The sequence below is a fragment of the Mangifera indica genome, chromosome 20, assembly GCF_011075055.1.
Source record: "Mangifera indica cultivar Alphonso chromosome 20, CATAS_Mindica_2.1, whole genome shotgun sequence".
NCBI lineage: Eukaryota > Viridiplantae > Streptophyta > Magnoliopsida > Sapindales > Anacardiaceae > Mangifera > Mangifera indica.
Window position 1 is genome coordinate 2780699 of NC_058156.1, and position 72089 is coordinate 2852787.

At 31.4% G+C, this 72089-nt stretch overlaps 5 protein-coding genes and 2 pseudogenes across 8 annotated transcripts; 6 read left to right on the plus strand and 1 right to left on the minus strand.

Annotated features, from left to right (window-relative positions):
- The first annotated feature begins 1009 nt into the window (after positions 1–1009).
- LOC123203882 (E3 ubiquitin-protein ligase SIS3-like) lies at positions 1010–5044 on the plus strand. 2 transcript variants are annotated; one of them, XM_044620351.1, is made up of 10 exons: positions 1010–1259; positions 1348–1386; positions 1592–1658; positions 1766–1839; positions 2026–2164; positions 2251–2343; positions 2544–2609; positions 3031–3150; positions 3650–3763; positions 4372–5044. In XM_044620351.1, the coding sequence occupies exons 1-10, from the start codon at positions 1231–1233 to the stop codon at positions 4780–4782; spliced, it is 1152 nt and encodes a 383-aa protein (XP_044476286.1). In that variant the 5' UTR covers positions 1010–1230; the 3' UTR covers positions 4783–5044. The 2 variants fall into 2 exon arrangements, with proteins under 2 accessions (XP_044476286.1, XP_044476287.1); XM_044620352.1 differs by lacking the exons at positions 1348–1386; positions 1592–1658; positions 1766–1839 and having other exon boundaries at positions 1011–1259.
- Positions 5045–6257: 1213 nt separating this feature from the next.
- On the plus strand, positions 6258–11331 carry LOC123204594 (annotated as a pseudogene).
- A 1182-nt stretch (positions 11332–12513) lies between these two features.
- Positions 12514–14561, plus strand: LOC123204595 (CASP-like protein 4A3). Its single transcript, XM_044621338.1, is given in 4 exon segments — positions 12514–12861; positions 12864–13187; positions 13557–13683; positions 14174–14561. Coding segments are annotated over 4 exon segments (864 nt in total). The 5' UTR covers positions 12514–12643; the 3' UTR covers positions 14369–14561.
- A 7531-nt stretch (positions 14562–22092) lies between these two features.
- On the plus strand, positions 22093–26983 carry LOC123204122 (serine/threonine/tyrosine-protein kinase HT1-like). Its single transcript, XM_044620684.1, has 3 exons — positions 22093–23020; positions 24316–24771; positions 26630–26983. The coding sequence occupies exons 1-3, from the start codon at positions 22661–22663 to the stop codon at positions 26891–26893; spliced, it is 1080 nt and encodes a 359-aa protein (XP_044476619.1). The 5' UTR covers positions 22093–22660; the 3' UTR covers positions 26894–26983.
- Positions 26984–32860: 5877 nt separating this feature from the next.
- On the plus strand, positions 32861–37385 carry LOC123204539 (protein KINESIN LIGHT CHAIN-RELATED 3-like). Of its 2 annotated transcripts, none has more exons than XM_044621259.1 (4): positions 32861–33094; positions 33644–35651; positions 36118–36319; positions 37110–37385. In XM_044621259.1, the coding sequence occupies exons 2-4, from the start codon at positions 33691–33693 to the stop codon at positions 37146–37148; spliced, it is 2202 nt and encodes a 733-aa protein (XP_044477194.1). In that variant the 5' UTR covers positions 32861–33094; positions 33644–33690; the 3' UTR covers positions 37149–37385. The 2 variants fall into 2 exon arrangements, with proteins under 2 accessions (XP_044477194.1, XP_044477195.1); XM_044621260.1 differs by lacking the exon at positions 32861–33094 and adding an exon at positions 33162–33277.
- A 134-nt stretch (positions 37386–37519) lies between these two features.
- Positions 37520–40431, minus strand: LOC123204782 (annotated as a pseudogene).
- A 15109-nt stretch (positions 40432–55540) lies between these two features.
- Positions 55541–60353, plus strand: LOC123203863 (putative exosome complex component rrp40). 2 transcript variants are annotated; one of them, XM_044620325.1, is made up of 11 exons: positions 55541–55851; positions 57188–57309; positions 57385–57459; positions 57754–57840; positions 58092–58148; positions 58859–58951; positions 59169–59241; positions 59325–59400; positions 59542–59632; positions 59786–59915; positions 60019–60353. In XM_044620325.1, the coding sequence occupies exons 2-10, from the start codon at positions 57259–57261 to the stop codon at positions 59903–59905; spliced, it is 723 nt and encodes a 240-aa protein (XP_044476260.1). In that variant the 5' UTR covers positions 55541–55851; positions 57188–57258; the 3' UTR covers positions 59906–59915; positions 60019–60353. The 2 variants fall into 2 exon arrangements, with proteins under 2 accessions (XP_044476260.1, XP_044476258.1); XM_044620323.1 differs by having other exon boundaries at positions 57191–57309.
- The last annotated feature ends 11736 nt before the right edge of the window (positions 60354–72089 follow it).

Consider the following 72089-nt stretch of genomic DNA (forward strand, 5'->3'; position numbering starts at 1 on the left):
TATATATATATATATATATATATATATATATAATTATGGTTAAAAAAATTATATATATATATATATAATTCAAAGTTGTTGACTATTTTTTTTTCTCTATATTTTGTATAGGTTTGTCGATATTGCCAGCAACACCCTGAAAATAAATATGTTTTGTCTGTCAAATTTCTGAGAATTTGTAAATATGTGTTATATGTAATTTTGTAGGCTGTGGGAGGTATAATTTTAATCATTTTTCTTAGTAATTGTAATCCTTTAGTCAGATGTAGCTTTTTTCATATGTTTCTTACTGAAAATATAGGTATCGGTATAAAGAAGGGCATGCTATAATTCACTGGAAGGAAACAGAGCACTGTTGTTCGCTTGAATTGGATACACAACATGTTTGGGATTATGCTAGTGACAATTATGTTCACAGAGTAATTCAATCCAAAATTAATGGAAAGTTAGTTGGGTCAAATTCTCGTTATTCGTATACTAAAGATAATTTTGGAAGTTGTGATTGTAATTCTAGAGCTAGTAAAACTCTTTTAAAATTTAAGATATATTTCATGTGTAGATACTTATAATTAATTTATTTTTTATTGAATACAAAATATTAAAAAAGAATTATTTTTTATTCGATTCAAACGTATATTTTTAATTTAATTTAAACCGGTTTGTTATATAAAATGATTTCATTGTTTTGAAACCTTTTTTAAGGGTTTGGTGCAGAAGTTAGGACCATCTTTGCACACTTCCATTTCTCTCAAGTGGTTGATACAGATTGTCGGTTTTCCAGTTGTTTTGGCTGTCCACCATCGAAATTTTTTAACCACCGTGATTGCTTTAACGAGCCAATCAAACGTGGCAACCACTAGCCGCCGTATCCACTAGCAAGTGCACTACAGCAAATTATTATCATGCGTAAATAACCGCTTGATTGTGATGTACAATGTACGCCATAGCGAACCTCAGCAACGCCGTCAATTAACGGCACAAACTATCCTCTTTCCTTTATCTCTCTTTCACTACTTTACTTACTTCGCTCCCCTCCATCAGAATCAAATGGTTTATGGTTTCATTTTCACCAGCAGAATTGTTACTGTTGCTAGAAACGCCGACGTTCTGGATTTTTTAAAAAACCGTTTTTCGCTAATGAGGATTCAAATCAGTCAATCTCGATCTTCCATGGTCTCGTTCTAGGGTTTTGGTTTACTTAACTGAGCACAGACCTTTTCCTTATCGTCTATGGCAATCAGAGGCGTCGACTTCAAGTGGTTAGTTTTAATCTTTAAATTCAGTTTTTTATTTTAGTTCTTTTGAGATGTAAATGTGATAAATTAATGTGGAATTTTGTTACTGCAGGTACGATGGATTTTTCTTATCGATGCTTGTGACTAGTGTGTATCCTTTTTTATTCTTTTGCGTTTTTTTTTTTAAGTTTAAGTTCTGATTGGTTTCCAAGAAATTTAAGGAAAGAAAAGCAGTTGAATCTTTTCGTGTTTATCTATGAATGGTAAGTTGAAAGATTTTTTAGGTTTATATTGGGTGGATTATTGAAGTTTTAATAGCTTATGAGGGTTCTTCCTTAATTATTTTTGGCTATTAGAATCATCGTTGCAATCAATTGGAAGCGTTACTATCTTTGTCCATACCCCTTGCACATATGGATCGTGGTGGGTTTCTGAAATTTGGGGAACTTAAACGGATTGAATTTTGGTTTCCTTTTTAGTGTTAGATTTATAAGCTGGAGTTTTCTCACGGCTTATTGTTTACTCTTCAGGTTGATTACACTACTGTGTTTGTTTTTCGATTGTTAATGTTCATAGATAATGGACTAGCTGCTGGAATGGGATTGTGAGTATGAGAGGTTTCTGATAATATTTTATGTGGTTACTTTTTGGATATCAATATTGAATTATCAATATAGGGAATTTTTTGACATTGATGATATTCTCTTCTATTGTAAAAAGAATAATATCTATTTACTAATATAGCTGAATTTTATACAATATATCATTCTTTGACTTTACATGCTTCTAGGGATTTTGGGTGGCAGCAGAGATATGCTCGTTTCTGTGGAAGAGTAGTGGTTCTTTCAATTCTATCTCTTCTGCTTTATCCATTTCTCTGGGCTTGGACAATAATTGGTACCTTGTGGTTCATACATGCAAGAAGTTGTGTAAGTGTTCTTATTTCTGATTTGGGGAGGCGTTTTGACATGCAAAAATTCTTAATGCTTGCAACAATGTCACTAAATGCTTGCAGTTGCCAGAAGAGGGTCAGAAATGGGGTTTCTTCATTTGGTTGCTTTCTAGCTACTCTGGACTTCTTTACCTTGCTTGCATGTCCATGGGAAAGGTTAGTTTAGTACTCTATGTTGTACACAATTTCCATTTACTCATGCATAACCTAGTTCTATGCATTGAATGAGTGTTCTCTTTTTGCTCTCTAAGTCACATTTTGTCTTACGGTAATTGACATCTTAAGCTCATAAAAGATATTGGTCTCACATGCTTCCACTTGTGTTTCAATTTTTGTTCTTTGAACTTCACCGGCAGTGGTTGACACGAAGACAAGCTCACCTATTGCGTGCTCAGCAGGGAATTCCAGTTTCAGAATATGGGGTATGCTTGAAATATTCTTGCATGCGGTAGATTCTTTCATATTTAATCTTTTTTCTCTTTGAAGTTCGGCTGTCAATGCATTGATTAGTTCTTTATTCCAAAGTCTTGATCACCAGTGTTGTTGAACTAGTTATCAAAATAGGATGCGATGCAATGGTTTTATGCGATGATTAATTTAATGTGCTTAAAGATTCATATCTTTGTTTTGTGCTATTTTTCCACCTCATGTCAGTGATAATTTTTTGTGGTGTGGTAATTACTGTAGTCCTTTTCATATTTGTTGGAGCAATATATTTCTTTGATCATTTTCCTGGCCTGCTCAAATCTGGATGTTGTTGTGGTGATTAGTGCAAAAGAAGTTCCTTATTTTACATTGCTTCTGTCTGATAGCGCCTGGAGTAAATCTCTTATTGTGATCCAGGTTTTGGTTGACATGATCCGTGTACCAGATTGGGCATTTGAGGCTGCAGGTCAAGAGATGAGAGGCATTGGCCAAGATGCTGCAGCATACCATCCTGGACTTTATTTGACTGCAGCTCAGGTAAGTTCTGCATCACTAAGAGCTAGAATTGACAGTTTTCCTTATTTTAATGTGATTGCTGCACTTGTTGAATATCTGATCTAATCAAGAAGGTATTCTTACTTGTAATGTTTCTTTCTAAAAATTCTTACATTATTGGCTATTCACACTTATACATATGGTAGCAGTTAAATGTGAACTCAAGACATTGACTTTCTGGACACAGTCAGAACAAAACCAAATTTTGGAAGTTAAGATTCTGTTGTTGTCTTTTTGTTGGCATGTGGTCGTTTGGTTTATAGACCAATTTTTCATTATTGTCCCTTTCAATAGATGGGGCAACGTATGAGGGTGTATAAGTTGTTGCACGCTATTATTACATTTTGGGATTCTAGTGAAGTAGATATTGTGGTTGTCTCACTGTACTTGTTTCTTTTTGCTTACAATTCACTCTATTTATAACTCTTCTTAGATGTATTAATCTTACAATTGGTAAGTTGTGGATCCTGATGTTGAACAGAGAGAAGCAGTGGAGGCACTCATTCAGGAACTTCCAAAGTTTAGGTTAAAGGCTGTTCCAACTGATTGCAGTGAATGTCCCATCTGCTTGGAAGAGTTTCACGTAGGGAATGAGGTCAGGTTTCGTGTCCAATTTTATTCTTCGTCTGAGTGTATGAGTTCTTACATGCCTTCATATTCATCAGGTTCAGAGTTCTTTCTGTTCACAATGCAATACTTCTTTAGTGGTTTCCAACTGTTTGGAGTTGTCTTGTCTTTGATGCCTTTTACCTCTATATGGTACCAATAATTGGGATTGTCATGCTAAAAATCTTAATTCTCAGGTTTTTTTTTTTTTCTGGTCCGAAGATAGCCTCATGTAAAATCTCATCCACTTTTTGGGATTTTCAATCTGGTGCTGTAATTTCTAGAGCCCTGACATTAAATTGTATTGTTAAGAGTTGTTGCTAAATCACCTGCATGCAGAGCTGCACACACTTCTATATTTTAGTAGTAGTGGAAACTAGATGTAAAATTATAGAATTATGGAGATGCAAGCCACCAGTATTTGTGCAGAACTGTTTATACCCATTGTTGTCTTTTAAAAGGTATATCATCACCTTGGTAGATATCTGGTCCTTTTTTAATAATGTTCTCTTTTTCTTTTACTATAATTGTATGTTTCCTATGCTTAAAAAAACTAAAGGGCATATAATCATGAGTTTCTTGCTGGAACTGTTGCAGGTTCGTGGCTTGCCTTGTGCTCACAATTTTCATATAGAATGCATTGATGAGTGGCTTAGATTGAACGTGAAATGTCCTAGGTGTCGTTGCTCAGTCTTCCCAAACCTTGACCTTAGTGCCTTGTCCAATCTCCGGACTACTGATTCTGAACGGTCATCAGCCAGTGTTGTGACAGCTAGTCGATATATGAGAAGCCAGCCTTCTGGCCAGAGCTATCTGGTGAGGCTGCAGGGTCTGCTCAGGCCGGTCCGTACGGAAAATGCAGGATCACCTAGTGATCCAACAGTTATTGCTTTGGAATGTGCTGAGAATGGAGGACTGTCTCCGGCAACTGGAAATCAGATGGACATTGAGCCATGTGCTTCTGTTGAACGTGTGTTTGTTGGTCACTCCACTCAACCTCCCCAGTGAACCAATTCTGAGATTCTCACTGACAAATTTTGCTACATACTCTTCTAACTGCATGCTGCAAGAAACGAAAGAATATTTGCTCATGGCCGTTGTATAATGCTAGCAGTGGTTAATGGTTGTAGAAAAGATTTATGAGTTGATCCATTGGCGTATGGAGTACTGGATATGAGAACTGTTTATGACACTTTCAGTTCTTCATAAGCCAATGGAAACTAGATTTTCAGTTGTATATTGATATCCCAACCTCTTTTCTACTTTCCCATGCTCTGCTGTTTGCAGTTAGTTTAATTTTGGTAGAAGACTCCAAGCCGGAATAGTGTCAAAATTCATTGGTTTTTGTTTTCCAAGGCGGTAATTTAGTGGGATTGGCCAAAATGAGAACGTGGACTTTCTGGGTTAGGTTGATGATGAGGATCACTTGTGAGATTCGTAAATGAGACAGACGAAAATGAAAGGTTGTCGTTGAAAACTTAGTGATGATTTCTCGCCACAACTGCACAATCATGAAAGGGGCCGAATTTATTTTCGTATTCGGTGACATTATTGAATTAGAAAAATATTTATAAATAATTTGTGTCTTCAAATCAAATCGTGATTATATATTAATTATATGAATTATATTCAAATTGATTTAACATAACTTAAATTAATTTAAAATTGTTTATTATTTTTTTTTCTTAGTGTTTTAATTTTTTTACCATATACTTTAACTTATTATCGATAAAATATAACATAATATTTTATCTTATTTATAAATAATTTAAAAATTAGATGTCAAATCATATATCAAGACTTTTTAACACATTAATAATCATATTAGCCATATTGTATTCTTATTATAAAAAATAAAATTAAAAATAATTAAAATGATTAAAATTATATAAAAATATAATTATATATAATATAAAATTTTTTAATTGTTATTGATACATATACTTTAATATTTTTTTAATTTATCCTTGACTAATTTTATTATATTAATATTTTTTAAAAATATTTAAATGAATTCAAATTATTTTAAATTACTTTTATATTAACCTTATCATGATTTTACGTATAAAACAAACAGAACTCTAGTTTAATTTTTGTTTGTATCATATGGTGATGAAAATTGTGGGCTCTAATCTACATATTAGATTTGCTTAAAAACATGCGTGAAAATTTTATTATTCCCAAAAGAGGAAGGTAGGTGACATGTGCATGTAAAATCTTAACCACATTTTTATGAATTTTATGGAAAAAGTTTCTAAACGATTAAATAAAAAATAATATATATATACACACATCCAGCGACTCTATCCATATTATTCCAATAATAAAATTATGTATATCTATTTTTAGTATAAAATTTATATACACAGATAAGATGTTATTATGTGATTAAATGTTTCTTTATCATATGATGATATATGTTTTAAAATCATATAATTACATGATGACAAATTATTATATACCAAAAATAAGTACACATATTATTTCACATTATTCCAAACAACTAGGAACTGAAGAAAGAGAGATAATGGTAACAAGGGGATGAATATGAATATGATTCATACAATTTCGGCATCCCAAGTGAGATCTTTCCGTTGCTTAGGTTTCTCTGTCAAGAAATCCAGCAGTTCGAGTTTTGTTTTGGGATGTTGGAGTTCAAATTACGCTTCGTCTTCCAAAAACAACAAGTCTAAGAATCCTATATCTTTCTGTTGTCCCTGCAGCAATACTAACAATAGCAATAATACCATTAACACTTCTTCTTGTTTGGATTGGGATTGGAATCGATGGACTCGCCACTTCTCTGAGATTGAACAAGCTGAGAGCTATGCCTCTGTTCTAAAGGCACTTTTTTTTGGTGTCTCTATGTGTTTCTCTTAGCCTGTTTATATCTTTTGTTGGTTGCTCTTTGTTATTTTTCACATTCTTTTGTTGGGTTTTGTCCTTTGAACCTCCATTTGCATGTTTCATAGTTGTTCATTACCGATTGTTTGGTGGATTTTATTAGTTGATATCGTCACTTCATGTAAACTGAGCAGACTAGATATAGCCCCATGGGAAACGTGGTTATGATTAATTGTTCAAATATTACTAAGAACTCTTAGTCTAAACCAACTTACAAGGGGCATTTTTGTTTTCTTTTTTCTAACTGGAATGAATTGCTCTGGTTTGTAGTTTCAACTTGAAGATGCAATTGAAAATGAAGACTTTGAAGAAGCTGCCGAGTTGAAAAAGGCCATTGCAGAAGCTACTTCAAAGGATACTTTAGCAGAAATAATGTCTCAGTTGAAGGCTTGACCTGTAAATTATAGCCCCTTGAAGTAATCACCTATCGCATGATGTTTTGTTTCTTAATTTTGATCTGTTGTTTCTTTCAGACCGCAATAGATGAGGAGCGCTATCATGATGCATCTAGATTGTGTAGATACACAGGAAGTGGACTGGTAATCTTCTGAACCTTCACTTGTTATTATGTTAATAAAGATTTATTAACTTGAAGACAATTCAAGCATAGATACTTTAATACAAAATTATAATATTCTAGATGAATTACTCCAGAATTTTATTTTTTATTCAGGCAAGATTCTTACCAATTGTAGTGGGCTTTTCCAGTACTCTTATGTTTCGAGGGTGTCTCTAATTTAATTATATTCAGTTCAACTCTATATTTTATCTTTTATTTTTTATGTTGGAACTCAGTTATTGGTTAAACAAATTGTAGATTGGCTGTGTTCATATCTCTCAGAGATTTTGTTGGTGGCCGTTTGCTTTAGACGGATGTGATGAATAGATTCTCCGTCCAGTTTCTACACTCATTGTTTGTGATAGTGAGATGCCATTAGTTTTTTGTATGGCTTGGGTTGACCGTATATTGATATGGGGTTTCTTAAATCTGACCCCTGAATGTGGCTATTTAAAATGTTTAATTGACCTCTATCATCGTTTTGGCAGGTTGGCTGGTGAGTGGGGTACTCCAAGGATTTGGATGATCCATTTGGCAGATTAGTACACACAACACCTGGTGTTGGCAGATTTGTTGCCAGGAATTACAGCCCAAGTTATGAATCCTTTGTGGTGTTATTTAAAGTTTCATACATCCAGAGTGTGTCATAATTATAGTTTGGTACAGACAATTGGTCACTGCATCCCCTGGAACTCACCTATTTGAAATCTTTGTGGTCAAAGATGATGAGGAATCCTATGTGATGCAGGTAAAGTTCAAATGGTTAAAAATATTAATTTTCTGATGCCAAAAATGACATAGACATTTGAATCTGATATTATTTGTTGGAAGGTAGTATATTTGCAACAGGCAAAGGGAAGTTCAACAAACTCTGCAAGTTCACCTTCCAAGTCCACTAAAAATCCATCAACCTCTGCAGTTGATAGTACATCTGTTGTGGATGTTCAAGGAACCGAAATTAGGGCAGAGAGAAGTGTACAAGGGCATCAGTATTGAAGGAGCAACTGAGGAAGGGATCAGAAGTATTATAAATTTTCTTAAAGAAAAAATTCCAGGGTTCAAAGTGAAAGTTAAGAATATCGATGTCACCGAAGAAGTGATGGATGGTACTGATTCTGTGAAGCAGTTGATGCAAGATGATGAGGAGACAGGATCTGGTGAGGATTCTGATGGTGAAATTGATCACTTGGAAGAGATTCAACATGATGGAGCTGCTCTTGAAGCAGCTGATGGCGCTTCAGAAGATGGAAAGGATTTGGATACAAAACTTTTTATTGGTGGAGTTGTACATAATAATGAGGATACTCCTACCAAGGATAATTATGTGTGTCTGCCAGCCAATGTTAAAGATATGGAGAGAGATTATTTTGTGTTGCGTGTTCCTGGGAGAAGTCTTGATTATGACAATGGGAAAAGTAAATTATCTAAAGTGAAAGTAGCTGCTATAGCAGCTCAAGGTGTTTCGGAACTTATGCCTTCTGAAATAGCCAAGGCATTTTGGAGTTCCGAAAAGGCCTCTTCAAAGGTGAAATTTTGGATTTCATCCATTAGATTCAAGAAGTTGGGTTTTTTACAAGCTCGTATCCATTCAACATTGTTTTACTCATAGTTGGTCTCATAGGTGAGGCTCTTTATTGAATACAGATACAAGCAAGGGTTTGTTGAAGCATAGACTGATACGAACCTTAGGAGAACCACATCTCAAAAGCTAACTATTGAGATGAGAGAGTCCAATGCCATATAAACCCCACACTAGTTGTCCATATTTTCCAATGTGGGATCCAAGTCTCATACTTTGCACTTGAGATCCTAACATACCACCACGCTCCGCAGCCCCGGCACCCACGCAGGCTGGCTGTGCGCTAGCTCCTTGCTAGCCCCAGGTGAACACTGTAATGCCGTCGTCACCACTCGCGTCGCACGATTATAACTGGGAGACATGATGATGACTCTGATACCAAATGATACAAACCTTAGGAGAACCACATCTCAAAAGCTAGCGATTGAGATGGGAGAACCCAAGACCATATAAATAAACCTCATACTAGTTGTCCATACTTTCTAATGTGGGATCTAAGTCTCATACCTTGCACTTGAGATCCTAACATAGACAGACTTTTAATTCTCATAATCTCATTATCTTGTGCATAAAAATTTATAAAAAAAAAATACTTTCCTGTCAAAGTCTTAAATGCTTCAGCTTCAGAACCGTTCATCTAAGAATAACTGGAAAATTGAGATATTATTTTGTATATCTATAAATCTTGATAGCAGTTTGGGAAGTCAATTTTTTATGATTGGTTGATACTCATTTACTAATTTGAAATTCTTTTGAAGTCTACAATCATGGTTTTTGCATTGCTCAACCCATTGGGATTTATGTGCTGCTTTTGATTGTCATAATGCTTTGCATGACTAACCAGGTTATTTGATAACTTTTCTTATGACTCTAGAGATGAACGTGAAATTGTGAAACTTGCTGTCAGTCAGGCACAGAAGCAGAGTAGACTATCTGAATATACAACTTTTAGTCGAATTAGCACTTCTGAAGGAAATGTAGATCCATTCGATGGTGAGTATAGCTGCATGCACAAGTACATATATATATATTGGGACTTTGTCTTCCAACATAGAAATTTTAGGTTTGCTGGTTAAAATGTATGACTTTATGTTGGTGCATTCAGCCCTTGTGGCACTGAAGTTGTGCAATTGAGGCGCATATATGGTCAGTGGAACGGAGAGAATGACTAGTCTTCAGATGTTGAGTTTTTTGAATACGTGAAGGTGGTAAAACTGACTGGGGGCGTCAATGTTCCTGCTGGCCAGGTTTGTATCTTCTAAAATAACTTGTCATTTGTCCTGGTTTTTGTATACAATCATTTAGGTTTAAAGCTCATATGGTGAGAGGTTTGAATTAACCGAAATCCTTCTGGATCTTACATGACATTTCACGCCAAAATTGGGAAAGGCAGTCACCGTTCTAACCGTGGAAAATATCCGGATGAACTGGGAGTGGTAATACCCTTTCCCCCAAGTCTTTTTCCCTTCTTCAACACACAAAATTAAATATGTATTATTTTTTAGCAAATCCCGGACCCAGGTCCAAATCATCCTGCGGCTGAACATAGACACTTCCAACATTTTATTTGCCTATATGACATTGTCCTCAAAAAAAAATGCCTATGTTACATTACTGTCACTTTTTTGCAATCATTTGGTTGTATGTCTTAATTTTTAAAATTATTTTAGATATCTTTTTTCAATGAGTTAAGCTTTTAGTCAGTGACTTCTTTGTTAATGCCCTTTTCTCAGAACCATGTTTTGGAAGATTCAAGGCGCTAAATTTATTTTCAAGCCCATTGTTTAGTAATACATTTGTGAAATAGATATAGATTGCTTAGAACAAGGGGCTTACAAGTTAAAATGCAGTGTATTTGTTAGAATTTAGGACACTCTCTTGGCTGTATCAATTTGGTTGGATTAGAGTATTCAGACAATAGATTAATTGTAAAAGCTTTTTCTTTTCCAGGTTGCAAGTTACAGTGGGCAAGGAAGAATAGCAGAATTTGGGTTCCGAAATCCTAAATGGGTTCATGGTGAACTGTTTCAACTTAATGGCAAGGTAGTTAAATTATTTTGCCCAGGATTTTTTATAGCCTTTCTTCTTTTAAGAGAAATCTTAGGAGAATTAACAACTCCACTTATTTGGCATCTAGGATGTATTCTGGTAGAGTTTGTTTATTTTTCTGGTTCTTGTTTTCTGTAGGGCATTGGACCATCAAAGTCGCAGATCTTGGTTTCCTCTACATTGTCCCAGAGCAAAGTTTCCTTGTGTGGTTTAATCGATTAACATTACCCAACCGAGCCATCTAGTTAGTTTTTTTATTAACTTATATATAACTTCAAAACAGCAAGAGAGATAAAGCATCCGATGCTAGTGCCTTTGATGTTTGTAAGTTGTGTCGTCCTTTTCCCACTTGTTTTGTTTAAAGGTATATATCAGTTTTGTTAAATGACCTAATATTGAGATTAGTGTCTAAAATTGTTCTTTTAGAATAAAATAGACATCTTTTGAGTGTTTATTAACAGTTAAATGTAGTTGCCTGTGAGTGAGGTTATATTTTGTCTAAATCTTTGGTAGAATCATTGGATGAATGGGTTATAACAGTTTATATTGTTCATCATCTATTAAGTTTGTTGGGGCCAGTTTAGAAGCATTAACAAATTATTGAAATAAATAAGGATGTGAACAGGAATTTTTAAAGGAGAAGAGATCAACTTTGGAATGGAAAGTAGATATGAAATTTTATAAAGTAGAAAAAGCAAAAAAGAAGGCAGAAGGAGACATCATCTTAAGAGCTAAGGTTTAATTAAGCTTAGGTATATACAACTGGACTGGAATCTATAGTGAGGGAAAAGCAATAGCAAAAGTAAGGTCAATTGTTTGATATACGTATCTTGATATGAAGTAAAAATAAAAAGCAGGAAGGAAATTGGGGAAAGGATAGCCCACTTCTAAAGAAATGAAAAAGCTATTGCCCACATAAAGCTTGGTTGGATGTTTTAGAATAGAATATTAATAAGGGTTGAATGACAAATTTTGAGTAGGAAACTATTTTTACCCTTTAAGTTTGAAAATTTTATTTTATTTTTAATTTATTAAAATTCAACATTAGTTTTGATAATTAGGTATCTCTCTCACATTACGCAAAATAAAATAGGGTTACTATCATCCCTGCGATTAAATACAACAATTTCGATAAAGATAACAAAAATGAAAGAGAGTAGAAACAATGAAAGAAGCAAAAATAACTTAAACACTTTAATTTAAATTTTAGTGATCAATGGGACAAAGATGGTAATGGAAATGGTAATGGAAGTTACAATGGGGACAAAGATGAAGATAGGGATGATAAGAAATTGAAGGGTTTTGGGATAAAATGACTTCTCTACCCTTTTATATTACAAGGAATGATATATGGACAAATAGATTTTTCAAAACTTAAGTATGGAAAATTGTCATTTTATCAAATTTCTCTTCACTTGGGGGATAGTCATTCATTCAGCATAATAATGCTAAATAATCTCACCTATCTACTTTCTACCTCTACATTCTACTTAAACCTCCCCCATAATCCAATAATTTTAAGCCAAGATATGTACGTCTTGTTTTGTGCACCTGGGCCAATACATAATTGCCACCTCATCTAACAAGAGTAATCAACCAATGCCTAATTACAGCAGAACGGAAACATGAAGTTGAAGCTTTAAAGATTCTCGCTTTCACTTTTTTACTTTTGTTTTTTTCTCACTTCCCAAACAAACTTTTTCCCTCTTTAAATTCCCTTGAAAACCCAAACCAAATGTGATGGAGATCAATACTCCAACTCAACCAAGCAACAAAATATGAAAAAATCCAACAGCATGAAACGATCATCATCCTCGCACTCCGACTCACGCCCTCACGTTGAGTCGTCGCACTCGCCGCTCCGTTACGGCACCCCGACCTTCTCCGACCGGGGCGATCCCGACCCTCTAGATTCCCCTTCCTCTTTTCAGTCCGCCTCGCCCGATGCCTCGCCTCAAAAATCACCCAAATATCCCGATGAGAAACCCAACTCCAAAGCGATAGTTGCCGTGAGCGACAACTTAACGCAGTGTTCCCGGTGGTACAGAAGACGGTGGAGCCACCTCAGCCTCCGCCTTCGTTGCTGAATTTGCAAAAGGCAGTTCGGGAGAACGGGCCTCCGCCGTTAACCACTGTAGAGCCTAGAGCAGGCGTGAGATTCGGTGCGGGAAGGGGATTTAGGACTGTTGAGAAATTGAGAGTGGTGAATATAGGTTTTAGGTTAATCGAGGTGGTTTTGTGCTTGATTTCTTTCTCTGTTATGGCCGCCGACAAGACTAAGGGCTGGAGTGGCGATTCCTATGACCGTTACAAAGAATACAGGTTGGGTTACTATTACTTTTTAGTCTCTGAATATTTCTCACAGAATTGAATTCAGTTAATCTTTAACTGTTATAGAAGTAAAAAACATAGCTTTACAGTTGGACTGTGATTTTGAGTGTTTTTCATGTAATTTTGCGGTTGTTTAGCTACTGAATTATAGTCAATTGCCTTTATCATTTATACTTCAGTGCATCAATATTAATTTTCCTTAAATTGTCTGCGTCTGGACCTTATTTTAAGACCTTTGAATAGTAAGTGCAACAACCACTGCACCTTATGTTTTCTTTATTATGAAACTTGGCTTCTATGATCTATTTTATCATTTTTTCTTTAATAAATTTTCTATGTTATGATGCAACTTGATGACAGGTATTGTTTATCGATCAATGTTATTGCGTTTGTATACGCGGGATTTCAAGCAGCCTACTATTTGATGATAGGGAGCCAAGTTAAGCACATCCATGCTAGGTGTCTCTTTGATTTCTTTATGGATCAGGCAAGTTTATCTATCCCAATGCAATGAATCTTTCTATTCTATACTGATGATTATTGGCCAGTCTAAATTTTAGGCCCATTCTCATTTAGCTTGATATTTATAGTTGTATGCGTTCACTGACTTGAGGGTTCATGGTTTTGCAACTGCCACAAAGTGCTGTAATACCTAAATTTAGAAATGTAAAGACTCACAATTTTTGTTTTAATATCCTAAGTTGTCGCTGTCCTACCTTTTTTATCTGTCGGCATTCATTGATTTTTGTCTGTGAATTGGAGTAGGAGGATAAATTCAGTCATAGGCATGTATGCTCAAATTAGTTGGGGTATGGCATGGCATAAGTGATCCTTCATTGGTTGGATGAGGATCTTATAAATAGAGTTTACTTCACAAACGTGCACGCATAGATTTGGTTACAATTACATAATAGGAAAAGGGGGTTTACATATCTGCAGTACTGAAAGAAATGTAATTTTGTTGTTTCAACTGGCAGATGCTAGCTTATCTTCTGATCTCCTCGTCATCAGCAGCAGCCACTCGGGTTGATGACTGGCAGTCAAATTGGGGCAAGGATGAGTTCACAGAGATGGCTAGTGCATCAGTTGCAATGTCTTTCCTAGCTTTTATTGCATTTGCCTTCAGCTCCGTCGTTTCTGGTTACTATCTATGTAATGGAGATGCCAAATGATTTCAAAAGCAACCTTGCATCATATTTGGGTCATTTACATTATGCAAAAAATGAACGTGGTAATTCAATTTTCATGTTGTACAGGGACAATTTTTCTCCACGGGTATATATATTTATAATGTTCTTTCAAACTGGAAAAATAATGTAATAATTTAAGTTTCATTATTTCTAATAGATATCAAGCATTTCTGTAGTCTGATTTTCATTCATATGAACAGAAGGGCTCGGGTACCTGCAGTTGGGCCTCAAATAAGCTTTTTTGAAGCCCAACAGATGAGGCTACGTGTTTTAGTATGTGATGATGAAAAGTAAGATAAAATACAGGAGTTATATTATACGCATATATTTAATTATATAAATGTTTATATATTTATGTGTATGATTATGTGATTAGATTTTTTTATCTTTAATTTGAAATTATCTAATTATATGATGATATATATATAAAAACATATATTTATTTATGTATTCAAAATAGATATATAAATGTATACATATTTATACAAGTTATTATAGAGTTAAATGAGTTTAATTTAAAGATAAAATAATATCTAATCAAGTTTAAAAAATGAATTTTTCCCCCCACTCTAGATTTCACCCTTTTCAAAATCTTCATTTTGTAATGCCCCCCAAATACGCTTTCATTCCTCCGTCTTTGGTTGTCTCTTTGCCCATGATCAAGCCATCATTAGCCCAACATCTGTCTCAAGTTTGTACACATTATTTAGATATTTAATTAAATATTTAAAATTAAATACATATAATTTTATAGTAAGATATATTGAAAACATAGACGTTTAGATGAGATGAGTAGTATTTAAGACATATCTTGTCTGAATCCAACAACCATCAAACAGCTTACAAAAATTGACAACTAGTCCCAAGTTAACATAGCGAGCGAGCCAGCCAGCCAACCACCAAAATAATTGAAGATGGTAATTAGTGAAGAGTCATGGCATGGGAATAAAAATTGGAAGCATTTGTAATTTTGGTCGTCTTATGCAATTCAAGGGGGGTTCACGTGGTAGGCCTTTTAAGAGAGGTAGTTAGACAATTTTACTTGTCATGTAGACTTTGGTTTTTCTTTTGTTGTTGTTGTTGTCGTCTTTCGATTAGAAAAGAAAAGACAAGCTTAAGTTATTTGGAGAGCCTTTTTTTGCTTGTTTTTTTATATATATATATATATATATATATATATATATATATATACACACATTTACTTTGAAAGAAACAAAGGGGTTTCCTTCATGACCATACCACCCCATGTTCAGCTGACAACATTATATTATAATATTTCTTCAACTACATGACAAATATTCTCTATTATTCCCATCTTTACAACAATTTCACTCTCTTTTTTGGCCTTGCTTGCCAAACAATTAATTAATTAATTAATTAATTAAATTTATAATACAATTTTTTATAACAAGCAATATCTTATAGGCCAAATGACTTATTCCCATCCAAATATTAGTGTTTTCAAAACTAACAATCTCCTCTTAAGGTTTGAAAATTTACTATTTCCCCCCAGGGTTTTGATGGCAACTCTCTAATAACAATCTCTTCTCTGATAGTCGGTGTTTTCTCTCCCTCCCGGTCTTTCTTTGTCGTATCTTTGACATCTTAGATAAAGATGAAATGTGTAGGACGAAGACGAATACGAAGACTCTGAGACGAAGACGTACGACAAGTTATCTTCATCAGGGAGATGGTCGGGAGAGATCAGGAGGGAGAAAGAAGTTGAGAGAGAGAGAGAGAGAGAGAGAAAACACCAAGGAGCAGAGAAAGGATTGTTGTCGAAGAGTTGTCATTAAAAAAAATAGTGATTTTTCATAACTTGGGTGGGTGGGTGGGTGGGTGGGTGGGAGGGAGGGAGGGAAGGAGGGGGAGTTGTTAGTTTTTAAAAGGATAGGGAAATATAATTAAATTTTTAGCTTTTTTAAATACTTTCACTAAGTAAAAATTTTAATTTTAGCACAACTCTAAAAATTAATAAATAAATAAATAAATATTTAAATTTTTTAAAATTAATAAATAAAAACTTAAAAAAACACTAACCCTCGGTGAGAATAGGCGCTTTGCCCTATCCTATACTGATAATATATTTAATTCTGCAGATTGTTTTATAATATATTGCTTATTTTTGGTCCAGTTGAGAAGGGACGTCTGCATGTCATGTGCACGTCCCTTAAATTATGGAGATAATTACAATCAATTAATTAATTAATATTATCAAATTAATTGTTGCCAACCTCAGACATTCGTTTTCAACACAAATTTTTATTTTGTAAATTAATAATATATATATATTTATATAAGACAATTGATGATGATAAGGACGTAACACCTGTGACACTCATAAATCATTAATGTATGTACACGAGTATAACTTCTACTTTAATTAATAATTAATTGAAGTACAAGGCGAAATGGTTGACAAAGGAAAGGAGCGAATGGTAATTTTACACTTTTGTAACGATTTCTTTTTTTTTTTTATATAATATTTTAAAAGAAACTTTAGTGAGATATGTCAGTACCCTTTATTTATTATATAATTTACAAAATTGAAACTTTATCAAGCCAAATTATAATAATTTTATTATTAATAAATTATAAAACATAAAATTAAAAAAATAGTAACGAGTGGCTTTCGTTGCTAACAAAGAAAGCAAGGGCAAACCTTGATAGAACTCAACCAAGATGAAGCTATATAGTTGGAAATATATTGAAGACATCCTGATGATGGGATTCCGTTTGAATTAATTTTCAAATGATCAAAGGAAAATTATTTGTTTGTATTTTAAACATACAAGAGATATTAATTTTGTACTATATCATATGCGGTCAAACTCTTCGTGAATCGAATTCCAAAAAAAAAAACTTAAAAGAGATGATAAATCATTATGAGTATCTATACAAATTGTATATAACGGTTGCTAGTACATGTCTTATAAACCAATCATGTTATCAGTTTCAGAGCGTTTTATCTTGTATTAATAAAATAAGTGTTTTGAATTTCATATGTATGTTATGTTTCATTTTATTTATTTATTTATTAAATATATTATATGTATATAAATTGTTCGAAGGATATGGATCTTTGAAAGATCAATTCATTGAAGCGTTCCTTGCGTATGCGATGTTAATTGGGCAATAACATATACGCATACTAAGTGCCTCTGTTGACTATTATGAGATGATATTTGTTCGGATGACTACGAAAGTCATATCATTTGAACATTAGTATGCATTAACAACTAGTGAACCGTTATTCAAACATGGCTAATGATTATGATGAATCACATGGATATGTAATATGTAGTTAATGATTCGTCATAGGATTGTATTGGTATACTATTGATTCTTCGCCTAGGATATCACAATTAGATCTGATACGAATACTTATGTTTCATATGGTGTATAAGTATGAAACTATTCATGTCATGTACAATAAGTTTGATTGGTCATACATTGTTCCTATTAGAAAATAAATGATAGCCAATGAAGAATTTGTTGGCTTGAAATAATCTAATTTTGAATTTCTAGAAGAATGTCAATAAATATTGAAAACAGGAATCTTTTGCCAGTGTAAGTTGAAGGATCTACTACGATATCCTTTTATACCCTCATCACCAACAAAACGTTGATATTGGTTAAGGAGACCTCTAAACCAATCAATAATTTTGTACTCTTATCATCGGTCAAACTTCTAGAGATATATGGAAATCGTGCATAAGATGATTGTTAGTATTGGAAAGCTTGACCAATAATTGACTGCCTACAAGTCTAAAAATGGACTCCCACCCTAACCAAAACCCTATTAAAAAGCCCTAACAACATATTATTCTTTAAATATTATTGTTCAGTCTTACAAAGCTACCCAGGTAACATCTAAACACATAAACAACATGCAAACATAAAAACGCTAAAACACAAAATACGATATGTAAAAATAAAGAAACCTACCTTGAGATAGTTCATAGAGATGTTGCAAGAGTTTAGAGAAACTATTGGAATTGCCGGACAACTTCCAAGGCTAAAGAGTTCAAATATTTTGTTTTGGAAATCTAAATGTTTTGCAAAAGAAGTTTAAAAGTTTGAGTGCTTGAAATACTTAAGGGAAAAGAAGAAGTTGGGTTTGAAGTATTCTTTATAGACATTTTAATAACAAACGAGAAACAATCTCAACCATATAAGTCAATTCAATGACATATGTTGCTGTTCCAACAAGGTAGATGTGTTGTGCCAAACACGACATTATGTTGATTTAAATCACTACAATAGACATACACAAGCACATGTGTCGTATTTAATGCAAATTGAAATTGCTACTTTCACAATGTATTCCAAATAAAAGATCTCATTTGTTCATATGTTGTTCATTTATGTAAAAAGATGAAAAGTTTCAAAAACCTTACTCACACTCCAAAAATAGGAGAAAAGTTATGCAATCAAAATTTACCTTTCTTAGTCAAACTCTCACCAAAAGACAAGAAAAAAAAACAATAAATCATTATGTAATGAATATCTATACAAGTTGCATGCAACAATCAACCATGACACCGACACACAAGTTCACGACACAATTTCAGAAGAAAACCTTTTGACCAAAGAGCGAGAAAATGAACTATTAGGAGTTACAATTGTTTTCCATAATCTTCTCAACATTTTTTTTTTCATCCCCTACCATTAAGGTATAATGATCAATTCCTATTGGATCTGTCAAGATTCATTCTACAAAAGATTAAAACATTCAACTGTGTAATTACATATGTAACATTGTCTCTTGTTTTACAAATTAAGATTGCACAAAGATTTTGGATAACACTTTTAACGTTCATTCTATTATGTTGCTAAATTGTAACAAAAAACACTCAAAACATAACGGTTGCCATAAGTTTCAAAGTAGCAAAGTGAACTACTTACAAAATATCACCATATTCATTAGAATATCATTGTTTTCAATTTGCTTGCACCGAATTAATCTCACAATTTGATCTATCCCTCGTTGTTGTGATTTTCAACATCAACACTCAATTTTGTGAACCAAAATATATGCTTTTATAATTATATTTAAATTTTTTTGAGTGAATAATTAATTTGTTTAAATTGATAAGTGAAAAAGTGTAATCACATCATAAATAAGATTAAAAATTAATAAAATTATACATATTCAAATTTAAATTTTTAATTAAATATTCAAAATAATATATTATTATATAATTAAATTTAAATTTATTTTTAATTTAAAATCAATTAAACATACCACAACACATTATATAATTTAAATTTCAAACTTTACACGTAGAATTGCTAAAATTAGACATTTTTTTCGTAGAAAAAAATAAAAATGGATCTTACTTACTTTCGCCCTAGTCCAGTGGCTTGGGCGACATTAACCCCCAGATACTGTCTTTTATTATTTATTTTTTTATCCGTACATTGATTGGACTCATCGGAGAGCTGGGCTTAGGTGTTGCTGTGGAATTTTGTACCGTACTTTACCATACTTTATTTCCGTAGAAACAGAATCTATTTAATATTTTTATTTATTTATTTATTTTTGTTGTTTGTTAGACATAGGAAATACTATTCCTTCAAACTTTACCAAATTGGCATCCGTAATTTTTTAAAAAATCAGATTCAATTATTCCGTTTAATTAGTTAAACTGTAAACTGGTTTATAATCTAATTTAATTTATACATAAATATTAATTTATTTAAAATTTAATCAAATTTGATAAAATTTATTGAATTAAAAAAATTATTTAAAATTAATAATTTAAAATTAATTTTTTTAATCTATATAATAAAACGTCTATTATTTAATTAATATATTTAAAATTATATTTTATATTTAAAAAATATGATAAATATTGAATATTATTTAAAAAAACATAATATGAAGAGTAGCGTGAGACACGCGTTCTAAGAAAGCGAGTGGGAATAGGAAAAATTGATTGAAGAAAAGAAGAGACCGTATACGGAAGAGGACCATACAACCATACGGCTTTGTCCGACACACCCACGGATACCACTGTGTTAGTGTGGGCTCCACTATTTCTCTCTTCCCAACACTCTCTCTTTCTGTTTCAAAATGCCTCTCTCTTTCCTTCGTAACTTTCATTCTTTTCCTTAACTACCCCTCTCTTTTCTTTCCTCTTTCTTTTTATTATTATTACCTATACGGCTATACCAAATTATGCCGCCAAAAAAGGACTTAGGCTTGTTGTATGAGATGAAAACAAAACGTCCTATCACTTATTTTTTACCCGGCTTTGATGAAGTTATAATTTTTTATTTTTTTAATTTAAAATTTTATTTATCTATTTGTCAAAAATTAATTTCAAGTATTTTTATAATTTTGTATAAAAAGAAAAATATATTAATAATTGATATTTATATTAAATATTTTAATAAAATTATATATACCTATTTTAAATATATAAAATAATATATATAAATAATCTATCATCATATGATTAAATGATTTTAAATTATATGATGACATATTATTTATATATCTATTTTATATATTCAAATTATATATATATAAAATTACTTTAAGTATTTAGAATAATTTTATAATTTTATTAAAAATAAAAAATTAATAATTTATATTAAAATTAAATAATTTTTAACAAGTGTTTCAAATTCAATGAGTGTGAAATTATGGTTTGGTCAAAGTCTGAGTGGGAAGGGTCATTTGGCCAATAAAAATAAAAGGCGAGAGGATTATTTTTTACCCAAGTTTTACTTAATCTTAAATATATATATATATATATATATATATATATAATAGATAAAATACTTAATACTTACCCATAAATTATTTTTAGTTAGAAATAAAAGTAAAATTATTATTTTACTTCTAAACTCTAAAATCTTAAAAATTTATATAATTTTTTCTTAGATTTTAAAAATTAACACTTCACCCCTTATTTTTAAAATTTGAAAAATTTAGATTTGAGACTCCTAGAGTTTATTTCCCTTCTCTAACTATCACTATTTTGGCTAATGATTAATGCTTTCTACCTCTCTTCCAAATTTGGCTACGAAAGATGACCAACCATCACCATGAAAGACGATGAAGCATCGTCCTTTATCGTTCGGAAGACAGAACGATATTTCATTGTTCTTCATTGTTTCTTCTTGATTTAGATGACGCTTGATCATCTAGATATAGACAACGAAATGTCGTCCTTTGTTGGAGAAGATCTTTGGCTAGATTTGAAAAAACCATTAATCAGATTTGAGAAGATATCAACCGGCTATGAAACCTAGAAATGTGGTGGGGGGGGGGGGGGATGAATGTTTAAAAGTTTAATTATGAGATAAATTATTAGTTTTATAAATTAAGAAAAAATAATATAAATGTTTTAGATTTTAAGGTTTAAAGGTAAAATAATTATTTTATTTTTATCTCTAATTACAAATTTTAATAATAATTAGTTTATAAATAATTATTTAAATTTTTTTATCTACTGTAAATATACTTTTAGATTAGATAAATCTGGGGTGAAAAATGTCCTCTGGCCAAAACATAATCTATAAATGACAACGAGAAAAGGGTAGTTTTGTAATTGAAGTAAAGTAGTACGAAAGGAGGGAAGGGCAAAAAAGAGAAAGAGAGTAGTAGTAGAAGTGATAATGTGGAAGGACCCGGTTTGTCTCCTTCTAAGTGGATCGTCGCACGTTAAAAGAAAGAGTTGCGCAATTCATTGCATTACAGTGTTAAGAGAGAGACAAAGCCAGCTCGCCCTTGCATATGCTTTCACTGCACATCATCACTAACAGCACCTCCACCAACAATAACCAGCACCCACCTCTCTTTCATTCTCTTTCTTCCTTCCTTCTTCTCCATTGATTCACCCACCTCGATATAACCCCCTCCTAATTTGTTTTTTGAGAAACCCTTGTGTGTCTGACTGTTTTTTTAAAAAGGTCTTTTTATAGATATTCTACGTAATCAGACTGCTTGTTTTTCTCTTCATCTTGCCTGGTTTCGAGATCTGGGTTGATATCGGATGAAGACAACTTTAGATTTCTTGTGATTTTGTTCTCTGTTTCTGTTTTTTTTCTAGTTATTAAAATGATTGAGATGTGCTAGACTGCGTAGGTATTATTTGTGGTTCACTGCGCATAAAATCTCTCGAAATGTGGTTGAATGACTTGAGCATTTTCAAGCTTTAAAGTTTAGTTTTCTCTTTTTTGTCTTTACATTCTAATTTTGGAAGATCTTTGAAGGTTTAAATTCGATGAATTTATATCAAATCTTATAAAAAAAAACCCATGAAGAATTTTCAATGGTTGAAGCGAATCTCCATTAACAACAAACCTGATAGGAGGCTCTCTCTTGGTGAATATAAGAGAGCTATTTCGTGGTCTGAGTATTTAGTCTCTTCTGGTGCAGCGATAAAAGGAGAAGGGGAAGAAGAATGGAGTGCCGATATGTCAGAGTTGTTTATCGGCTGTAAATTTGCTTCAGGAAGGCATAGTAGAATCTATAGAGGGATATACAAGCAGAGAGATGTGGCGATCAAGCTCGTTAGCCAGCCACAGGAAGATGAAAACTTGGCTTCTTTTCTTGAAAAACAATTCACTTCAGAAGTGGCTCTCTTGTTTCGATTAAAGCATCCTAATATCATCACTGTAAGCTCCTCTGGGTTCTTGAAATTTCTACTCTTTCATGTTTCTGGGAATGTAGTAGTTTAATGCTTTTACTTTCTCATAATTTTAATGACTCAAGAATGGTGGTGGACATGGGCATACGCAAAACAAGTACTAATATCACAATGGGAACCTCAGTGCTTTTGTTTTACAGAGAAAAGTGCTTGTTTCTACTTAAAGTCATTTCAAAATGACAACTTCAAAGTTTTCTTTTCCTTTATTTATTTATTTATTTTTTGGGATCAACATGATACTGATCTGCAGAACAGTAGTAACGTCGTCTTTCCCTCTAGTTTATCACGTACCAAGGTATTCCGGCTTTATGCATTCAACAACTTTCAGTCAGCATTTATTGATCCTTGCCTATCTGTTGCATACTACCCATGTGCATATTTATTACTGTTGCTCTTTCACTTGTGTAGATAAAGTTTGGTTAGAATCCTAGAAGTGGCATTCAATATGCTTTGCAAACTCTAAAATACTGACTCGACTTCATATCTTTAAGAATTCATTCTTTTTTCATTTGGATCATAGTCATATTGCTAAGATACTGTAGAGTGGAAAACTAAATCTAATATGAACAGTATCTGCGTGTCTAATATGCTATTATAGGCCAAGCTTTCTTAATGTGGATTTGCAACTGTATTATTTCCCTTCTTTCTCGTTACTTTCTCCATTTTTCCTTAGTGGTCAAAATTTAGATGTGAAAATTAATTCTCAAAAAGAAACCTGTGACAGCAAGGGATAACTGGCTTGTATTTTTACTTCAAATTTATGATTTATCTTGAACAGACAAATTGGAATATTGGCAACATAGTTTATTGATAGTTTAGGGATGATGGGATTTTATTATGGTGGTAGTGATATGGGCCACAAATGCCTAGGACCGTATATATATATATACACTCTTTTTTCATCAAGCAAAGCCATGGGCTTCACATGATAATTAGTCGATTTCCCCTGCTTTTAGCTTTTGGAGATTGCCTATTCAACTTAAGATTTCTGGCCTAATAGTTTTTTCTTATATCTAAAACTGCCTTTTTCAATAGACTTCCTTCTTAGTCTTTTTGGTGTTAGGTTATATTGGATAGATGGGTTATTTCTATCTAGTGCAGTTGGTATTGCAGGTCAAGTAATAGTGGAAGCATATAAAACAATAAACATTATTGAATTTTTCTGTTCATCCTAAACGGTTAGTATGCATATTTTCAACAGCTAAGTATGAGTTGGAATCAATCATTTTATACTGTGTACCTATTTTGCTTTCTTTCGTGCAGTTTGTTGCAGCCTGTAAGAAACCACCTGTATTTTGTATAATCACTGAGTATCTAGCTGGAGGGTCCCTAAGAAAATATCTTCATCAGCAGGAGCCACATTCAGTACCACTCAAACTTGTTCTGAAACTAGCGCTCGACATTGCACAAGGAATGCAATATCTTCATTCACAAGGAATACTTCATAGGGACCTCAAATCAGAAAATTTGTTGCTTGGAGAAGATATGTGTGTCAAGGTAGCAGATTTTGGCATTTCGTGCTTAGAATCTCAGTGTGGTAGTGCTAAGGGATTTACAGGTACTTATCGCTGGATGGCACCAGAAATGATTAAAGAAAAACACCATACAAAGAAAGTTGATGTCTACAGTTTTGGCATAGTTCTTTGGGAGCTTTTAACTGCATTAACACCATTTGAAAACATGACCCCAGAACAAGCTGCATTTGCAGTCTGCCAGAAGGTAAGTTTACCTGATTAAGCTTGGAATGCTGCATTACAATTGCCTGTGTTACCTCTTGCTCAATTCAATAATGACTTCTCATCAATATGGACCAAGATCTCTCCTTAATACCTATTTTTTAGGTATAGGATGAACTGTACCTTACCTATTCTAGGATAGAAAGACACAAGGCTGAGTAAAGAACAATGTTGAGTGTTGTTTAGCAATTGATAATTGCTATAAGATCATCTAAGTGATTTCGAAAATTTATCCTCTGAATTTTTTAAAAAATTCTCTTTCTTGAGTTAGAAGATGTCATGGTAGAAATGCATGATGCAAAATTTTCTGCCTTCATTTATCTTTAAATGAGTGAACATTTATTCATGCATCTTGTTATCTTAGTATGTTTGCGTCCTTTATCATTAAGTGCATGACACTACATAAACTAGAACAAAACTAAATGCTTCAATTTAGGCACAGGGTCCTTTATATTCCATTATATTATTCCTTCATTTATATTTATTCCTTTTCAAATTTTGCTAATGTAATCAAGAAAAGTATATACACTAAAAAAGCATTTTTTTTTTTTCCTAACACCAAGGTTTTTTCAGAGTGTGTGGAGTATTTTGCTTCCACGTTGCAACTAACAAAGTCATAGGTTCAGTAGAAAAATACCTCTTTTTGGCACAGTTCTTTTTAACTATGGTTGACTTGCCATTTGCTAACAAGTTTTACATGGTTATTGGTTCTTTAGTGTTTATTTGTTTGATTCCTTCATTACAATTTGCATGTAGAATAAAATCATACAATTTTTTTACCAAAAGCAAATTTCCATTTATAGTGATAATATCCTTTGCTAGTCTTGGTCTCCTAGATGATTCTTCACATGCTTAATTGGCATCATGAGTGACAGTCACTCATATATGCCTGTCTCCGTTCATAGCCAATTAATGTGTAGGGACTGCTGTTTTGTCTGTTACATGCACACACGCACACAACCCCCCACACTGAGGCCAGTGTGAAAAGTTGTATAGATATATCAGAGAAACTTTCAGCTTCTTCTGAGTAAAACTGGTGACTGGTTAGATGCATTGTTTTTAGACAACATGATGGTTTAACTGAATTGACTTGAAGGTTGAACTGCAACCCAACGTATTCGCCTGATTCAACCTCGGGTTAATCCAGTCCGATGGCTTAAATGGATTTAAACTTTTGCTTGAACCAGAATGACCATGGGGTCCCAATCAAGCCAGTTCAACTGGCCAATCTCATCTGGGATTTAAAACAATGGTTAGATGACATCATATCTCTTTAACATGTTGAGTTTCATTATGTTGCCACTTGATTGGAGTCTCTCTAGAACAGATATGGTAAAGAGATATAGCTTTATTATAAATCTATTGAAAATAGAAACCCCAGTTTTCCACCTATGAAGAACTGGTAAAGGAGTTACAATTGCTGCATACTGTGAAAAACCAAAGAGGAGGAACTCTTGCTATGAATTATTGGTCTCATGGAACATGTGTTGTCCTTGATTGTATTATTATAGGTTTTGTTTCCCTTCTGATGCTTATACTGATTTACATACGCAATATGTTTACTCACGCTGCACTGAAGCTTACTACTTCAACTCAAGAGTGTTCTAGAAATTCAGATAAGAGCTTCCTTTATGTATTAATAACTCTGATTTCACATTTCTACTTTTCTTTCTCTCTGGCTCATGTGATTCCATATTCTAGCTGTTTGCATATGTTGGGTGAATTTAGTAAATATATACTCCCATTCCTGATCTTGCTCAATTGATACATGCATTAGATATCTTGACAAACAGCATACATCATGCAGTTTCATTGATCATGCACATCTGTCTTACATGCAGAATGCTAGACCACCGTTACCACCAACATGCCCTGCGGCATTCAGTCATCTCATAAACCATTGCTGGTCAACCAATCCAGACAAACGACCACATTTTAATGAAATAGTTTCGACTTTGGAAAGTTATTTGACATCTGTGGAGGAGGATCCAGAATTTTTATCAAACTTTGTACCTTCTTCCCCTGATCATACTGTTATAAGATGCTTACCAAACTGCATTGTATGGAATCGTTCTGCTCATTTAAAGCCTCTGAGCTCTTCTTAATTCAAATGTGATATAAATGTACCATATTTTCAATTGTGTAGGTTTTTATATAGACTTTTAGATGTGGAATTAGAATTGTTTGCTTCTTCATATGTGAACCAGAGTGTAGGTGCTGTTGGTTTTTTCATTCTTCTGGAGCTGAAATTGCAACCCAAGGTTGAAATTTATGGAAACATCAATTAGTGTGCATTGAGTGAATGTAAAATAGTGTTAAAGGATGAGTTTGGAGGTAGCCTCAGACTTTAAGGGAATCAATCCAATTTGTATAGAATCAAAGTGAATTGATCAGAACCTTAATTTGATGAACCCCAATTGACACTTTAATTTTAATTATGCAGTATATCAACATTAATTTGTATAATCATATGATGACTCCACTCATTTCTACGCCTTAATTGTGCATAAACATAAATCTCAGGAGCTTGAATTTGTTGATTTTCACAAATAATGTAACAGGAAAATTAAACACATTCTTTGACAAATAAAAGTTTGATTTTATAATAATTTTATCCCGAATTCTCCTTAAATAGGATTTTGCTCCCCTGATTCTCTTTTCATAGAGAGAGGACTCAATTAATTGCAGCATATGTTTAATCAGATTTACCCTTTAAAATATTATCAAATGAACCGTAACATATAATGCGCATAGAATAGTATTATACATACAATTTTTGTGCATAAACAAGAGTTGATTGAATAATTAAAAATTAAAAATAGAATAACACTCAATTATATTATGACATATCATTATTTATACACAAAAATTATGTATATAGTTTTATCTAATATGCATAATACTAATGTATTTTTAATGTGCATGAACCACCGAATAGAAAATATAATTATATAATTTCTAACACAAGATACCATGTCAAGCCCCATCATTTAGCGTACTTTTATATGAAAAAAATAAAAAATTACAATAAATAACTTCATAATACCGAGTCATATTGATCGATCTCGAGGTCTTATCTCATAGTTTACGGCACAACCTATTCGACTTAGGGGTTTGACATGACTTACTTTTTTTGATGTCAAAGTCAGATAATGTGATAACCGAACCCATATTTTTAATCTTGTTAGAACCCATTATTCAGTAGACTTTCACGTGAAAAACATAATTAATAAAAAATTACATTAAATAACCCATTAATACCGAGTAGTATTGATCAATTTGCAAGCCTTATTTCATGGGGTATGACATGACTTGCTCAGTTCAAGGGGTTTGACATGACTTGTTTTTTCCTGTGTCAGGCCTAGAAAATGTGGTCCACTAAGACCCATGTGTTGGGTTGTGTTAAGATCCATCATTTAGTAGACTTTGGTATGCAAAAAGAATTAATAAAAATTACAATAAATAACTCAATAATATCGGGTGTATTGATTAGTTGGTAAGCTTTATCTCATGACCTATGATAAAACTTGCTAGTCGTGCCGGTGGGTCGTGTTGGGCCGACCCACAAATTTTACTATTCTCATGACACAACCCTATATAACGAGCTGGCCCATTTTTATATTAATTAAAAAAATTTAAAAATAATTATTTAAATTTACTAATATAAGTTTTCTTTCAAATTAATACAACTAAGAATTATAAATTGTAAGTCGATCCGTCAAATCACATTTTGTTTATATTTTTAAATAATATAAAATTATTTTTTATTATTAATTGTTGTATCTACTTAAGAAAAACTAATTTATTTTATCAGTGACACTGTAATAAACTTATTTTCTCTAATTATATCTTCTTGACTTACCCGACACTTGAGTCGAGATAACTATTTTTCATATGCTCAACCACCAAAAAGAATTGAATAACTCACGTAGGTGATAGTCTGACAATGTCTTTCGTATTTTTTATATACATATTACTATCACAATTTTATTAATATCTATTAACAAATTAGTTTCTATTTTGTTTTTACAATTTTATTAATTATTATTTTTCTTTAAAATATTTTGATGATGAAAGTATTTAATATATTTTAAACAAAAAAAATGTTCAAATGATTGAGACGATGTCACTTTTGTATAATCAATTTATTAAGAATGGGTACAATGTAAATACTATAACATAGACCATGTAAGGTTCTTGTTACAGTGTTTACAATGCACTAATTCTTGATCAATTGAGTCTACAAAAGTGGAATCGTCCCAATCATTTACACACTTTTTCCGTTTAGAATAAATTAAGTTTTTTCATTATAAAAATATTTTAAAGAAAAATAATACTTAACAAAATTGAAAAAAAATTATGTTGTTAATAGACATTAAAGGAATTGTAATAGTAACATGTATAACAAAAATTACGAATGACATTGTTTGAAAGCCATGCATGCAAGTTACTTAGTTCTTTTTGTTGGTGGAGTGTATGAAATATAATTTGTCTCAACTCAAATGTAGGATAAGCCATGAAGACGTGATTAGAAAAAACAAGTCTATCGTGATGATATCAATAAAATAAAAAGTGTCATTTAATTAGATATGTGAATTATTAATAGAAAATAATTTTACATCATTTAAAAATATAAATAAAATGTGATTTTGAGGATTGACTTATAATTTAAGATTATCGGTTGTATTATTTTGAAAGAAAATTTATATTAATAAATTTAAACAATTATTTAAAAAATTATTAAAAAATCAAAGACAAAAAAATTAATAAAAAATTGAATGAATAAATTGTAGAGAGAAATTGAAATTGAAACTGAAACATTAAAATTGAATAAAGAAAATGTTGAATGTAAAAGAAATTGAAAGAAGTGAATGTAAAGAGAGAATAAGAGACTGAGAAATTAAGTTGAATGTGAGTTGTTTAGAGAGTAGGGGAGGGCGGGTTCATTTAGAAAAAAAAGTAATTTCAAACCCAGTAGCTGTGTAGGCTATAGGTTGCAGCGCTCATGGTAAAAAAAAGCTTTATTTTTTATTTTTAATTTTCAAGAACAGTATAGGTTGGGCCATTCTGGTTCACGGGCCTGGTCTAGAAGCCCTACAGGCTTAACATGACCTACTACAGTGTAAGTCGTGCCCTTCCAAGCCTGGCCATTTTATGTGTTTCGTAACTTGACTCGACTCATTTGACATGTCTACAATCTGCTCAGCTCGCTGGTTTGGCACAACATGCGTTTTTCCATGTCAGACCGAAGAGGGCTATACCAAAATTATTGTGCCTCAGCTGCCCATTTGCCATCCTCCATGGCATCAATTGAGCAATTGATAAATCCAAGAGAATGAGATGACAAAGAGAATCATTTTTAATGATCATTGTAGAAAAAACTTCCAAAATGTTTATCACCATTATTGTCTTGTTAATTATTTTGAAGGCCAAAAGGCTTATTCCCACACAAGGTATATTGAAAACTCAAACTTATACCCTCTAACTTTCAAAAATTTAAACATTCATTCATAAGCAAATTTCTATTAAGGAGAAATAAAATAATCATTTATTTAAAAAACTAAAGTTATATTACATTTTCTTTCCCAGATTTAAAAAACTCATAATTTTTCCCCAATTCAAAGTTTGAAAAGTGACAAATATCCCTTAGAGTTTTTTCCACTTCTCTCCAACACTAATTTGCCGTCTTTCACCATCAGCCGTCCCCTTCCTGTCTTATCTCTCCCTTTGGTATCTTTCCCTTCTCTCTTTGATCAAGATGAAAACGCTCTTCATCTGAGAGAAAAAGATGACATGTCTTTATCTTAGACGATAACCATCTTCGTATCGGCTGAAGATGACTAAAAAAGGAAGGGAAAGGGATCGAGAGGCAGAGATAAGATGAGAGAGAGAACGACTGATATCGGAAATATCGAATCATTGCCAAGAAGAAAAGAAACCAATCTTAAAGGAGTATTTGTCACTTTTTAAATTTTGGGTTAGAGAATAAATTATGAGATTTTTAAATATGAGAAGAAAAATATGATAAAATTTTTAGTGAATGACAATTTTATTCTTAATTATAACTGAGATTTTTAACATAAATTTGTTTATAAAAAATTATTTAGGTTTTTAAAAATTAAAAAATAAAAGTTTGAGTTTTTACAATGCTTTGGTGGGAATAAGTCTTTTGCCCTATTTTGAACTAATCAACTAACCGAGGCTTGTGTGTAAATGTGTATCATTTGGATGGCAAAAACAATTAAATATTGAGAAGATTGACCCACTGGTCCCAAATAATTGAATTGTTGATAGCTATCTGCCTTAATTAGCCTGTAAAAACAACCGTACGTGGCGAGCACCAAATCATATCTTAAACCCACTTGAGAGTGTCAGTCATCAATATTTAATTAATTTTTAACTACTAATCATACCATTGGATACCAAACAAATCAATCCAACCTTGAGCTTTGTAGAACTTAAGCCACTCCAATAATTCATCATAAAGTTCCTCAAATGCAGATTTCTTAGGGCAATTCACGTGCTACTACTGTCACTGAAATCTTATAGCAGCGATGGTAATTTGGCCCACGAAATTGAATTTTCCACTCTCTCTTTTAAACAGGGAAGTTGTTTTCGATTTATTTTCTTTATGATTTGTTCTCAGTTTTATGTACTTCCTAAATCTTTACGTACTAAATTAATCTTAATATGCATACTATTTAGTGCAATTCATGTGCTACTACTGTCAAAAGAAATTTCACAGTTAGATAGCAATTTAGCATATGAAATTGAGTTTTTAGCATGTTTTTTCCTAAACGAGGAGAGAATTATCCGATAAAAATAAAGATAGAGATAGATATATTACCGATTTGTATCTTACTTGATCTATCCCCTCCCCGATTTATTTCTTTTTTTATATATATTTCTTAAATTACTATGTATTGAATTACCTTTAAAAAATTTAAATTATCACAAATATGTTGTTATTGTTAATAAAAATTATATTATTTTTCTAACAAGAATAAAAAAGGGAAAGTGTGAGAATTAAAGTATTTAATTTATACTGGACGTGTCATTATATCTATTTCACATATATTGTATTTATAGTAGTGTTATATGTATAACGTATTATTATATGATTGAATAATTAAAAATTAAAAATAAAATAATACTTAATCATATTATATTATCTTATTATTTATATATAAAATTATGTATATAATATTATTGTTTGTGTTTATGACGGTGACACTAAATGCCTAAACTAGGAACTGGGTTGGGTTGATCAAATTTTCAGATTCAGATTTACAAACATTTTGAAAATTTAATTAAATATAAATCTTCTGCATGTACTTGAAATAACAATTGCCTGCAAGTTTGTTGAATGAAATATGCTTATCCATGCACCGACGAAAACATGTAGCCCCGGGCCCTGATTCCTTTTAATGTTTCCATGCTTCAAGTACACATCTTCCAACCGCTTCATTATTGACTGAACCAGATGCAAAATCCAAAGTTATGAGCACCCCACATGTTTTATCTCAGAGGAGATAACAATAATGGATGATCTTTCTTTATACCAGAAAGAAAAGCGTTGTAAAAGTTGAAAAGATTTGCAGTTTGTTTCTCTTATCTTTTTCTTGGTCAAGTTTTAAGTGTTCACATTTGAGACAAAGCTTCAATCACCCTTATAAAAGAATTTATATATTTTCTTTCTTTGAACTTTTCAATGAATAGAGAGCCAAAAACCCATTTGCTCACCTTAGAGACAAACCATGTAAAAAAGAAAGCAAACTTTCAAGAGTCTGACAGATTATCTATCTATTTGCTCCTTTGAAAACGTTAACATTCCACCCTTCCTTTGAAAACGTCAAAATAAACCCTCAACTTCATAATTGACCCTGAACCAAAGCTTAAAAAATAGCCTTTAAAGGGTATTTTTGTCTTTCTACAATGCCACGTATGCAAGTTCCAGTGGAGCAGGAACAAACAGACAACAAACAGATCGACAGTTGCAGGCTTGCGCGCTTCATTTGGGGGAGAAGTTGTCCTCTCTTTCTCTAAATTTCCCATTTTACCCCTTTTTTTTTTCCTCTTTTCCCCTCATAAAAATCTTTTCTTCTTTTACCTCTCTTTCTTCTTCACCTGAAGCTAATATAAGTAGTTATAAATAGCAACAACAAAGGTTGGGTTTTTATCATATTTGTCTATTTATTCCGAGAGAGTGTGTCTATTTATTGACACACATATCTCATTTCTGCATATTGGACACCAGATAACAATTTATCTTGCTGCCGTTTCCTCTTCCATGGCTGGTTTGTAAGGTATTTGCTGCTTGTATGACTTTTTTGTAGTTTGATATATTTGCTTGTATTTTTAGCTGAGCCCGGTTATCCTTCTTCCTTTTGCATCAATTTTTCTGATTTATTGGATGAGTTTGAGGGGTCAACTCTTCACATGTTTCATTCACACCTTTTTCAATTCATATTTTCTGATTTGATGTTAAGGTATTGTTGTGAGATTATGATATTTTCTTTTTGATGAGTTAATATTATGTGGTTTGGTTATGTTCTTCAAGATCTGATAAAGGAAAATTGATTGTTGTTATCACATGATATTGACTTCTTCCATTTGTTGTCAATCATTAGAAAGGTTCGTCAGTGAATTTATTCACACGTTAAAGATCAAATTTTTTATTTCATAATTGTGTTATTGTTTTGTTTTTAGTTGACTCTTCTGACATGTTGATATTTTATCACTAGCTATCGTGTAACTTGTACGATATTGAATGTTTTATTGAAGGTAAAATAATTTTTGCTTTTGCTTGTTTGGATTTGTTGGGACAATTAACGTGATGAATTATTTTGTTGCAGATTACTTATTGAGTTCCAGTGTTTATTGTTTACTTGGGTTGAAAGAGATGCCTGGAATTGTTATTGATGAAATTCGTGAGGAAGGCGTGGTGAATGAATTGAATGGAGATTCTACACCTGTTAAGGATAACTCAGTTATGAATAAGTCTCCAGAGAGTACTATGACTCAGCAAAGCCCTCGTAGTGTTGGTTCTGGTGTACCTGGTGTTCTGGTGGTTAACACCTCAATCGAGCAACTTTATGAGAATGTCTGTGACATGCAGAGTTCTGATCGGTCTCCCTCTAGGCATAGCTTTATATCTGATGGGGAAGAGTCTAGAATTGATTCAGAGTTGCGCCATCTTGTGGGGGGAGAGATGATAGAGGTTGCGATAACAGAAGAGGAAGATTTGGAAAAGCCTGAGGATGACTCTCATGGTAAGTCATCTTTGAAGAAAGGTAGTTCATCTCGAGGTAAGCAGTTGCAGAAGTTAGAGAAGACTGCAAATTCAAAGTCTGCTTCTTCTGGTAACTCAAAGAAAGTTGAAGCATCATTGAAATTAAGTCCCATGGGCATAAGTCCTTCAGAGAAACCCCAAATCGATAAGCAGAATGATAAGAATCTTAAGAAAGCAAATGCTGGAGTTACCCCTATGGAAAAAAAGAAGGGGAGGTTACAGAATGGAACAAAGGCTGAATCAAGGTTATATAATCCTGATCTTGCACCATTTTTGCTCAGACAAGCTAGGGAGTTGATTTCTACTGGAGAGAATCCCCAGAAAGCTCTTGAATTAGCTCTACAGGCAGAAAAATCATTTGAAATTCGCAAAAAGGGGAAGCCCAGCTTAGAAATGGTAATGTGTTTACATGTTACAGCTGCGATATACTGTAACTTGGGCCAGTACAATGATGCTATTCCGGTTCTTGAACGCTCAATTGAGATACCAGTGACTGAGGAGGGTCAAGAACATGCCCTTGCTAAATTTGCAGGTTATATGCAATTGGGTGATACTTATGCAGTGCTGGGCCAGCTGGAGAACTCATTAATGTGTTACACGACAGGTTTGGGAGTCCAGAAACAAGTTCTTGGGGAAACAGATCCAAGAGTAGGTGGGACATGCAGATATTTGGCTGAAGCTTATGTTCAAGCACTGCAATTTGATGAAGCCAAGAGGCTTTGTCAGATGGCTCTGGATATTCATAAGGAGAATGGGTCTTCTTCTCTTGAAGAGGCAGCAGATAGGAGGCTGATGGGTCTTATATGTGAAACGATGGGAGATCATGAAGCTGCTCTCGAGCATTTTGTTTTAGCCAGCATGGATATGGTGGCAAATGGTCAAGAAGCAGAGGTGGCTTATGTTGATTGCAGCATTGGAGACACATATATGTCATTGTTCCGGTATGATGAGGCTGTTTTAGCTTATCAGAAAGCGCTTACAGTTTTTAAGACAATCAAAGGAGAAAATCATCCGGCTGTTGGTTCAGTCTTTGTCCGTTTGGCTGATATCTACAATAGGACGGGACAATTGAGGGAGTCAAAATCTTACTGTGAAAATGCCCTTAGAATTTACGAAAAGCCAATACCTGGTGTTCCTCCAGAGGAGATTGCAAGTGGTCTAACTGATGCCTCTGCTATCTTTGAATCAATGAATGAGCTTGAGCAGGCAATTAAGTTGCTTGACAAGGCATTAAAGATATATAATGATGCTCCTGGTCAGCAAAGCACGATTGCTGGAATTGAAGCCCAGATGGGCGTCATGTACTACATGTTGGGGAATCATTCTGACTCTTACAACTCCTTAAAGAGTGCAATTTCAAAGCTCCGTGCAAGCGGTGAGAAAAAATCTGCTCTCTTTGGTATTGCTCTTAACCAAATGGGGCTTGCTTGTGTGCAACGTTATTCTATAACTGAGGCTGTTGAATTATTTGAAGAAGCCAGGCTAATTTTGGAACAAGAGTATGGACAGTGTCACCCAGACACTCTGGGGGTGTACAGCAATCTTGCTGGAACTTATGACGCAATTGGCAGGTACTGTTCTCTATCATTCTTGTATATCATTTCTTTAGCTTGTCATCTTCACAAAATTACTTAATATTTGTTTTAGTACTTTATCGTTTATGTAAACTCTCTTCTAAATTGGTAATTAAGTGGTTTATTTCACTGTTTTTCACTTGGCCTTATTGGTTTGTATTGTTATCATATTGAACATACAGGCTTATGTTTGCATTACTCTCTTCACTTGATCCAAAAGCTGTAGCAGATGAAATGATAATGATGCACTTGCTAGGGTGTCATATATGTGATCCCTTCTGTTTTTCTTTCCCCTTTGGTTAAATTTATTTTACAAAGCTAGTTTTGAACTCATTATAGAGGATAAAACCAAATAAACACTGAGAGCCAGTGGAATGAATAGTGGCCATGTAAACATCATGGTAAGATAATAATTTGAAAGCATTAATTATTGTTTTCTTTTTTGATGCAATGCATAATACAGGTTGGATGATGCAATCAACATCTTAGAATTCATCGTTCAGATGAGGGAGGAAAAGCTTGGGACAGCAAATCCTGATGTTGATGATGAGAAGAAGAGATTGGGTGAGTTATTGAAAGAAGCAGGGAGAGGTCAAAGCAGAAAAGCTAGATCATTGGAGAATCTCCTCGATGCTAACTCACATATAAATACAGATGGTATCAAGGTATGAAAAGGATATTTAAGTGTACTTAGTATGAATTTCATGTATCATAGGATTTATTTAAGAGAAAATGAATGAGGAAAAAAAAAAAAAAAGGAAGAAAAAGAAAAGCTTGGGGTGTTTTGATTGAATATTGAAGTGGGGAGCATAATATACTTTATTGATTGAGGATTGCTTTATCTTGTCATGCACCTTGAAATTATTGTGGTAAATTAACAAACTCTTCATTCTATGTATTGCACTCACTTAAAAGATTTTTAGTAGTTATCCATTTTATGAATATCATTCATGTAAATAAGGCATCTTTTTACTTAGAATTTATTAATGAATAATGGATAGTGAGTAAATGATGGTCGGTTTTAGTTTGGAATGTTGATGATGGGATGGTAGAGGTAGCTGAAATTTGATGAACATCTTTAATTGTTTCAAATTTTGTTGGCCCCTTTGCATACCAGAAAGTTAATTATCATTAAATTGGTTGATGCTGTTAGATAATTCCCAATCAAGCTCATTGTCCATCTTTGTAAATGTTAAAACTAATTATTTTCACCTTCATGTCTGCTATACTTATTAACCCACTTTGTTTTTAATTCACTTAATCTTATTGCGGCATCACAGCCTACTTAAGAACAGAGTGAGGCCACATGAAAAACATTTACACAATCTTTCCTTTAATTATGGGTCAGTTTAAGAGGAAGAGAATAACATTAACACAATGTTTTTGGCTATCATTTTTTTGTTGCATTGGTTTAAACCGCAGAATTAATTTGTAAATTATGCCATGTTCCAACAGGAAGAAAGACAGTGGCAGGGAGAGTGGTTCCGGAAATGAAAAGCAACACTAGAGACGATTGATCTTGCAGCTGAACATAGGTGATATTATATATATATGTATATAGAAGAAGTGCTTTTAACTTTTAAGAGAGCTTTCTATACATGCTTAGCCGATATCTGATGGAGAAATATCATCCACCTTTATACAACAATATTAACAAAAGCATTTAGATGTCACTAAACACATTATTGCTGCTGGTGGTTGTGAATATAATATGAGGCAATTTATGGTGTATTTTACATTTTTCAATCCAGTTTCTTGGTAGTGTACATACCACTGAGAGACCTACAAATTGCATCATACTTATTTTATCAGAGTCAAAATAACATACTGATAATAGATAATCAAAATCAATGAGTGAGCTGGAATAGATAATCAAAATGTTCTGGACAAGCAGCACAATGGAGTAATACTGCAAAAAATTCAGCATGTGGGTTTCCTAAGACCAAAAAGAAAGTTAAAAAAAAAAAATGCAAAGCTTAGTATGCAATTCACAGAAGAAAAGCCTATCAGCTGCCAAGATACATCATCAGCAAGTGCCCATGTGAGGCTGAGCCATGGGCACCGCCTGCTCTTTGAGGGGAAATGGCAAAACAAGTTTGTAATATATCTAATTATATGGTTACATACTATAAATCCCATATATCAAGCTTTTTTTTTTTTTTTAATAAATAGACCTCCTTCGTCACTCACCAGCCACATCCCGCATGACATTTATTGAATGTAATTGAGGAATATTTTCCTGCCCTTTTCATCTCCACAGTTAAACTTTCTAATGTATCATATATCTCCTGCAATTGATGATGTGAGCGTTCTCTAGCAATGAAAATGTGGATATAGTTTTTCACTTCAATCAAACTGCATCCAGGCTGCTTTTCCAGTCTTTTCTCTTTAATTTCTGATCTAACTCTTAACATATTAATTCCATCTCCAAAAATCTTCATATAAATTTGCAAGGACAAGGTACTCATGCTTGTAGGATCAAGTTTGAATATGTTATGAGCCACAAGTTCTGCAAGACCCAAACAACAAATCCCATATGGATTATCTGGGACATGAGGCATGTATATGATTAAACAACATATTTCATATAGATGACCAGCTCAGCGTAGAAGACCACCCATGCAAGTTACTTGTTCAAGTTGAGGCTCAGGCTTATAATCTTCAACCATGCTATTGAAATATTTCCATCCCGTATCAAACCTACCAGCATGGCCGCATGAGGAAGTGCTGTAAAAATTACATGATCAGGCTTCTTGGCTTCTGGCTGGCATCTTTCATCTTTTCAAACAAAACAATCAATTTATATGCATGAGCATGAGTTTCAAGATACTTTCTGGCATTTTCTTACAAATTGTCAAAGAGCTGTTTATGTCCCCGCATTTGCTGTAGGTAGCTATCTGAGAATTGCACGCAAGAACAATGTCCTCAAGCCCTTGCCGTAATATGTAGCAATGAACCTCCTTACACTGGATCATGACTGACAAGTCAGCACAAGTAGAAAGAATTAATGCTGCTGTTAACAGTATTGGGTCTAATTTGTTCACGCTGCATATCATGAAATGCCTCAAAAGCTTCAACAATGCATTCCTTTTGAGAATATCCAGATATTAGGACATTTCCCTCACAGGTAAGCCTGAAAAAGACTTTTTTAGCAGACTTTGAATATCAACATTTTCCATTCATATTAACTAAGGCACCACCAAGAAAAGTATCTGCATCAAGTGCTAGAAGTTGTGATTTTGAGACTGACTCAATATTGTTAAACCAGCCTCAGGTATTTGAAGTACATTTCTAGGACCGCTGTTTCAGTTCTTCATTTCTCAATCCATGGCTGAAAGCCAATTCATGTATCTCCAACTGTTAAATCCAATGATTTTGAGCACAAAACTAAAATAGCCAAAATTGTTGTTGAATCTGGTCTTATCCCCAAATTCAACATCTTCATAAAAATCTCCAATGCCAGTGACATAACATTCCACGTGAGTGTATTCCTTCTGACTCGTTATCAGAAAGGCTTCCAGGAACACATTCAGCATTCCTAATATCCCACATTTCATGTATATGTCAATCAATCCACAAACCAAAAACTCATTGCTGTCCAACCACATTTCACAATATAGCCATGAATTTCTTCACCATTTATCAGAGCCTCAATTGATGCAAACGATGAAAGAATTGAAACACAGCTAAAGCTTATTTGGGTACATTCCCACGAATCTGCCTAGCCTTTTCCACATCACATCGCCCATAAAGTGCCTTAATCAAACACGGAAAGAATCCAGCTTTAACAACTGAAAAGCAATATTCAAGCATGATAAGCTAAACCCAGATAGCATCATCAAATGAACCACTATCTGTAAATTCCCAAATCATGTTACCAACTAATGAAACGTTAACTACAGGCTCATTGTTATAACCTCAAGTTTAGAGACTGATTTCTGAAATGAATTTCATAAATAATTAAAACGAGTACTAGATTTGTTGGTGGAAGAAACAACAGAGAATTTTCTCGTGTTATAAAGAGCACAATAACTGGGACAAAATTCAGTTAATAGATGGCACCGTTTCCATTTCTTTTTACCTTGTTTCTGCTACAGTCACAGAATGCAAAAAACCATTGATAGATACTATTGTTGTTCGAATTCTGGACTCTCGTTCAATTAATTAATATTGTGTCACCGTTGGAGAGATGGCGTCAAAGCTTGTTGCTTCTGTTTGAAAAGTTCTCGTAAAATCCACATATAACTTGCCTGACCGGTAGATAAAATGACTTGGCAGAACCTTTTACTGCATAAGTTTTCTGGCAACGCTCAAAATGGAGTCTTAATTAGGAACCACGCATTTCTGCTTTTCCGAGAAGTTTCGGAAACTGATTTCGGGCGCGTTTCATAATTATGAATTCTATGACTTGAAACGCGTATCAAATTCTTACAAAAAACTAAAGAAAGTTTGTATGTATGACATTCCGAATAAAATACCTTACATAACCTCTGCACCCCGTCGTCTAATATCCTCTCCTCTCCGGCGTCTCAACTGTCTCCTCTCTGGCATCTCGAAACTCGTCTCCTCTCCTCTCCTCTCCTCTGTTCGTCTTGGACTCTAGTATGATCTTCAATTCTCAAATTTTCATATTATTGTCTCCATATTTTGGAATGCATCTGTGTAGAATTTTGTTCGCATGATGCATAAGAGAGTTTATAAACACGGGATAGGCTTGGCAGTTCATGTTATCCAATAGTGTTTATATCATACCAGTTTGAATTTTATATAAGAGCTCTTTAATTTTATCTTGAACCGAATTAAAATTATATAGAATTTTTTTCCTCCTAACCTAACCTTATAACATTCAAATTGATCTGATCAGATCTAATTTGTCTGAAATTATATATTATTTTTACTTTTCAAATAGTTTTAAAAGTTTTAATTTCTCCATCAAATTACCTCATAAAACACACAATATAAAATATTGTCTTATTGACAAATGATCTAAAAACTTATATACGAAAACTTTTAAAACACATTAATAATTTGAGTAATCAAATCAAATTCTTTTACTTAATACTAAAATAAAATATTTAAATAAAAATAAAAAATAATATGAATAATTATAATTATATAAAAATATAATTGTATATAATCTATTAAAATAATATTTTTATCGATTCGGATAATATTAATTTACTTTCAGAGCATAAATATTTTGAATTGTATCATATTGACTCAAAATAAATTTCGTATTAAAAAACTTATTCCTAACCTGATATTTTTAGTGTTATTTCATGTCAAGTTAACAGATCGTATTGAAAATTTTCATCTTTGACATGGGGTGAGTGCGTGAGTTTATAAGGTTAAAGTTGGAGTTAGCACAAAGTTTGGAGAACTCTTTAATTTGGTATAATTCCACAAGCTCCTTTGGCCAAAAGACTTATTCCCAACTCTAACTTAAATTTGTCAACTTTTAAAACACCCAAATACACACTTATCACCTAATTTTTATTAGAATTTTTTATTATGATAAAAAACAAAACGTCATTCTATTTAAAATATTAAAAAAATTATAATTTTATCTCATTTTACTCCTTAATGATGAAAATTAACAATTTTACATTAACATCAACTCTTTTAGTTTAAAAAAAAATCATTTTCCCCCCCAAAACGATAGTTGGATTATCGTCGGAGAGAGAAGAATGAAACTTTGGGATTTCAGGGGGAAAAAGTTATTTTTTAAAACTACAAAAATTGAGATTGAAATAAAATTATTAATTTTCAAAACCAGAGAAAAAATATGATAAAATTATAATTTCTTTAAATAGTTTTAGTAAAATAATTATTTTAACTTTAATCTTAACTAAAAATTCTAATAAAAATTAAGTAATAAATAAGTGTTTGAATTTTTAAAAGTTGACGAATATAGGTTTGGGTTTTCACTATTCCTTGGGTGGGGATAAGTCTTTTGGCCAACTCTTTAATGGCTGTGGTGAAGGTTTAACGATGAACAATAACAATTTAGTAGTAAAAAGTCATGTTACCGATATTATATAAGGTTAACTAAAGTAATTCCCTGTGAGTTTTGACTTAATGATAATAGATAGACATAATTTTTGTTATCACATTTTCAGTAACTATTTATGTATGTTAGGAATTAGACATATTAATTGGGTTAGTCCAAATGAAGACTTGACCTAAAACACAGAATTTAGGGTCAATTCAAAAAGGTTTGGTCTAGCACTATAGTTTGTCAAGTTTGACCTATAGGTCTTTCAAATCGGACTATAAACTTTAGTATTAAACCTATAGGTGGGCCTCGATCTATACTATTTAAAGATTAAAAAAAAAGCATTACTCACTCACATAGTTGCTTCTGCTTGTGGCAGAATCCAAAACGACTTTTGCCACATAGACAGAGGTCTTCAACAGCTACTGTTTAATTTTTTAAATTTTTATTTATTTTTTCTTTTATATAAACCAATTCAAATCTTCTTCATTTTCAATTTTATTTACAAATCTCTCAATCTTTTAATCTCAATTTTTTATTATATTTTCAATTTAATTTTTTTCATCAATTTTTTTTTAGAAACTATCTGAATTCATAAATAATAATTTTTTTGTTAATAATTTTGTTTTCATTTCAATTTTAGCATTATAAATATTATAAATAGATCTAATATCAAATGAATTCAATATATTTGAATATTATCATGTTGATATTGATGATATTATTGATGACGCACAAAGTGAAATAGGTGGAGCACTAACAGGTGAAAATGGTACAAGTATAGTTTCACATTCAACAAAAAGAAAAAGAAAATAAATATCAATGGTATGGGAGTACTTCGATCAAATAGAGAAAATAATCAAAGAAAAATTAATTTGCCAAATAGTTGGTAAACATTGTGGTTCTTATTTGACATGTACAGGTATGAGTGGCACATGACACTTTCGCCGACACATTACTAATTACTGTAAAAAAATTTCACATGAGCTCAAAGGACAAAAACAAATTATATTCACCCGATCGCGATCTGTTAGTCCTAACGCCAGTTTAGTAAGAGGTCTAAGTGGTTTTGAACACATGAGAAAAATGTCAACTTTCACATATGATCAAATGAAGATGCGAGACCACATGATCAGATATGTAGTTGCTTATAATCAAACTTTAGTTATGTAGAAGATGAAATTTTAGAATGAATGATATAAAATAGTGTTCAACCGATATTTAAAAGAATTTTTAAATCAGGTCTTAGGGTAAATATCCTGAGAAATTATGAATTATTGAAATTAAAAGTTATTAGAGAATTAAGTAATTTTAATGGTGTTATTTCAATAACTTTTTATTTATAGACAGTTACAAATCAAGATATAGAGTATTTTTGTGTAACTGCCATTATATTAATTTTGATTGATAGTTTTGCAAAAAAATTATTTCATTTAGAAATTTAAATATTCATATGATGATCTTACAATTTAATGTGTATTAACAAATATTTTTGAAGAATATAAAATTGATAATTCTATTTTTTCAATTACTTTTGATAATGTCAAAAATAATGATAAAATGATTGAATATATGTGTAATAATTTATCTCCTCCATTTAATAAAAAATTATTTCATATTAGGTGTGCATATCATGTTATTAATTTAATAGCTCAAGAAGGTTTGAGCTTAACTAAAAAACATATACAAGTAATTAAACATGTCATTGCATATATTTTATTATCTCCATCACGGGTATAAACATATTATCAATTATGTAAATTAATGAGGTTGAGAAGAAAAAAAATTAAAAGTAGATATTAAAACTAGGTGAAATTCAACATACATGGTACTTTAACACTCCACTAAAAGATTTAACAAATCTTTTTTTTTTTTTTACAAATCAAGATTAGGAGATATTTATGGTTCTAATGAATATATTATGGTCATTGAACACAGCCACAAACGGTTACTTAGGTATGTATTATCTAACTACTTGTTCAATAATATATAATATGATAGAAATAAGTAATATTTTTAAAAAACATAGGGCTCATGACTCTCATTATACTTTCCAGAATATATCTAAGTAAATGAAACAAAAATTTAAAAAATATTGGGATTAAATTTCTTTACTTTATTCTGCAGCTACTGTTTTAGATATTAGGACAAAAACTAATAGACTACATAATTTATTTGATGTTATTAATGAAGATTTTTTAATTAATAGTAATGTTAATTCTGTTGAATATGTTAAAAAATTTTTACTTAAAATGTATAGTATTTATGAACAAAAATATAGAAGGACTAGACAAAGTTCTATACTAAAGTAAGTTCGGGTAGTTTAAGCAAAAAAACGTTACTTATATGGTATTTTTTGCACAAAGGTAAGCAACCTACCAGGCGAAATACAAATTATGGTTAATTTTATAATTATATCAATATTGAGTATTATCTAGAAATTGTTCAAATATTTAATAATGAAAAACTAGATATTTTGGCATGGTGAAAAGATAAGGCAGAAATTTTTTCTATGCTTGCTACCATGACCCGAGATCTATTAACATCTTTGATGTCGACTGTAGCATCAAAATCCACTTTTAGTATAAGTGGATGTGTGTTAGATGATATACAATTTAATTTACACCTAAACATGGTCAAAATGATAATGTGTATGAAGGATTAAATCAAAACTGATTTCAAATTATAGAATCGAGTGACAAAAGATATCTTTAAAGAATTCAGAAATTTGGATATTAAAGATAAATATATATATATATATATATATATATTATTTATGTTTGTAATTATATAATATATAAATTAATTTATTTGTAATTTTTCATCGTTTAACCACGGTATTTCTCCCTCTCATTATTTCTCCCCCACAAATGAGAGATTATAAATAAAATGTTTAAGGTATTATATTTAGTTTTAATAACTAAAAAATAATTTATTTTAAAAATTTTAATTAAAATTAAAAAAAATTATTTAAATAGGTTAGCTTGGAGGTCGGCGCATGGGTCAACTGATTAAGGCTTAACCCGAGCCTATATATATAGAATCGAACTGTGAACCTTTAAAATTCTATATATCGATTCGATCTAAAATCCATTACTATGCAAAGCTAAGATTCAATTTGGGCCATAGGCCGAATAGATTGAGCTAGAGCCAACCTAGCTCGACCCATTGACCTATCTATCAGAAATAGATCAATCTTTTGAGCAAGTTATATGACCTTAAAAGGATCCTAAATATTGATACATCAAAGTTGTTTTCTCGTAAATCTTTTTCCCATATAGGTATTAAAAATCATTTAACATTAGTCTCATACTATGCATATATAAGGAGTTTGCACGCTCTAATTTAATATAATTTGAGAATTTTTTAAAATTAAATTAAAAATAATTAAAATTTTTTTAAACTAACCTAAACTATTTATGTATCAAATTAAATTAAATTAAAAATTATAATTTGATCTAATTAGGAGTATAATTAAAACCAATTAAAATTATTCATTTATAAACCTATATTATTTAATAAAATTAATTAAATTATAGTTTTATAAGATGTAATATAAATATGTAAAATAAATAATAAATATATTTAAAATATATATATTAGAAAAAAGATAAAATAAATATTAAAATAAACAATTATTAAAGTACTTTCAAATATATATATATTAAAAAATACAGTTTACTGTTTAATTTGGTTTAAAAATTATTCAAACCATAATCTAAATTAAAAACTGTTTCAAAAATTTATCAATCTAAACTAAATCATTTTACAAATCAATCAAACAATAATTTTTAAGTGATTCGGTTTAGTTTTATGATTCGAACTAAATTATGCATATCTCTACTGTATATATTATCTAGTACAATATGATATAAATAAAAAATAATATGCATTTTAGCTATGAATGGAAAATTTGTATGTATCAATAGAAAAAGTAATACTATGTATACATAATTTAGATATACAAATAGTATATTATTATATAATTGAGTGTTATATTATCTTTAATTCAAAATCGTTCAATTACATTATAATACATCATTTGTATAACTAAATTGTATATAAAAAATATATATGTATAATTTTATTATAATAGAAATATAGGAACCAATCTGTATTAATAAATTTTTTTACATTAAACCAAAGTCAAAATCGTGTATTCAATCTAACGGTTAAATCTTTAAATATATATGTTTTAATTAAGCTCAAACGGCTTATTCTCAACCAAGATTTAGTTTATTATTAAAGTAATATTTATTAATTTTTAAAAATTTAAAAATTTATCTAACACTCAACTCTTAATTTTATTTTAGTTGGGGGAGTAAAATTATAATAAGAAAAATCATATTAAATGCGTTAAATTAAAGAGATCTAAGCGAAATTGTCTAAAACAATTAGGAGGCGTTTGGTTTAGGTAATGTTTTATTACCAAAATAGAAAGATTACCTTGAAGATAAATTACTTAGAAAATTACTGGGTATAAATGATTATTATGTTTGATAAAATTTGGTAAGTATAAATAATTATTGTGTTTGGTTAAAAGTAATAAAAGATTACCAGTAAATTATTTTACTTAAATGTCTTTAAATATAATTATTTTAAAATATTTTTATATTATTGTCATATTAATTAAAAATAAATTTATTTTTATCTCAAAAAATTAATAAATAATAATATAATTATAATAAATTCAAGATTACCTTAGTAATCTTTAAATACCTAAGGTAAATGTGGTAATCAGATTACCACCTATATTACCTGCCACGTCAGCATTAGTAATAAAAGATTACTGTAATCTTTTATTACTGATAAACTAAACAAGGGAATAAAAGATAGATTACCAAGGTAATCTTAAAAGACGCCAACCAAACGCCCCCTTAGGGTTAGACAAAAATATCCCCTATATATAAACCAAAAAATTTTCATTTAACCCACGTTATTTTCTCACGGTTTTACTATGCAAATTCAAAGAATTTTACCTTTCCCACAGTCATCTCAGGGGTGAAGAGATCTTCATCGATTTTCGTATTTTTCGACGATTGAAAATAGCAAAAAATGTTAGTATATCTTCCCTATTCTTGTTTGAATCAACTTATTGTTCATATTATTGAGATTTGAGGGAGATTTTGAGGTTTGAAACTTTAGGGTTTCGATTTTGAATAATGTATAAAATGTTTTGATTTTTGATTGTTTCCGTTGAATTTCTTTAGAGGTTTTGTGTTATAGGCTTTGTAGATTTGATTTGTATTGAAATTAGAGGCAAAAACGATGATTTTTTGGCCGAAAAATGGGTTAGAAGCTATTGGCGCTCGGTCCATGAGAGCAGTGGAACCCACGGATTGAATGAATTCTCCCATGATTAGGAGAGATCGACCGTGGGTTGAGGGGAAAGTTAGCTTTTTCAAACTTATGGGGACCAGAGGATAGGGGGTAGTTTACTAGGGGCCTTATGGAAATTTATATGAAATAGTGCGCTGACGTAATGAAATAGTGCGCTGACGTAATGAAAACCGTGGTTAAGGGGAAATTGACTTTTTCTACATTGCAAGGGTTGTAAGAGATTAGAAAATTGTTGAGGGGGCAGAAGATAAATATTGAACCTGTTTATAATAGAAATTTTTTAGGGGGCAAATTGATATTTTTTATATCTACGGTTTTTCGATGTGTAGTTTTCAAATTTTATATTCGTTTTTTCTGTTTTAGGCTTTTTGAGATATAGTTTTTGAATTTGACGTTTGGTTTTTTCATTTTTGTGCCTTTTTAGGTACATTTTATGATGTAATAACGAAATTTCTGATCGATATTTCGATTTTTTTGTTTATAGGATATATCGACTCGTATTTTCGAATTTCAGTTTTGTTTTTCGATTTTTGTAGTTTTAGGATATATCAACTTGTATTTTTCAGATTTTTGAACGATTTTTTTATTGTTGACGCTCTAAGGTATTTCAAAGTATAGAATTCGAATTTCAGTTTCGTCATTTTAGAATATGTCGACTCGTATTTTTCAAATTTCTGAATGATTTTTTGATTATTGACACTTTAGGGTATTTCAACGTATAGAATTCGAATTTCAGTTCTCTTTTTTCTATTTTCACCATTTTAGGATATATCGATTCGTATTTTTTAAATTTTCGAACGATTTTTGATTGTTGACATTCTAGGGTATTTTAATGTATAGAATTCGAATTTTAGTTTCGTTTTTTTTATTTTTATTGTTTATGATGTATCGACTCATATTTTTTAGAGTTTCCTATGATTTTTCGATTGTTGACACTCGAGGGTATTTCAATGTATAGAATTCGAATTTTAGTTCTGTTTTTTCGATTTTCGCCGTTTTAAGATATATTGACTCGCATTTTTCAAATTTTTGAACAATTTTTTAATTGTTAAAATTCTAGGGTATTTTAACGTATAGAATTTGAATTTGAATTTCATTTTTTTTATTTTTGTTGTTTTAGGATATATCGACTCTTATTTTTCAGATTTCTGAATGATTTTGTAATTGTTGACATTATAAAGTATTTCAACGTATAGAATTCGAATTTCAATTCCGTTTTTTTAATTTTCACCATTTTAAGATTTATCGACTTGTATTTTTTAGATTTTCGAACAATTTTTTGATTGTTGACATTCTAGGGTATTTTACCGTATAAAATTCGAATTTCAGTTTTATTTTTTTGATTTTCGTCGTTTTAGGATATATCTACTCATATTTTTCAGATTTCTGAATAATTTTACTATTGTTGATATTCTAGGGTATTTCAATGTATAAGTTTCGTTTTTTCGATTTTCACCGTTTTAGGATATATCGACTCATATTTTTCATAGTTTTGAATGATATTTTAATTGTTGACATTATAGGGTATTTTAACGTATAGAATTCGAATTTCAGTTTTGTTTTTTTTATTTTCATCGTTTTAGGATACATTGACTCGTATTTTTCAGGTTTCTGAATGATTTTTTGATTATTGATATTCTAGGGTATTTAAACTTATAGAATTCAAATTTCAGTTTCGTTTTTTCGACTTTTATTATTTTTGAATATATTGACTCGTACTTTTAGATTTTCATCATTGTTTATATATCTATTTTTTATGAATGTCTTAGGAATTTTTAAAATTTTTTGTATGATACTTCTCATAAAAGGATACGTGTCGAAGGCAAGCTACAAATCCTCGATGAGTCCAGACACTTTCGGGCAGAGGTTATATGTCGTGCACAACCCACCGCATTGTTCAGGATTAAGTTTACACTGACCCTAGATCAACTTCGATTATTTGAGAGGACATGTTTTGGGCATCTCCTTCATCTACCTGATACCAAATTTTTTGGAGTGTTGGTTCATGCATTTCTCCTACAATAACTACATTGACCCTCCGTCAGAGATGAGTTATGGTTTAGGGTTAATGGGGTTGACATAAAATTTAGCTCGTTTGAGTTTTCTTTGATGATAGAGTTATCATTTAGCTGACTCATTGCTATTTCATCGTATATTCCCTACTCCTTCAGACTTAAGATTAGAGATACATACTTTCGAGTTGTTCGAAGGTACAGTATCACTACATAGAGGGCGTTTTTTTGACTAGGCCATAGAGGGATGACGACACTGACGCCGTCAAGATAACCTTACTGTACTGTATTCATATGGTGTTATTAGGAAATACTTACATTTTATATGAAATATCATTTACCATTTTGTTTTTTTCATGCGTATAGGGTATCGACATTGAGGCATTATCGATCAAGAGTTCTTTTTGAAAACCTTCCCTGATCGTAGAGATAGTATTTTTTTATGAAATGTCATTGATCAATTTGTCTTTCCATTTATTATGTTTATTTACAAATGTCATGTCTTCTTTCAAGATGAGCGGTTTTGATTACTTATTGATATCCCCAGCTCTAGCAAAAAGACAATTGATATTAGTTCACATGGGGAGGACTTACAAGAGGATGTTTTCGATGCAAGTCCTCTTGAGGTAAATCCGTTATAATTAGTATATAAATATTCATATATCCTGATAACTGATAATTTCAAAATTATAATTTTGTAGTCCGTTGAGTGGGTACGCATGGTTGACTTGACCACGGTAGAAGATTCTCTAGCCAAACCTCCTCCAACATACATGGATAAGGTAATATTAATCGATTAATTTGTAATTGTTACGTAAGATGAAATAATGAATTAATAGTTGTATGTACTTGCAGTTGATTCATACAACATATGGTTGGATCGTTCGAAAGGGTCCCTCATTCGCACCCCTTATACAAATTCAACCAAAAGGAGGGCGAAACGATAGCTTTGGAGCATTCTATTCTCTGCTACAGAGCATGAGAATGCGGTCCTAGTGTGGTACACCAAAGTTGCAACATCTGACGTGTATGATGTGTACTTCATCGGATCGAAGTCGAAAGACAGTTTCTGACGGATTGTGGCAGAGTTGTGGGAGTGGCTGACCGACGATGTAAGTTCTGTGTACTATATAATTTGGTCAAAAGTTTTAAACATTCGTCGATAACTAACTCAATTCAAGGTTTTTACACCATTTTAGCATGTGGATTCCTTTTCGATTATATTACGTCGGCACCAGGATGATCATCGTTCGACTGTTTCATAACATTGGATGACCACTCACACATTCTTTGTAGGGCATGTTGAGATGGCCTGAAAGAGTTGGTAGATCACATCGGATAAGGAGTATCAGTTTCCAAGCCTTTTCACCAAGATGGTTGAGGCAGATTATACCCCGGGATTGTTTTATATACCATAGGGGATGATCGATACGATATAGTATAATGTATTTTCATTATATTTTACGTTAAATTAGTTTATAATTTATACGTGTAACCATTTTAATTTCTCATTGTTTATATGTTTTCATCTTTATAAACTTTAACTACGCACATTGGGTAGCCGGAGTTATAGATTTCTGTGATTGATTGATTACGGTGTACGACTCTAAGGTTTCATGCTCAGGGAATATAGGGTGTCTCGAACGACGGATGCAACCATACACAATATTCATACCGGTGTTATTAAAGGCGACGAATTTCTGGATAACTTCTGGGCGTATACCACGACGTGATCCTATAGTGTTAGATCGAGCATCGAATGTCTCTTAATAGGGGGAAGGCTCAGGTGACTATGGTGTGTTTATATTACGTTTTTTTGAGTGTTTGGTAGTCGTCTACCTCTATATTTCGACATTTGATTTCATTTTTTAAATAATTTTGTCGCAAAATTTATTAAAAGAAAGCAGAGTGATGTTATTAGCTTTAAATTATGGTATTAGTGAAATACTTAAAAATATTTTCAATGTGAATATCATTATTGTTGATTTAATATAGTTTATATTCGATGACATAATTTATTGATTTTTATAAATTCAGCTTAATACATAGGTAAAACATATATTAATCATATAAGGAAAAGTTAATTTTAATAATTAGAAGATTAATGCTCATTCTAACAAATATGAGATGAAGAAATTATTCACATTAAATTTATTACATCACATGTGAATTTTCATTACATATTTGAAACAATAATGAAAATACATCGATTACATATCATTTGAACAACAATTATGAATCATATAACTAATAAAACTAAATAACAGTTTGTCAAGATCTCGACCCTTTACCTTTTTTGGATGAACGTTGTGGGGCAGAGCTTGGGATTGGTGTTAGGGCTTTACATTAGGTTCAGACATGTCCTAGTTCCTTACAATGACTACAAATCCTGTGTGTAACATTTTCTCTTTGTGAAGGACGTTGATTTTTGTTGGAAGGGTGATTCGGATGACAACTATCGAGAACAAGGGGCATGATAACTCTTTTTTCTGATGAATGCAACTATTCTGATTGATTTCCAAAAGGATTGATAGGTTCCTAATATATTGCACGATAGAACTTGGTGCAGAAGAATGGATGAACCCATGCATTGACATTTGTGAGCCTCATGTGTCTTGCAACAGTTATGATATGCTTGCACAGAATATATTAAAGTTGAAACTTTCTGCACATATAAGACATTTTATTGAAGTTTACAATGCCCATATATCCATCAAAACCAACAACTTGATATCGAGTAGGTGTAATTGGCCGAACCTCCAAGCGTGCAGACTTTGACAGACAACCGCTGATCTTTTCCTCCGTCCAAGGGGTGACTAAGTTGGGGCATTTATCTGTAATTTGAAAAATATTAACAACACATTTGTTAATAACAAACATAAGAGAAGAAATATATGATCGAATACATAGTTATTAATAATTGGGTATGTACTTGCATGGTTTCTCTTCTCGTTAAACCATCGCTGTATGGTACCGCGAATAAATTCGACGAGCATCGTGATGGCAGACCCCGTGCATGTCTGATAAGGGCGTTAAATGACTTCTCAATAGTAGTTGTCATGATGTTGTATTAATGCCCTAAAAAGTGTGTTTTGCTCTAGCGCTCAAATCCTACCTCGCGTAGATAAGCCCCAACTTGAGGGTTCATCGCATCAAGAGATCGCATCATAGCCTCAAAATCTGCATTTGTATATAATTTCGCAGCTTTTCAATATTGATCCACAACCTGCAAGGTGGTAAATAATATGAGAACTTTATAATCAAAATGTATGAAAATATTAAACAAAATAAAATTTCAATACTTTTTTAAACATGTTACCTTTGAGTCTCGTTTGTACTTTGTCTGTATGTTACACAGAATGTGATGATAACAACATTCATGGTGGACATCTGGAAAGACTTCAACTATTACAGAGTATATAACATAATGTCAATCTGAGATTATTGCTAATTCGAAGCAGTCATAGATGCATGCTCTAATCTTCTTGAGAAACCAATACCACATATCGTGATCTTCTTTTTTATCAACACCGAAACCAATGGGATATATCTGGTTATTACCATCAAGGCTTACCACAAGGAATAAATGACCTAGATATCGACCTTTAAGGAAAACAACATCAATACAAATAATAGGTCAGAGATATTCTCTAAATGCACGAACAGAACATTCTAATGTTATGAAAAAATACTTATATTGATGGTCATCGTCTGTTTCAATAACAATAACAGTTTCTAGATTAGTACGCTGTAAATTATAGCAATAATCTGTAAGAGTATAAATGATTCCTCTGGTAAACCCTTCAATGAATTTAAAGCCTAATTTCTTGTTTGTCAAGCCTATGAATATAAAATGTCAATCTTATACTAGTTAGTGATGTCCACAATTATTTTTTTAGGCCTATAAATTCGATCAATCAACACAAACTTTGACCTCATTAATTGACCTAAAGCTCGAGCCCCAGCTTGTCTGTGATGTAGCATTATTTGATCGATTGAATATATGTAGGTTGGATTCATTTGGTTGATTTGAAACATTTCACCGACTTTGGATTTGGTTGCATGTATATACCACTGACAATTTTCAGCCTTGTACTTAATATCCTATCGCCCCCGTTAGACTTCTTGACCTAGAATTAAAGTCCTTTCAGTAGGGCAAATTGCTTCACAACATCTTTCAACTATTGTTTATTATGAAAAATATCATCAAGCATTATGCCATTCTCCTCTCGGATCGATCTTATACCACCTGATGATGTTAATGGCTGTGGAGGAAAATCAGAAAGTCACCTAAACGGATCAGTGGAGATATTGTCAAAAAATGGCCAGAATAATTTCTACCACTCAAAATATGATCTTCAAGCTGTAAACTGTTTATACCTTCAGTAACAGGTGGCTTATACTTAGGTTCTGCCTTTTTAGAAGGAATATCAAACATGTCATTTTCCTCCAAGTCACCCCAGTCGAGAACCCTATCTTTCTCTCCATGAGCCTATGAGTTTGCAATATATAATTGGGCATTATTGAAATCAACCAAGTTTTTCAAATCATGTTTTTTTTCACTCCACTAATTTCTTCTTTATCTTCATCTTCTTCTTTCTCCTATCCTTTAATTAAAGTACATATAACAAAAACATGAATACATTTTTGTAAGTACTGAGACATATCAATAAGACCATAGACATCTTCATCATTTTGGATCTGTATGGGGCAATCGAACTTAAATTTTCTTGGCTTCATTGATAGTTGAACGTAGTTTTTTATTGGATCAAGACTTCAAGACTCCTTCAAAAGCTAAATAAATTCCTTAAATGTTATTCTATAAGGAATTTTAATCAATAGTTTAGATCCTCCAACATATTTCATTGTGTTGTTATCATCTTAAATTCATTCTCCTTGATAACGAACCGATGCATAACCATTCATTTTAATTATTAATCTTACAATGACAAATTTTTGAAAAAAAATTAATCATTTATAGCAAAAAATCTGTAATATTTATTTAAAACAGTCATACAATGATTAATATCAAAATACCCCTCATATTTTTCTAATATTTCATTTAACCATTATAATTATTTAACATTTTATTTAACACCCTTGAATGTTATCTTATATCAAAATATATCCATCTATTATTAACATTTCATTTAAAACATTCTTACAATGTTTAATATTAGAATACCCCATATATTTTTTTAATGTTTCATTTAACCCCCTATAATTATCTAACATTTTATTTAACATCCTTGTATGTTATCTTGTATTAAAATGTATCCATCTATTCTTAACATTTCATTTAAAACGTTCTTATAATATTTAATATCAAAATATCCCCCATATTTTTCTAATATTTCATTTGACCTCCTATAATTATCTAACATTTTTTTTTACACCCTTGTATGTTATCTTGTATTAAAATGCATCTATCTATTCTTAACATTTCATTTAAAACTTTCTTACAAAATTCAATATCGAAATACCCCATATATTTTTATAACATTTCATTTAGCCCCCCATACTTATCTAACCTTTCATTTAATACCCTCATATGTTGTCTTGTATCAAATACATCTATCTATTCTTAACATGTTATTTAAATAATTCATATATTATGTAATATCAAAATACATTCCTATGTTTTCTAAAATTTTATTTAATCCCTTATAATTATCTAATATTTCATTTAACACTCTTGTATGTTGTCTTATATCAAAATACATCTATCTATTCTTAACCTATTATTTAAATCCTTCATATATAATGTAATATCAAAATACCCTCCATATTTTTTTAATATTTTTTTTACCCCCTATAATTACCTAACATTTCATTTAACACTCTTGTATGTTGTTTCATATCAAAATGTATCTATCTATTCCTAACATTTCATTTATAATGCTCTTACAATGTTTAATATCAATATACCCTTCATATTTTTATAACATTTATTTGACCCCTCATAATTATCTAATATTTCATTTAACACCCTTGTATGTTGTTTTGTATCAAAATATACCTATCTATTCTTAACATGTTATTTAAATCTTTTATATAATGTGTACTATCAAAATACCCCAATATTTTTTTAACATTTCATGTAACCCCTAAATTATTATTTAATATTCAAATACTCTCTTTACATGACATACAAACTAGTTTTAATAAATAAAATTAAGTTTTGTGTTAAGATTTGTATAAATATTTTTTTTCACGAATTAATTTTTTCGATTTGAATTCAAAAATGCGAACTTTTTTTTTTAAACGTATCCGTAGTAATTGATATTGAGTAAAAATGAGAATGAGAGTGAGTGTTCGAGTAATATAAAAAGTGTGTGTAATAAAAGTAAGTGAGCGGGTTTATATAGATGTGGTGAAGGGTAATTTTGATATTTTGAAAAAAGTTTAGGGTACTTTTGTTAGGAATAGGAAAAATGAACATTTTTGTTAAGAATAAAAAACTTGGGGATTTTTGCTTAATAAAAGGGTAAAATGGTAATTTTAATATAGTTTCCCTTATAATAATATTAAAAAAAGTGATTTAAAAACTTATTTCTAGGTTAAGGGGACGGCCTGGGAGTTTTGAATAATTCTCAGTCTTTGCCGATTGCACTGGAACCAAATTGCCAGCCTCCCGCCGGCATCTGGGCGCCGGAGAAATCATTCCGTCCACCCTTTGCGACCAAAACCCACTGTTAGCTACTGATTTTCTCCCTTGCTGGTGCGTGTTCGTTGTGCTCTTTGTCTATCTTCATAGCTTCATCACTGCCGCTTTCAACTCTGTTACTGTCGTCGCTTCTCCGTCGTTCAGCCGCCGTCATCAACCTCTGCCGTTCATCCCTTGTCACTGGTTTGTCCTTCATTCGCCATTTTCTTCCTAGTGATTTCCGGTTTCAGTTGAACTGTTTTGTTGTGTTGATTGAATCGATTGGAAGCTGTGTTTTGAGATTTGATTGTGTTGAGGATTGTTATAGGAGTGTTGTTTTGTGACTGGTTCTGCGAATGGGGAGTGGTTTGTTTAAAGGTTCCTGGGTTCGTGCACAGCATCTGTTTGTTGAAATTCCTCTGTGCCGGGAAAGAAATGCTTAGGTGGGAAATGCTTAGATAATAATCATCTAGTATTAGGTTATCCATAAATAAAATAATAATCATTTTTCATTATAACTTCATCATCGTGTTCATTTCTTCTAACTATACTACTATTGTAAATTAATGTCTAAATAATTTTATTATAATTATTTGTTTCAAAATAGCGTAATTTCAGAAATTGTAAAGCAATCTATCATTTCACTAATTGATCTGTTGAACACAGGGCTGGGTTCAATCAGTGAGTTTTTAACTCAGCAAAAATTATTAATTTTTAAAATTAATATAAAAAGGGGGATAAAATTTTATTTTTTTAATATTACATCCTAAATGACGTTTTTCCACTCCCTTGGTATTAATAGTAGTTGCCCACTCACCAAACCCCATCTCTCCTTCTCCTCCCCTCTCTGGTTTAGGGTTTCTCCAACAACACGGTTTTGATTCAAAATCTCTCATTTTTCATCATTTTGGTATGGGTTTCTTTTTTATTGTTCCTAATGGGATCTCTTTTTGGTTTTATGTTTGTTTTCAGAATATTCCTGATCTGCTGCAGATTTTTTGGGTTTTTTAAATTTGAATTCTAAAATATCCATTTTTAGTACAATTTTTTAAGGCTTTCTGTAATCTTTATATTTTATTTTGGTGAACTTTTAACAATCTTAAGTGAATGTTTTGGTTTTTGGATGATCCAGTTAGGTTGCTCGAATGGTTATCGTACCCATACACTCAAGTTTAAGGTCAAAATTGAAATGAATTAGAAATTGTAAAAAAAAAAAAAACTTTTTTTCAGTGTTGAAAAAGTGAGAAGCACTATTTGTATTTCTTGGGTGTTAAAAATGTGAGAAAAGGGTATTTTCTGAATTTCACAATATCCTTTAATTAATTTTATTTCAGGATGATATTAATTTAAAAAATGAAATTTATTATTTTATTAATCCATCTTGGGTTGCTAATTTAAGGATATCTTGGTATGTGTTAAAATACGCTAAAATATTTTAGGCTTTATGAAAGAATATCGCAAAGTAACCCATTTTATAAATGTTAGTTAGAATGCTGTTGACATAAGACCTAAAGAGCAAATCTTTTATATCCTGTTGAAGCAGCTACTCCTTGTAACTATACGCCTCGTTCTGTAAGTGTTACTGTGAATCTCCCTCCAACTTTAGTGTCAATGGAAGTCAAAGTGTCGAGTTCCCCAACAACCTTCATAGATAAAATAGTGGTGAGTTTTTTCTGTTGTTTTATGCGACTTATTAATTTTCTGTTTTATTTATTTGTACCTCAATTCTCTTTTAAGGTTCCGGGAGATGTGGTGCTTGATCTCTCAAACTTAACAAACCAGACCATCAAGCTTGGTGGTGGCCTCCGTCAGGTATGCATTTATTTATCATTTAATTTTTTTTTAACTTTTAATGTGAGCCATACTGAATAAATGAACTTCTTTTAATCTTCATGCTGCACGTCTGTTTCTCCCAATTTGTTCTGATTTGATTGAAGGGTCTTAACCAAACATAATTACTTAGTATTCTGTTCTGTAAATACTAGTTTTTATTTTTAGCTTGGTTCAAACAAACAGTAAAATAGAGAGAAACTGAATATAAGGAAAAAAAATATGTTCGTTTTGAACTGGTTATAGGATATTGATATTCATTTTGGGTGATTTCAGGATTGTGATTCTATTTCTGTTATGAGGGCTGGAAAACTGAAGTTCTCAAAGCCAAACAAATATTGGGTTGAAAGCTCTCAGAAAAGGGTGTGTATGATGCTATAATTTAGTTGTGTATCAATGATGTTGCTATAATCAGCTGAATATCAACAATGTAAACTGAAGTTCTCAAAGCCAAACAAATATTGTGAACATATCTCAACATTATTATTATGCTTCATGGGTAGGGTTAATTTCATCATGATATCGTTTTCTTATGGTTTATCACTGGCTTGGAATATAAGTTACCCATAGCCCTCTTTAATGTTTGATATTCTAATTTATTCTTTTCTATACAGTATGTGCCCTCTGTGGAGGATACTGTTCTTGGGATTGTGGTAGACTCAAAAGCAGATGTAAGTACTGTTACATACTTCATTTTATTATCATAGTTATTATTCTTTATTGACAGTTGAAACTTTAGCTTATTTTGCTTAGATGTGTATGTAGTTTGGAAAGTATCATCTGCTGTTAGGAGTGTGCAAACACAAACCGATTAAAACTGAACTGGGCAGTTAGGGTTGGGATTTGAGATACTAAATGCAAAACCGAACTGACAAGTCGGTTACCTGGGAAACCAGAATGGAACCGTATAATATATTTATTAAATAATGTAATAATAAAACTTTGAATAAATTTTTCGTTATTTAGCTTATTATGCGATTGTTGAGTCAAGAAACTATATTAGTAAGATTCGTAATCAAAATCCAAATTATTTTTATTTAGGAAAATAAACTGTGTATTGAAAAGTAATTTCTTTAATAATATGTAATATAATCTAGACAATGGAAAAAAAGTTATGTAAACTAAACCCAACCTAACTGAACCAACCCAATTTAACTTGGTTTGGTTTGGGTTTTTATTTTGGGACCTGGAAAATTTGTGTCGGTTTGGGTTTGGTGAAACTCAAAACCAAACCGATCCATGCACACACCTATTTATTGTCATTTGCTTTTAGCCATATTTGCTATGTGACTTATGGTTGGTGCATTGTGGAAATTTGCATGAACTGATATCAGTCTTCATCTCTTTTCTCCTGAAGTAATAAATAATTTTTGTGATGTAGAACTTCCTTGTGGACATTAAAGGACCTGCGATAGCTTTCTTGCCTGTGCTTGCTTTTGAAGGAGGAACCAGGAGGAACATACCAAAGTTTGAGGTGCATAAATTTCGTATCTTATATTTATTAACCATAAGGACCATTTAGTACACCATTTAGTTTACATTTACATAAGAGATGTATATGTTGATTGGCATCATTAAACTCTGTATTAAATATGATATGTTCAATAATCAAATTTTATTTTATTCCCTGGGTTGGACCATCTGTTTGTTGATAATTCACACTTTTTATCAACCACTGCTTCTTGCTATAGGTAGGTTCTCTTCTTTATGTTCGGGTTGTGAAGGCAAACCCTGGCATGAATCCTGAGCTGTCCTGCACTGATGGTTAGTTATGAAAGTGCCTTACGTTTTCATGTTGTGGTCTGTGGAATATTTCGTGACCATTATGTGGATTTTGTGATTTATAGCCAGTGGGAAAGCAGCAGAATTTGGCCTCCTTAAAGATGGCTACATGTTTGAAACTTCAACTGGTCTTTCAAGAATGTGAGATTTCTGCTTTGCCTGTTCGTACTTATCACATATGCTTGGGATATATTCTCTAATGCTCTCTTTGAACACATGGTGTCACTGTAATCTCAAGGTTTCTCATTACACTACTGTGAATCTAACGATTCTGTCTTTTAGGTTGCTGAGCTCACCAACATGTCCAGTTCTTGAAGCTCTTGGGAAGCAACTCTCATTCGAGATAGCAGTGGGCTTGAATGGGAGGGTTTGGGTATGGTTTCTGATGCCCTTTCTTGAGCTGATGCATACTGGTTGTGCTGTTTTCCACTTGCTACATGGTTCTTAAAACTTAGTAATCTTTCTATTTGAAGATACAACTCTTACTAATTCTTCTTTATCCCTCTCATTTCTGTATCAAATCTAGGTGAACGCTGCCACTCCATCTACTGTGGTTGTTGTTAGTAATGCAATCATAAACTCGGAATCTTTGAGTGGGGTGCAGCAGAAAATTATGGTGGAGAAATTACTCCAGAGAATTATGTGATGATTTTCTGGTCTATAATTTGAACCCCTATACTTGTTACCACTCTGCTTGAACATTTTGTTCTGACTTTTGTTGCATGAACTTCGAACTGAAAATTTGTTGTAAATGCGCAGGTTGTTAATACAAAAAAGGAGAAAGCTTTATTGCTGGTGGATCTTGAGGATGTAACTGCATGGGAGGAGACAGACCAAAATCCATTGCCACCCAAGGGATGGAGGGAATTTTGGCCTCTTTTGTCTGAGAATCACATGAGATAAGTGAATCAGGTTTTCACTTGAAGTATGTGTAACACAATTTATTGCTTTTTCTGCAAATGTTAATGTTTTGTCTAGCAAGTTCCATTCCAAAAGAAGTCACCTCCTTTTCTTTGTCATCATAGTCTTTTTGTGATTTTATTGATACCTTAGATTCGTTAAATCATAAATAAATCTCATTGGTTTGTCCAAAATAGCTCGTTAATAACAATACAATCCATCCTTTTATTTGCAATATAATGAAAAAGTATGCATTATTAAATACCCAATACATGTGTTCAGTTTCAAACAACAAATTCAGGTTTGATCGACAAATTTCCATCCATACTTTACAATGATAATTTCCTGTATAAGCTTTTAGAACTCCTTGATTAGCTATGATTTCTGGTGCATTTATCAGAACCTTATTATCAATGAAACAATGTGTACCTAGTTTTGAGTGTGAATACTTTTGCTTACCCCAATCCTTTGTGAAAGTCTGTCTCTTTTAACGTAATATTGATATGGGAAGAGTTAGAAAGGTTGCAGTCTGCTAGTGAACTTACTAATTTCATTTTATTTATATATTAATGTCTATGGTGACACATTGCTTGGGACAAAATTTGAAAATCACTGTTTTATTGAAAGGGGGTGTAAGGTTTTTGAATTGGTTCTAATGGCAAGTCTGAACTTGTTTGTATTCATCCATTATAACTTTATTATTAAATATGAGCCTTGTACAGATTATTTATCTATTCCAGTGTTGTTTCGGTAAGACAACTTAAAACAAAGTAGAAAAATAAAAGAGGTTTTTTGGCAAACCATTTGTTTTCTGGGTCAAATACTTACACCACATGACATTTACAAAATAAAAGAGATTTGTAAATGGATACAAATTGAGTCACATTTATAGTCATATGTATAAATATGATTGTTGAATAAAGTAATATTTTCGGAATCAGACTGAACAACAATTCAATAAATGAAGTCCATTCTAATTGATCCTTAAATCAGATAACTATTTAAAAATAATAGTTAAAATAATTTTATATAATTTATCATTAAATAATCAACTGAATTAGTTTAATATTAAAATATATACAGTTTGATTGACTAATGACAAAGTTAAACAAAAAAAAGATTTTTTTTTTTTTTATAATAATTGAGTCAATTTCGGTTTTTATCCAATCCAATCTTCAAATTATTCAGTCCAATCTAATCTAATTCATAAAACTGTTTTTAAACAAATCAGAATTGTTTTCATTAACAAATGATATTTCAACTGGTTGGACTGGCAAGTGGAATCCGATTCTAAAAACCATGGAAGAAAGAGTGTGAGGTAATACAAAGAACTGCAAAGGCCATGTGATCCATGTCAGCACATGGCATGTTAGGTAAATTTTGTTGGGTTAAAATCATAATTCATAGAATTCGGTCTTTGGTTGACTCTTTTTTTTTTTTTTCTCCCATTAGATTTTTATACGTCATTTGTTTTTGTTTAAAAATTTTATATTGTTCCATATCCAAGTGGCTTTCCATCTAATCAAGTCAAGAAAAACCATGGGAATTCATTTATTATTGTAGGCGTATGAAAAAAGAAAAATGGATGATGGCTGACACAGGCAAAAAAAAAGGGCAGTTAGTCAAGTTTATTAGGTGGTAAGGGTGGCGGCAAACTACTATATAGAGACTCCCACTTAACCTTGTGAAGAAATCTTTTATGCATAATCAGAATTCACACTCTAATAAAGAAGCCACTAAGATGCGATGAAGAAGATTCATACAAAATTTAATGACAATCATGTCTTTCAATTGTAAATGATGGTGATATATTTGTTTTTTTTGGCCATCTTGATTAATTGTATCTTGATTATGTATTGTTGTACAACATTATGTATATTTAATGAATTTTTTTTTTTTTACCCATTAGAAAGTGATTAATGAGTTTTTCAGTTTGGTCAAATGACTATTTTCCAAGGTTGGATGAAATAGTAAATTATTGCCTTTTAAATTGGAAAAAATTAAATTTTTATACGTTATTTATTTTTGTTAATAAATTTTATTTTGTTACATATCCAAGTGGCTTTTCACCTAATCAAGTCAAGAAAAGCTATGAGGATTCATTTATTATTATAGACGAGAAAAATGGGTGATAGCTGACACAGGCCAAAGAAAAAAGAAAGTTAGTCAAATTTATTAGGTGATAAAAGTGGCGACAAACTGCTACATAAACTCTCCCTTTTTTATCACTTGTAAATATATTTGAGACACACTCAAATCTCTTTTCTCACTCTTAATCACCCAAATTTTCGTTTTTGTTTCTCCTTTTTTTTCTCCCTTTAATTCTTTTCTCTTCTTATATATTTGCAATTATCATTACTTTCTATCAATTAACTTTATAATACGTTATCAGTACCATTTGCTCAGTTGGTGAAAATGATAAATCTTATAAAATTCAATATGTTGCCCTTCGATTGGATGGAGAAAATTACACTGAATAAGCCTTGAACACGGTTATTCATCTATAATCAATGAGCCTTGGGAAACAATAAAAAAAGGAAATAACGCATCCCAACAGGATAAATCTAAAACTACTATTTTCCTTCGTCATTATATCCACGAAAGGTTATGAGCAGAATATATGGATATTATGAACCCATTAGAATTATGGAAAAATCTAAGAAAGATTTGATCATCTAAATCAATAATATTGCCAATGGCCCAATATGAATGGACTCATTTATGTTTACAATTTTTTAAATCTGTAAGTAAATATAACTTTGTCATGTTCAAAATTGTCTCCCGAATGAGATCGTGTAGAGAAAAAATAACTAAAGAAAATATGTTAGAAAAAACTTTCTCCACATTTCATCCCTTAAATATGCTCCTGTAGCAACAATACAGGGAAAGAAATTTTAAAAAATATTCTGAACTGATATTCTGTTTATTAGTGGTTAAGCAAAACAATGAATTGTTATTGATGAACCATCAGACACACCCCTGGTACTGTGTCGTTCCCTGAAGTGAACGTAACTATTAGTAGTAGTCATCGTGGGCACAGACGAGATCCTAGATGAAATAAATTTTGATCCAAAGGTGGTCATAATAGAAAATCTCTCCACCATCAAAGGAACAGAGATGAAGCAAAATAGGATAAAAGGAAAATAATATAGAGTAAACCACAAAACCATAAAAATAAATGTTATAGATATGGTTCTAAAGGTCATTGGTCGCACACCTGTCGGACTCTAAGACATCTAGTATATTTATACCAGACATCTATAAAAAATGTAAACAAAAAGATTGAATCAAATTATGTTGATAATCCAGACTCTGTCAATCTGGTGAAATTTGCAGAATTTTTTCAAGATTAAGAAATTATGTATATTATATAGTGTAATTAGTATTATATATATATATATATATATATTTCTTCCTTTCAAATTTTGTAATAACTAATGTAAATTTTAAAATGAAAAGAAATGGATTCTAAAATTGAAGTGTTAACTTCAAAAGCTGGTGATGGAAATATGTGTTTGGTTGATAATGCAACCACCCACACAGTATTGAAAGAAAAAAATTTCTCCTTAGCTTTATCACCAATAAAGGCTAAAATAAATACTATATCAGGATTAATAAATATGATTGAAGGCTCCAGAAGAGTCATAATTGTGTTGAAAAATATGACCAAATTAAACATTAATGATATATTATATTCAAGTAGATCTAGAAGATATCTAATTACTTTTCATGATATAAGAAAAATGATTATCATATTGAAACCATGAATGAAAATGGTGTAGCATATCTATGTATAACTAATAATGCGTGTAGAAGAAGGCATGTGATAAAAAAAATTATCCGTTTTATCATCTAGATTGTATTATACAATCATAAAAGCAATTGAAACCTACGCAATATCGAACTATAATTTCTCTGATCCAAAAGCATTTATGCTTTGGCATAACTGTTTAGGCCACCTAGGATCTACAATGATACGTAAGATTACTGAAAATTCACATGGATATACATTAAAAAATCATAAAATTTTATTGTCCAATGAAAAATGTTGCACCGCCTGTTCTTAAAGTAAATTAATAATAAGCCATCTTCCTCTAAAATTAGAGTTGAATCCCCATTATTCCTACAAAAGATTCAAAAGGATATAAATGGACCCATTCACCCACCAAGTGACCATTTTGTTATTTTATTGTCTTAAATGATGCATATGTTCGATGGTCTTATATATGTTTATTGCCTACATGAAATGTTGTATTCGCTAAACTGTTAGCACAAATTATCAAATTAAATGCACATTTCACAAATTATTAAATCAAGTCAATATGACTAGATAATGCTAGTGAATTTACATTTAAAACATTTGATGATTATTACATGTTTATGGGGATTGAGATTGTACATCCAGTCTTACATATCCACACACAAAATAAATTAGTTGAATCTCTTATCAAACGACTTCAAGTAATTCCATGTACCTTATTACTAAAAAGTCAATTACCTATTTTTATGTGGGGTCATACTATATTACATATTGCAATATTAATTCGTTTGTGATATTCTTTTTATCATCAATATTCTTCCCTACAATTGGTACTTGTCACTAACCTGATATATCTCATTTGAAAATATTTGGTTATGTTATATATGTCCCTATTGCATCTCCTCAACGCACAAAAATAGGACCCAATGTCGTTTGAGAATTTATGTTGAATATAATTTACTATCTATTATCAGATATCTATAACCATTAACATATGATTTTTTTACTGTACGATTTGTAGATTGTCACTTTGATGAGATAATATTCTCATCTTTAGGGAAAAAGAAAATGCCTCATGAAGTTAGACATGAACTTACTTGGTATATACCTGTCATGTCTTATTTAAATTCTTGCACATCCTAAAGTGAAACTGAAATACAGAGGATAATGTGTTTACAAATTATTGCTAACCAAATGTTTGATGCATTTGTAGATACAACAAAAGTGATAAGATCATGTGTTTTAGTTGTTAATGCACTAGCAAGAATTAATGTGACTACTGAATAATCTATTCGAACTGTGACTAATCAATCTACTGCATGTCAGAAGCATGGTAGACCTGTTGGATTGAAGGATATTGTTCCTCGAAAAAGAAAGACAAATAATCAAACAAATATCAATCATGATGATTATAATATGAGTGAAAAATCCATACTCTCTAATGTTCCTCTAGAAAAGGTAAAGGTCCCTGAAGAAACACGAGTTCCTGAAGTGGTACAAACCCCTTAAGTGGGCAAAATACTGAGATATTTTTACATTATGCTCATACACAACAAGTATGGAAACGTGAAAAGATTAATAGTGATGATATATTTTTATTTGTAGTAGCTATTGAAATTATGAATGATGATGATTTCAAACCATGTACTGTGGTTGAGTGTAAACAAAAACATGATTAACCGAAATGAGAAGAAGCAATTCACGCAAAATTAGCTTCTCTAACAAAACGTCAAATGTTTGGGTTTGTGATTCTAACACCTAAAGACGTACAATCCGTTGAATATAAATGGGTATTTGTAAGAAAAAAAAATGAGAAAAATAAAATTACTAGATATAAAACTAGACTTGTAGCCCAAGGCTTTTCCAAATGCTTGGTATAAATTTTGATGAAACATATACACTAGTGATAGAAATAATCACATTCAAATATTTAATTAGTTTAACAGTCTCTAAAAAATTGGATATGCATCTAATGGACATAGTTACTGCTTATTTATATGAAAATTTGGATGTTGAAATTTATATAAAACTCTATGAAGGATATAAATTACCTGAAGCAAAAAGGGTCAATTCTAAAGGTATATACTCAATTAAATTACAAAGATCATTGTACGGATTAAAATAATCCAGATGTATGTGGTACAATCACCTCAATGAATATTTGAAAAAATAGGGTTATGTGAATGATCCTATATGTCCATGTGTCTTTATCAAAAGGACAGAATTAGGATTTGTCATTATAGTAGTTTATGTTGATGAGATGAATTTAATTGGAACTCTTGAAGAATTCTAAAAAGCTGTTGAATATTTGAAAAATGAATTTGAAATGAAGGATTTGTAGAAAACAAAATATTGTCTCGGCCTATAAATCAAACACAATTCAAATGAAATACTTATCTATCAACCAATCTATATTGACAAATTATTAAAATATTTTAATATGGATAAGACTCATCTTTTGAGCACTCCAACGGTTGTTTGATCCCTCGATCTGAAAAAGGATCTGTTTTGTCCTAAAAAAAAAGATAAAAAAAATACTCGGTCTTGAAGTACCATATCTGAATGTCATTAGAGCCTTATTATATTTGACCTAATGCATTAGACCGGTCATATGCTTCACAGTCAATTTATTGGCCTGATTCAGCTTTGCACCTACCCATTGCCACTAGAGCAGAATCAAATATATACTTCGTTATCTATGTGAAACTAGAGATTTTGAATATTTTATTCTGTCAAATCCCTTGAAAATCCTATATTGTGAATATACATACTTAAGCTTATACCGTATATTATCAAAGTGACCAACATTCCATTGAATTCTTATCTCTTAGGCATATGTTTGAAATAATGCTTTTAATTATGCCTTCGAATTATAAAAACTCATCACTTGCAAATGGTTGTCCTTTCGTGTTGTTCGATTACTAATATTTGCATTCTCAACATTAACAGCAGGCTCAGGAATCCATTGAAATGGATTTAGATTATGGATGTGACTTGAATATGCTCTAATATTTATAGAGCTATGACATTTCGTGTTACATTCGACCCCTTCATTACAAACATTGTCTTGACTTCTGCCAATGTCTTGGCTTGGAACACTATACTTGTCCTCATCTAACCCTAAGAATTCATCATCATCATCATCTCCATTACCTCATACTTCATAATGCTCATCCACATCATCGTCATTATCATCATCACTGCAATTCCTACCAAACTCTTGGAAACTTTATGGATATGCCCACTTGTCTATCGGATGATTCTCCCTTTCTTCTTCATAAACATCTTCAACTTGTTTATTGTCCCTTCTATCAATTGGACTCTCGACAATATAAAGTTTGATTGATCTTTATAAACTTCTTGCTTCAACAATCAAAAACTCCAAATCATCATTGTCCATAATCTCTATTGGACCCACATCACTTAAAGTAAATATATGCACATTTGACTGACTTCAATCGAGTCTTAGATGATAACTTATTCTTGCAATGAATTCTTCAAAATCAACACTTTATGTCAATACACATCCCTCTCTCATTCTCACCAATATATCTTATCACATTATCATCACCTTCAATCTTTTGTCCTCTACAGCGAATCTTAAATGCAACTTTTTCCATCTTGACTTAAAATAAACCTAAAAACATAAAAATACTTGTGTTTAGGCAAAGTTTATATGTTGTGAATAGTATCCGCTAGTGAATAACATCTTTTTATAAAGAATAGTAACTTTAAAATGAAGAAAATCACAGTTAGCTCACATAAACAACCAATGCTCTGATACCAAACTAATGCATAACACCATGCATGAGCAAGAAATCCGAAAAAGGTGAGCTAGAAAATACTATTCACTCTAAATTATAGTACTTTACAATTTCTTCAAATTAGACCCTAAATGCAATACCAATGCAGCCAAACTTCATACACATGTATTTATAACACATTAGACTAGCATATCATTAAGTGACGTATAAATATTGATCAAGACAAAGCAATCAAGAATGAAAGAAAACGATAGTGGCTATTCTATAATTTTTTATGCAACTTTCTACCAAGACAAGGAAAAACAATACACATACTAAAATTGCACCAAATTGGAAAACAAGCATAACCAAGACATAAAAGATAAATCCACCAACCTTGGAACTCCACCACCACTCCCTAAACACAAGAGAATGGATAAACAAACATAAAAATAAAATTCAAAGGGGTTAGCGTGAACGCTAACTTGTTCTTCGTTTGGTTTTTATCTTGACTTAAATTTTTATATTTTTTAACCATCTTAAACAACATTATAACAACTCTAAACTATAAAATAACATAAAATCACAATAAAATCATATTTCACATGAAGTCATCAATGTGAATCTACCTACATTATTTGATTTTTAATTATTCATTAAGAAATATGAATGATTTTGCTGTGAAATCTTTACAACAAATGTTAATTCTCTAAAAAAATTTGACAATTTTCGTTTCTCCCTCTCTTGTGTCCAAGTTGAATAATTTATAATGACTTTTGCTTACGGGTTTTATTGTTTAATTACATGTGCCTTCTCTATTGAATTTTTTTTTTTTCAAGTTACAAAGATTCCTTCCATTGCTAGAAGGTTGAGGAAAAAGAGAAAAATTTTGTTGTCATATTCTCTCTTTTTGCATGAGTTATATCAATGGGGGTATTTTGGAGAAATAGATTAATGTTATAGTATTTTTGTTTAGGATTTGAGATGAGTGACATATATGCATGCATGGTTAAAAAAAGGGTAAAAATTTCAATATTCCTATTTAAATTGTAGTGTATTAGATGTAGCATGGATATCCATTGGCTAAGGCAATGTTCATTAACACTTATAAATACAACATTAACATTATAAACACTTAAAATACAATATAAAAAAATCCTTCCACATGTCTCATATGTTAAAAAATCAATATAATTAGAGTATATAATGGTGAAAAGATTTTTGTATTTAATTTTGGTTTTGATTATATTCGAATAAACCTTCCTCATTTTAATTAACTTTCGGTGGAAGAAATTTAAAAGAGTTGTCTTTTCCCTAGTTAGTAAATACGAGAATGAAAAAAATAGTATGCGAATTATACGGATATAATGTGATAAATTAATTAATTTAGATTTCAGACTGGAAATCAAAATAGATTCTTATATAGACCACAAGAGAGGAAAACACAAAATCAGAGTGAAGAATTAAGAAAGAAATGTTATTAAGTTTTTTTTTTAGAGTTTAGACAAAAATTTAAAAAAATGTATATATAAAATATGATATATAATTTATGTTGAATATAAAAAAATATAAAATATATATTTAATATATTTTAGATTCAAATTTTTTTAAAAATATATTTAATACACAAATAATTTACATATTTACTAATTAAGATTTTTTACCACAAACCAAGATGGCCGGTAGTACACACTTCAAGTTCTTGTACCCCATCCGTATGCACAAATGGGAAAATTTTTAATATTTAAAATCTGAATACACTACTGTATCCCAATAAATACAAACGAAATTCAAAACGTATGTCTCTTTCTGCAATCAATATATTGCCACCTATTTTCTACCATTGTCATGGACCGTGATTTGTGTATATTTTCGATGTTTTTAAAATTGGATAAGTAATGGAATTGATTATTTTAATTGAATTGGTTGATTTAATTAATCAAGTTAATTTATTAATAAATTATAATTAATTTTACACTTAGATAGAAGAATAAAAATAAAGAGTTTTAACTTCTTAAAAATTTACAAAAAAATTTAATGATGATACTCAGATCTATAGTGATTAAAAAATCAATAAAACTATGTGTACCCACTTTGGGTACACAAATATATACACATTTATATGTGTCATTATGTGATTGGATGATTTTAAATTAAAAATAAAGCAATGACCAATCATATGATGACATATATGAGTGTGTATACATTTGTGTACCCAAAGTGGGTACACATAGTATTGCTCTTAAAAATATCTTTTTTTAAAGAGTGACAATTATTTACCTAATCTGAATAAAATAATTAAATGAAAAAGATATCTCCATTTTATGATACACAAAACAAAAAAAATCTTACAAGTTATTACTTATAAAAAACATTTTAATGGATATGAAATGTCTTTTTATAAATTATCTAATGTCATTGTCATATGATGTTTCAAAACTTTAAAAGTTGACCCATTGTGTTATGAAAAGTTAAAACCAAAGTTCTTTCATATTTCATAAAACAGTTATTTCAATGGATATGAGATGTTCTTTTTCCTTATTTATCATTTTATTTTTGGTTTGATTTTTTTTTTTATAAACCTTTATAATTAATCTAGTCTAATATAAAATAATCAAATTACTAAAAAATGATCAAATTTTCTAAAAATAATCAAACTTTGGTCAAACCTGGTACTATCGATTTTAATCAGTTCATTCGATTCACTAGTTTTGATTGGGTATAACTAAGTCAAAACCTAAACTAGTTTTTAATGTAAACTAGATTGGACTTAAAGTCGATTTTCAGTTCAACTAATTGAATCAATCGATCAAATCCAATTTTCAAAACCTTTGTTTATTATATATGCAATGTACTCTACTGTCTCTTGCACACTAAGACTCAACAACCAAATCACAATGCATAGACACATCAATTGCATCGGGCCAAATGAAGGTCATTCTGAAACATGAATTTAAAGCCCAATCTAATGAGACATGACATGATACTGTAGCATGCCGAGTCTAGTTTATGGGCTTTTCAGGTCAAATCATGAACTTCAATGTTACACCCATGGACCAACTTGGCTTGACCTATTATTATTTAAAAAATGAAAATTAAAAAAAAAATCAGAGGGCAACGACTTCTGCCATAAAGGCAAAGAAGCCTTTAACTTTATTTTTAAAAAATTTTTTTTCTTTATATAAACCAATCCAACTCTTTCTCAATTTCAATTTCTCTCGATCTTAATTTTTTTATTATATTTTTAATCCCATTTTCTCTCATTAATTATCTTTTGAAAATTATTTGAATTCGCAAATAATAATTCTTTGTGTTTATAATTTTATTTTTATTTCAATTTTATCATTACAAAATATTATAATGGGATTCAAGGTCAAAAAAATTCATAGATGTAGATGTTAAAAATGAGTAGATAAATGACATAGTATATATATTTTATTTATGTTTGTAATTTATACAGTGTGTAAATTAATTTATTTGTACTATATTATAAACTTATAATATTTTTCATCATGTTATCACAATATTCCTTTGCTACAAATGAAATATTATAAATAAAATGTTTAAGGTTTGTCGTCAGTTTTAATAATTACAAAATAATTTATATTTAAAATTAAAAAAATTGTTTAAATGGGTCGGACAAACCTATTTAAGGCCCAATCCGACCCAATTAAGGCCTGACTTGGCCCAACCGTATATATAAGGTCGGGCCTTGGACCTTCACATATTAATAGGCCAACCCAACCCAAGGCCTATTACTGTATAGGTCTTAAGTTCGATCTAACCCATTATCCTGATAGACCGAGCTAGAGTTGGCCTAATGTGGTCCATTGACACATCTAACAATGCAAATTGTAAACCATTCCCAATGTTAGATTAAGTAGCATGAGTTTGGGATTTTTAAGAAGTCAGTAGTTAAAAAATTTGGTCAACTCATATTAAGATTAAATTTATAATATCAATTATTAGATTCATAATTAAATCTATTCAGTACGATCAATATGGTCTAAAAAGGAGATTCAGCTTGAGAAGAATTCCTCCATCAAAAAAGTCACAATGCAAACCTAACCAAAACTGCCCCAGAGTTTCGGCAGCAAAATAGGAAGAAGATAATACTTGCTGTCCACACTAATTACTGTAATATATTTTGATATTTAAAAAATATTATATTATTTTTTTGATGGGATGAAAAGAAATAGTGCAAATAATTTAGACATTTTTCTTGAAGAAGGGACAAGGATTTCTTGTTTTCCTTTTTTAGAAGAAAAAATTTTCCAATATGGACAAAAATGGAGATTAGGATGTTCCCCCTAAACTCTTATCTCTAAGGCCTTGCATGGCCTTTCACGGTGCATCTCCCTAAATTTTGGCCGAAACATTTGACAACTGAACAAAGAAACATCGCTGTGGTGGGGTCAACTGCAAGT

What these genes read in the sequence shown, in the direction of transcription:
- LOC123204122 (XM_044620684.1), top strand. Translation starts at nt 22,661, where the DNA reads ATGAAGAATTTTCAATGGTTGAAGCGAATCTCCATTAACAACAAACCT. An exon ending in AGCATCCTAATATCATCACT is followed by an intron (nt 23,021 to 24,315) that starts GTAAGCTCCTCT and finishes TCTTTCGTGCAG; the next exon opens with TTTGTTGCAGCCTGTAAGAA. An exon ending in CATTTGCAGTCTGCCAGAAG is followed by an intron (nt 24,772 to 26,629) that starts GTAAGTTTACCT and finishes TCTTACATGCAG; the next exon opens with AATGCTAGACCACCGTTACC.
- LOC123203882 (XM_044620351.1), top strand. Translation starts at nt 1,231, where the DNA reads ATGGCAATCAGAGGCGTCGACTTCAAGTG. An exon ending in CTAGCTGCTGGAATGGGATT is followed by an intron (nt 1,840 to 2,025) that starts GTGAGTATGAGA and finishes ACATGCTTCTAG; the next exon opens with GGATTTTGGGTGGCAGCAGA. An exon ending in TTTATTTGACTGCAGCTCAG is followed by an intron (nt 3,151 to 3,649) that starts GTAAGTTCTGCA and finishes GATGTTGAACAG; the next exon opens with AGAGAAGCAGTGGAGGCACT.
- LOC123203863 (XM_044620325.1), top strand. Translation starts at nt 57,259, where the DNA reads ATGGAAGTCAAAGTGTCGAGTTCCCCAACAACCTTCATAGATAAAATA. An exon ending in TGGTAGACTCAAAAGCAGAT is followed by an intron (nt 58,149 to 58,858) that starts GTAAGTACTGTT and finishes TTTGTGATGTAG; the next exon opens with AACTTCCTTGTGGACATTAA. An exon ending in GGAACATACCAAAGTTTGAG is followed by an intron (nt 58,952 to 59,168) that starts GTGCATAAATTT and finishes TTCTTGCTATAG; the next exon opens with GTAGGTTCTCTTCTTTATGT.
- LOC123204539 (XM_044621259.1), top strand. Translation starts at nt 33,691, where the DNA reads ATGCCTGGAATTGTTATTGATGAAATTCGTGAGGAAGGCGTGGTGAAT. An exon ending in ACTTATGACGCAATTGGCAG is followed by an intron (nt 35,652 to 36,117) that starts GTACTGTTCTCT and finishes TGCATAATACAG; the next exon opens with GTTGGATGATGCAATCAACA. An exon ending in TAAATACAGATGGTATCAAG is followed by an intron (nt 36,320 to 37,109) that starts GTATGAAAAGGA and finishes ATGTTCCAACAG; the next exon opens with GAAGAAAGACAGTGGCAGGG.